Source organism: Chelon labrosus, assembly GCF_963514085.1.
Source record: "Chelon labrosus genome assembly, chromosome: 20".
Taxonomy (NCBI): domain Eukaryota; kingdom Metazoa; phylum Chordata; class Actinopteri; order Mugiliformes; family Mugilidae; genus Chelon; species Chelon labrosus.
In genome coordinates this window covers 24,433,364-24,505,452 of record NC_140353.1, presented here as the reverse complement: position 1 = coordinate 24,505,452, position 72,089 = coordinate 24,433,364, and the positions used below count along the sequence as shown (strand labels likewise).

Here is a 72,089-nt window from a genome sequence, read left to right as displayed (position 1 = left end):
ACTGCTGCCCACTGCTCCAAGTGTGCTCACAATGTTATTATTGTTGTTATTAGTTTTATTAGTTTTACATTATCTTCTTCATATTTCCATGGATTATGACATTTTCTCTATACTACTACAGTTCAAACTGCTTTGCCTTTAAGTGGACATTGTTTCTTTATGAAAAAGAAGGTACATTAGTTTCCTTTGACCTGATTCAGCTCTGGGATCCCTGAGAGATACAGGATCGTTACAGTGACTTTAAAGGTCACTGTTAAAACAGAAGACAGTTTATGCCTAATGTGACAAGAAGTGCACCACTTTTGATTCCGTTGTTCCAGTAAGTGAAGAATAATCCCAAACACAAATAAAATACTCCACCACCTCTCATTAGAAGGGCTTTGGTGACTCTAATCTAGCATTTAGCATCTCTGGTAATCTCTTTGGATTACAGACTGTATAGAAAAGTGATGCAAAGTGGTTCAAATCGCCTGTAAATCTTCCCTCTACTATGGCCTTAACTATGAGGTGTGGGTATACTAAACATGTGAGATGTGAGAGGGTAACATCTAATGCTTTTATCCTTATCCTCCATCTTAGAGGTCTGAGGTCATCAGAGTGACTGTAAAGAGAGATGAAACACTAGCAGTGCGTGGAGTAATGGTGACTCATTATGTGTAGTTCATGAACCGTTAAGTACAGTGTGGTTTAATCGATGAGGTCATTAAAAAGCCACCGACTAGATCCATTATGTCCAAACATAGAATAAAATAGAATAGAATGGAATAGAATAGAATAGACTTTATTGGCATGTGCACAGGTATAATAAAGTACAGGTACATTGGACTTCTTGTGTGAAGCTCCCTGAATCACTCTTTCACAATATGAGCCTGATGAATCCTGGTCATCTTGGAATATGCCCGTGCCATCAGGGAAGAAGAAATCCGTTAATGGAATAACCTGGTCATTCAGTATATTCAGGTAGTCAGTTGACCTCATTCTTTGGGCACATAATGTTGCTGAACCTAGACCTGACCTGACCAACACAGGCTTGTACAGTAGGCACTAGGCATGATGGGTGCATCACTTCATCTGCCTCTCTTCTTTTTTCTGACCACATTTCTTCCTCAAAGACGATGGTTCCCCACTATCCTTGCATGCAACGGCTGAACAGGCCCTGTGAGGTTTTTGATGTGATTGTTTGAAGACTGTTCATGGTGTGAATGAGGAGGGGGATGTGGTATTTCCATCAAGCCTTGCTGTCCTTGGCTATCATCCTGATAGTGGCTAGAAAGAAACTGTTATAGAAGCGTGACCTTTGAGTGTTGATGCTCTCTGGCCTGTGGTGTTTCAGGTTGTGTCCTGAGTCCTTCCACCTGAGCAGAGAGTTAGCTGGATGGTGTTGGTCACTGACGATGCGCTGGGCCTTTCTCCTGCAGTGCTGTGTGTAGAGTGTTTCCATGGAGGGGATGATCATCTCTGCAGTCTTGATGACTCGTTGAAGAGCTTTTCTCTTGGCCATGGTTTCCAAACCACACCATGATGCCGCTAGGGAGAATGTTCTCATTAGGTCCTCTGTAGGCCTGGCTGAGTTGCTGACATCTGAGTCCAGCCTTCTTCAGCAGTCTGGTGAAATAAAGCCACTACTGTGCCTTCTTCACTGTATCCCTGGTGTTTGTGGCCCAACTCAGGTCTGCTGATTCTTGAAGGCCAAGACATGACAAGACGTGACGATACGAGAAGAGAAATTCAGTCAGCACACACAGTACAGAGATATTTCTTTGGATCTTGAAAAAATGAAAATGTTGTTAGAATAAGAAATCAGTCTGCATTGTGTGCTGTTGTCCCTTGTTCAGACACTGCTGAAGTGAGGCAGCTTCCAAATCCTTTCACATCACTCTGAGAAAATTAGACAAATTTCATCATGGGTTCACATGGAAACAACTTTAAATTGTCATGTTTTTTAAAAGAATTGAATTTTTTATTGAACTCTGCATAGACATTACTTGTCACAGTTACTGAGTCTATATGTAATCATAGTAATAATATAAATTGCACAGTAACTAAATAGAAAATGTACAAGTGCAAGTGTCAGAGAATAATTATGTACAAGTGCAAAGCAAAGAATGGACTCTCAAATAGGGTGACATAATTGAGATCCCCAGAGATCATAACAATTACTTGGTAGTGCAAAGTCTGGATTCTCAATGCAAATGTCAGCCTGGCTACATTAAAAAAAAAAAAAATGTATGTACAATATATCGTCTGTTAGATCCGAATCAGTCTTGGGTCTGTGTTGGGAATAATCATTTATCACTAATTAAGGAAGGTAGCCTTATGCTGCATGTGCACGCATTTACACATGTGAATATTTGGTGACGTTCACAGGAATCCTGCTGTTATATGAACCTGCAGGTGTGTAATAAACTCTACTTGATACATAAGTCTGATTACCAGTGGTTCTCAAAGAATTTCCTGAAACTTCAGCTGCAGTTCAGGTCACTTCACCCCAATATTTCCTGCAAAAAATCCCATCTCCATAACCCCTTATGTGCGTCATTTACAGAATTTCAACAAACAAGGCAGAGAATGTAGCATGTTTTGAATGATAATTACTACAATAAAACATTTTTGTACTCAACACAGTTGCCAAATTCTGCACGCCCAGTCACTCCTATTTTGAGTATCTCCACAGCAAATCATAAATAGTTGTTAATCTACTCGCACAACCTTCCCTCTCTCCCTCACATATGATGGCCGTCTCTTGTTTTCATACCACTTAAATAAAATTGTTACTGTTTCTCTTGGAAAAAAGAGTGTAAGGTCCACAGAGTTTAATAAATGCCAATGAGTAATAACTGTTTCTGATCTTCATTCAATTATACAAATTGTATAAATTATACAAATTATATAGGTTACTATATGGGGTCACATAGCAGAACTTTGCATAGGCCCCCAGGGAGGCTCTTCTTTCTTCCTGTATTCATCTGGATTGAACATTGAACATTCTTTTGTTTACTTTTACACTACTGTATTGTTTGGTCCTGATGGAGTTTTGTTTGGCAGGTCCTGCAATTCCTGTTGGAGTGGATGTTCAAGTGGAGAGCTTGGACAGCATCTCTGAAGTAGATATGGTAAGAAAACCTGCATTTTAAACTATATCATTAGATCATTACAGATGATACATATCATAGTATGAAGTAAAGATTGGATAGAACTTGATTTGTTGCTGCATACCAGGAAAAATATGAATAGTGTTGTTATATATATATTACATTACATTACATATATATTATATGTAATTTCCATTGGTTGGATAGATTGGATAGAATGTTTTATATGTTCTAAAGTTTGCAGTCAGTGGTTTGGTTAACATTTTGCAATATTATAATAAAGTCAATTTATTGTCATAACAATATTGATAAGCTCAGTCACAATCTACAAGGTGACACAGAAGCCTGTTTTTAATAAAGGGTAAAATGATTGCAATGGTTGAAGAGCTTGTAGAAAGAGCTTACCTTTTGTTTGATGTGAGGTATGCTTACTCACTGGCTTACATTACACATTAAAAACTCTCATTTACTGAAATGTTGGTAGTCATAAATTGCAGAGGCCAGGGACACCCTGTTTGACATAGCTAATCTTTCCAAATTCAATAAAGGAGATCAAAACAACTTTGCTCCCTGTTTCTAAATAGTAGACAATGGCCAAATTCAGACAGAAAAGCCCTTTTCAGCCTTGAATGAAAACAGTCATCTGTCACATGAAGCCTCCTATATGTGTACAGTATATACACACAAACTGCAAAATATTAATTGTAGAGGACAGTATACAGAAACCCACAAGCGTACATGGCACAACACAAAGCATGCTGTGACTGCAAGTCTGTCCTTGTGAGTCTTGAAAGGCGCTTATAAATAAAATGTATTATTATTATTACATGTGGTCTTTTTCAAGAGGTGTCTTGACCATTTCAGTTGCATGCTGAAAAAGATGCACGTTTTGGGGCAATAATTGAACCCTGTACACCAGGCACAGTTGTTGTTTCCTTTATGTGGTTCGATTTGAACTTATTGTCAGTCATGTAAGCACCAGTAAAACAGGAACTGTAGAAGCTGTGATTATTACTGAGTGAATGATCTCTCAAAACTGGGCTTGACTCAGTTAATACATGGACACGAGTAAGTACTTGGTGAATTATTTTTTTTTAATTATTATTATGTTTATTATTTTTATTTCATTGGATCATGATGTCCATAGTTTTGACAGTTTTCACTACAGTCTTTCATACTCTTCAATACCACCAGGATTTCACCATGACCTTGTACCTAAGGCACTACTGGAAGGATGAGCGTCTGTCGTTCACAAGTAGCACCAACAAGAGTATGACTTTCGATGGTCGTCTGGTGAAGAAGATTTGGGTCCCCGATGTCTTTTTTGTCCACTCTAAGAGGTCCTTCATCCATGATACCACCACTGACAACATCATGCTGCGTGTCTTTCCTGATGGACATGTTCTCTACAGCTTGAGGTGACATATTTAAAGTTCACAATGTCAGTATGCCTCAGATAATCTCTGCTACTTAATAAAAATAATAACTTTATTAGCAGGCATTATGACTTTTAATTGGAGGGCAGGCACTGGTCTAATTTATAACATTAATAAAAGCTCTAAATACAGCCAGAAGTCGTAGGATTGTACCATGAATTCTTTTTAAACTGGGATCTCAGTTCACACTATTTCAACTCATGTTTTACTATTCTTTCCAAATCTTACACATAGTACGCATACTGTATGGTGTGTGCCACAGTATGTGTATTATTAGGGATGCCTGCTTTCTTGTTTAAAGCCTCAAAAAGTTGATTTATCTCACATTTGACTACCTACAGAGGACTGTTATTAAAGTTTACAATGCCGTTGCTTTTGAGTCAAATTTGAATCGGGTAACTTTGTGCAGAGAAAATATAATGCAACATTAATAACAAAGAGAGAATATGCTTGTCAAAAATCACTAGAGAATTGTGATCTCTGTAATGTTAAGTGGCCCCATATTTTATACAACTTTAAAACATTATCAGTGTCTTTAGAGAGATTACAATCAATTCGTATTCTTTGGTGGTTTTGACATCTATCTATTCTGAAAATCCAGCAGACAATTTGCTGGTTTCCCTACGCTCCACAACATCGAGTTGGTGATCACACTTTGAGTTCTATTTAAGGCTTTGTGGTTAAAAATACTCATCAATAGTTATTGGTCATACTGTTCTAGTTTCACAGTCTCATTAATTCAATTCAAAGGTCAACACTGAGGCCTGGCAGAATTCATTAGATGGGTGTGCAATCAATGGGGGTTACTGCATAAACTGTATGTAGAGTAAATGTTGTAAATTAATTCTCATATTCCGCCAGCCATCTTTATTTAAAGTCTATGGCCATTGTAAGTGGCACTCTTTCTTCTTACTTATGCCACGAACGGAGCAGGTGTTCAGCAACCAGACTGACGCGACAAAAATCCAGCACTCAAAAATCTTTTTTTTTTTGTTTAATAAAATATATCAGACAACAAAATTAAACTTCAAAACAAAAATCAATCTAAGAAACTCAGTTAGCTTAGCTTGTCCTCGAGGGGTTCGGTCAGAAAAATTGTGTTACCTCTATACCTGACCATCTCATAATAAGAAAAAACACACACGTGTCACATGACTATATTGTGTCTAAACTCAAGTGCACTCCACCTGGTGGTTTAACGACTAAAGGGCACTTCACAATAATTAATTAAATAATATTCTTATGCAACTCAAAACATTCATTCATTCATTCATTCATCTTCTGTACTCGCTTAGTCCTGTTAAGGGTCACGGGGGTCTGCTGGAACCTATCCCAGCTGTCATCGGGCGAGAGGCAGGGGTACACCCTGGACAGGTCGCCAGTCCATCGCAGGGCTAACACAGAGAGACAGACAACCATTCACACTCACACCTACGGCCAATTTAGAAGCAACTCAAAACAGATTATAACAAATCTAATAATTTCAAGCAAAAATGATAAATACCTAATAATGGCTCCTACAGCCATGTACCATGGATATATTTTTTTGCTAGAATGGTTCACTTGAGCTGAAGTTACATACAGAGTTGGTGATGATTCTGTTCGTGTTGTCTACATTGAGTGTTGTTACTCACAAATATACTGTACACAATAGTACAGTCCTCCACTCCTTATATATAGTCCTGCTAAGGGAGTCACTGTGTCACTTTTCTTCAGTTTGGTGTTTGGTGATTGAACAAACTATCAAACTTCAAACTGGGTGCTAAGTAGTATTCCAGAATAGGCAGACATGAGAAAAAATTTGGGTTAGTATAAGCCCAGCAGCTCGTGTAGTTCCATGGCAACTTTAGCAATAGTAATGTAAGGTTCATGTAATGTAAGGGCAACTTTATATTTATTTAATCAGTTCAGTTTGGGTGAAAACTAAATTGCAACAAATAAACCCTGAACCCTTCATTGTACCAGGTTATAAATCATTCATTCATTCATCTTCTGTAACCACTTGTCCTCTGGAGGGTTGGGGGGGGGGGGGGGGGGGGGGGCTGGAGCTTATCCCAGCTGGCGAGAGGCGGGGTACACCAGTCTATCACAAGGCTAACACAGAGAGACATACAACCATTAACACTCACATGCACACCTACAGCCAATTTAGAATCACCAATGAACCTAACCAGCATGTCTTTGGACAGTGGGAGGAAGCTGGAGTACCTGGAGAGAACCCTGTGAGGCATCAGTGCTAACCTCCATCCCACTGTGGTTCTAAATCAATGAACAGCTGTGTTTTTTATGAACCCCTACAATTCCGTTGGCTGTGTCTATACATTCCTCTGTGGGATGTTATCAACTTATTTTCTCATACATATATATATATATATGTGTGTGTGTGTGTTTTGTCTAAATTTTAGTTTAATGACTTTCCAATTCCTTGTCTTGGCAAGGGATACTTTGATATCTCACAACACAGCAGGAGGCAGGATGAGGAGAATGGAGAAATCTTCTGACAATGTTTGAAGTTGCCTTTCTAGTTAAGCTCAATAAGCTCTACTTCACATCTCAAAATACATGACATGAGAAGTCATGAATTATTTTCAGAGGTTTGGCCTATTTCATGTCAAGTTCATTTCTGAACTTCGCTTTAATGAGTATCTCTGCGCAGTACAACATTTTATCGGGGATAATTGCAGTTCAGAGATTAATTGAAATTCTTTCACAGAAATATTTTGTGCATATTACAAACAACTAGTATGAAGGGTTCCCAATGTGACTATGAATTCATCATAATATGAGAGAGGTGTCTTTTTGATGAAAGTCTTTCCTACTGCTTCACATTTTGACAGTAGACTGGAGAATGGAGCAGTGTAATATGGACAAAAAGAACGATGAGAAAGAAAATGATTTTAAAGCGGAGATGATGACACTGTTTGCAAGTTAACAGAGTAAGACAATTTATTTAAACATTTTCTGAGGACAGTATCTGATTATTAACAGTACACTGCCTTAAACTTCTTAATTCTGAATTCTTTAATTACTTTCCTGTACAAGTAAGTGAAGTGAGTTACGTTTTATTTGTTTTATGGAAATGTCACAATTAGGAAGGTAGGAAGGTAATAAGGCGACAGTTTTACTTATGTTGATTTATGCTTTTGATTTTGAGCATATGCTATCAAAATAACAAAAGTCTTCTAGAATTTAGATTTTAGTGTGAAATGCTCGACTACCGGAATATTTTCACGTTTATAGCACATGTAACCAAGTGTCATCTGAACTTGTTCATGTTGATCTTTCTGTTGTTGCACAGAGTGACAGTGACAGCAGCCTGTAATATGGACTTTAGTCGTTTTCCTCTGGATTCTCAGACCTGCTCACTGGAACTGGAGAGTTGTAAGTAAATGTTTAATTCATTGTTCTATGTATTATGAAGTGGCAATACTACTACAGAATACGACTGTGGCTGAAAAGTAAAATACTGTAAATTACAGAAAATACATGTCAACAAAAACTATTGGAGTATAAAAAATTAAGAAAATAAAAATAAAATCTATTACAGTAAAGTAGAAAAATCTATTAGAGTATAAGAAATAGCCACTATTGATACTCTCTTCTGTCTTGACGATGGGGCCACATGGCCTCATCCACATCACATTTGATGTCCTCAATTGCGATGCACCAAGGGAAAAATCTTCTTGCATGCCTTATCCTTGACATTCCTCTGCACCTGTTTCTTGGGCAGCAGCAGTCATTGCATTCAGCAAGGACATCCGCTCATAGGGATGATGATCATAAACCTTCCACCTCCAAACACTGAAGAACTCTTCTATGGGATTCAAAAATAGGGAATATGCTGGGAGGAACTGCATCATCATACGAGGGTGTACTCCAAACCAATCATTGACAAGCGAGAATGGTGAAACTGTTGCTGTTTAGAGCAGGTTGGACTCTTTGTCCAGCCTCTCTAAGAGAAAGGTCATGATTAATAACGTGAACAGTTGCCCGAATTAAATCTGAAACTTGAGCCCTTCAAACTCCACCTCGCGCAAGGACTCCTCTTCCTCGGACTCCTCTTCCTCGGACTCCTCTTCCTTGGACCCCTCGACCTTTTACTGTCATTTTCATCTGCCTCCTCCATCCATGCTGGCAAAGAACAACACAGACGTGGCACCTTTTAAGGCCTGCAGACTGATTGCTTATAGAAAATTTGTGTGAAGGAGAGTCAAGCAGGTGCTTCAGTGATTTCATACTGGTCTACGTAGTTTCTAATAGTTAGGAATAGATGGTTTCACATTATTAGATTTAACTGGTATATATGATGTTTTACAGATGCTTACACTGATGAAGATTTGATGCTGTACTGGAAGAGTGGCGATGAGTCCCTCAGCACTGATGATCGTATTTCCTTGTCACAGTTCCTCATTCAGAAGTTCCACACCACATCTCGCTTGGCCTTCTACAGCAGCACAGGTACACACATAATTAGCCAGCTTTGAGAATACTGGAAGCAGTCATACAGATGTCATAGTGTTCAACTCAGGGTTCATAAAGCTGTATGTCTTTAACAGGAGCCTTCATTGTTCAGTTTTAATGAATGTGGTTCGGTATGCTATAACAAACAGAACTCTATGTTTTTAGACAATTGGTTGTCTAAAAACAACCTAGCTAGTTTGTCATTTACGAGAGACGTACTGTGTGATTCATAGTTTTATAAAGAAAACATGTTTTTCTCAATTTTACAAGTTGGCCCAAAATACTAAGTGTCTTTACTGTGCGGATCAATGAGTTGAATTCTCACTCACTCCTAGTACACAGTTTGATGTGTGGTTGAGGGGCTTCGTGTTTGCTCCATAACTCATGCCTTGATCTATGCAGCACTTGACGGTAATTTGCATCTTCAGGCATTCCAGGCTCTATGTTACAGGCTTTCTTTGCACCGGTTGGTCTGTTTGGTCTTACAGTCATGAGTGATTGCTCTGTCTAGCAGTAGCCAGTGCTTTGCTCCTACAGTGTTCCAACTAATGCCTTCCTGGGTCCTGCTTATGTCTAGAGCCATGTGCCTACTCCACTAGCCACTATGATGCCTGACAGGAGCTTTCATGTTGTGTAAAGGCATTTTATCTGCTTGTAGATAGGACTACATGCTTGTTGGGATTTTTTTAGGCTCAGGACTGTCTTGAACTTGTGTAATAATGGCCATGTATGGCAAGATGTCTGTCCATTTTGGTTTGCCAGTCAGGTGGGTCCCACCCATTAGTGGATGGTTTATTGCCAAGTGCTAATGGAGTGTAGTTGGCTACTTTAGCCTCCTCCAAGTGTGATTTATGTTGACTTGTTTTGGGATGTGTGGTAACTGGTTCCTGTTCAGGGTGGTGACTGTAGTCCTCTCTCAGGTCCACAAGCCACTAAGCATGGGGTCTACTTCTCTCCAGGCAGGTAGCCAGGGCTTTGAGACTTCTTATGTAACCCTTCCTCATCACATCTCTCTGTGGTTCCAATAGTTAGCTCTCTCTCTCTGTTGCCTTGATCTTGGCCTCATATATTTTTCTTCATGGAGGATATTGCTCCTTATGGCTGATGTTCATGTTTATTTTCTAGCCAAACACCTCAACGATCTCAATTGTTGTTGTGTATACCAGCTTGTTGCTCTCAGCAACAAGGAGCAGGGATTTTTAGTAGTGCTGTCTGTGAAGGTTCTCAGTCATCCAGGTCATGATATATCCAAAAAAGGTTAAAAAAAAACTCTACAAGTCCAGTTGCCTTTCTTTTTTTCTTTTTCTTTTTTTTTAACCTTTTTTTGGATTAGTAGTGCTTCTTGTAGACTTTCAGGACGTACTTCACTTAGTCTATTCTCAGATTCTTAGCAAGTTAGAGCTACAATAATAGCTGTTGCCATCTTCAGGGAGCAGTGATGGCTATTGCTTTTGATGCTGATATCTGTAATGACTAATTTTATATGACAGATGGCATTCAAATTTAGAATGACTAAGAAGGTTGGGAAATAGTCACAAATGTTTAGTTCAGTCAATTCTAATGTCCATATTGAAGCATTGTTGCAGATTTCACCAGCATGCCACATGAGGATTCTGGAAATCAATACCAAAATCACAGCTGAAGGAGCTTGATTCGGGAAGCAGACACAATATCACTTCTACAAAAGTTTTGACCAAGTTATATGTTTGAGTGTATGATTAGTTTACCAAAAGAACATAATAAAATTACATATTAAGTATTCCAAATATACAGCATTCTTACATAGTTTAGGATGCTTCCTGCAACTCGTCAACTCATGAAAAACAATTTTTAAAGGGATTCTACAGAGTGCTTACCAAAGTCTTCTCGTTTTGGCAGGTAAGAGATTCCAAACGCATCATTACAATATCATTTTTGTACTGAATAGGTAAAACATGTGTTTGAACTAAAGTTAGCTAGCATTCATTCATTTAACATGGTTACTGATAGACATGTTACATTTGAAGTGATTTCAAAACTGGAGTACTCATACTCATACTTTGCAGTTTGTTTGCAGTAATGTTCTGAAGGCAGCCAGTAATTGAGACACAGCCGAAGAGATGTACCTATACTCCTATGGCGAGTGTGTAAAACCTTTTCATCTAGCCATAAATATGAGTCTTCTGTATTAAAAATGGATGAACATTAGATCATTATGTTCTTCGTCTTTCTATACAGCGTGTAATAACACTGTTCTTATAGCTAGTGCTTCATGCTACTATTCCAGTGTATCTCTCTTACCAAACTAACCATTAGTGCCACCGCACAATACTACATGAACCTATTGATTCATTGTATTAAAATAGCAAAATTGCTCCTTATAGGGCCAACAAATGTAATTGCAATTTCACAGAGACTGACCTGCAGGCTGAAGCACAGACTAACACCGATCAGAAGTTCTGCTTTCACGTACCAGCACCACTCATAGAGGGCATCAAGCAAAGTCCAGAGAGGAACACCTGTTTATTATGTTTTACATGAATTAAATAAAACAACAGTTAATGCATAAACAAAATGAACTGTCCTTTGTTTTCTACATCACTTTGTAATCATTTTCCATTGTATGTTGGTGTGAAGTCTCATAACTGTTGCCACAGTCACTTTGTACTCCCTGTTATATTCATTATTATTTACGAGGATTGTGTAACTTATTTTCTGTATTGCTTTTCATTAAGTTCCGTGCCTTCAGCTGAATTGCACTTATTGTGCAGTCATCACATTAATATAGATACAGGTAATGAATAGTAAGTAGCTGATTAAAATATAGTACTATTGTTATACTCATATTCTGTATTCGTACTGATTTGTGGTTATCATAGTTTTTGTAGTAGTTCACTGTAACTTGTGCTTGTCACAACCATTTTCAACAACAATTTAATCACACCACCCTTATGATAATCCCTGTGTACTGTAACTCTTCTTGTATTGCTTGGTAAATGGCATTTATTTGAATGTTTAATAACTACTGTTTACGAATTTTAACAGCAGTATGTATAAATAATTTTTGAAAGTGCTCTCCAGAATTGTCAGTGTTACATATTTATCACTGATAAATTTTCACTGACAAAATATAGAGACAATTATTTGACTAAAGACACTTATTTAATAAAGTTGAATATCTCATGTTAAATTGACTAAAACATCTGTGTCACAGGTGTACTTTCTGTGTTGTTTCTAATTTGTATTACACCACTGTGACGTGCACACAATGAATGAATGAATGAATGTCTTTATTGTCATTGCCCAAGTACAACGAAATTAAAAGTACCGTCTCTTAAAGTGCATAAATAACAAGAACATTAAAAAGAAGAGAACATAAAAGAAATGGATAAAAACACAATACATTTCAATACATTTCACTGTGCATTGTACTATGTATAACTGTGCATGTGACAAATAAAACCTATCTATCTACATACCACATGTACACTAGCATTCACATTCACATTCTGCAGTATTGCACGACTTATAAATATTGCACAGTGGGAGAAGGATAAGTTAAGAAAGTCATGTCTTTGCTATACTTAATGCGGTTATGGCTTTTGCATAGAAACAGTTTTTTAGTCTGTTTGTCCGTGCTTTTAATGACCTGAAACGTCTGCCCGAGGGCAGCAGTTCAAAGTGTGAGTGTCACGGATGAGTCCCTGAGAATGTTGTTAGCCCTCCTGAGGCAGCGGGAGCTATACAGGTCTTCCAGGGTGGGGAGAGGGCAACCGATGAGTTTTTGGGCCGTGTTGACAACCCTCTGGAGCGCTTTCCTGTCTGCTACTGTGCAGCTAGCGAACCACACACGCACACAGTAAGTCAAGATGCTCTCTATTGAGCAATGATAGAAGGACACCAGCAGTTTCTGAGTGAGGTTGTTATTCCTGAGTACTCTCAGGAAAGTACAGTCTCTGTTGTGCCTTCTTGATGATGGTCATGGTGTTGATGCTCCAGGTTAGGTCCTCCTCTATGTGGACGCCCAGATACCGGCAGTCTGTCACCCTCTCCACCTGTTCCATTTTACATTTCCTCCTGAAATCAATGACCAGCTCCTTGGTCTTGGTGGTGTTCAAGGCCAGGTTTTTGTCAGAGCACCACACTGACAGCTGCTCCACCTCGTCCCGGTAAGCAGACTCATCCCCCCCCCAGAGATGAGCCCCACAACAGTGGTATCATCAGCGAACTTGATGATGGCGTTGCTGGAGTATGTGGGGGTGTAGTTGTACGTATAGAAAGTAGGGAGCTCAGCGCACAACCCTTGGGGGAGCCGATGTTCAGGCTGAGGGCTGTGGAGATGTGGGGGCCTATCCTCACCTTCTGGGAGTGGTCAGACAGGAAGTCTTTGATCCAAAGGCAGATGGAGTCAGATATTCCCAGGTCTGACAGTTTGGTCACCAGTCTGTTGGGGAGGATGGTGTTAAATCCATAGTAGGCTATAACGTACACCATTGTTCCTTATTCTGAGTTATTCAGGCGATTTACCCATGAATGGTTTTAAAGTTGTGGTTGATCATATATCTGTCTACATGCCTTTCTATCTTCAATCAATATTCCGAGGTTGTCGACAAAATACTATTGTATGTATTCTGTGTGTTAATAAGCAAGTTTCTAAAGTGTAGGAAACGAGACCTTGTGGAAAAACGTGTGCCTTTTTATGTAACTAGTCTTTCCAGTACTACCCCATCTGAGCAGGTCTCTCACTGTGTTTGCAGGCTGGTACAATCGCCTCTACATCAACTTCACATTGCGACGGCACATCTTCTTCTTCCTGCTGCAGACATACTTTCCTGCCACACTCATGGTGATGCTTTCGTGGGTGTCCTTCTGGATCGACCGTCGGGCTGTGCCGGCCAGAGTTTCCTTGGGTAAAAAAAAAAAAAAACCTCATGTTAAATATCCTTTGAAGAGACTGAGTGCCTGAGGAAAATCTGCCTGTGTGAAATGATGAAAGCCGGCTGTGACACGGCTCCACCAGCTGGGAATACACACATGCATGTGTGATCACACAAACCTCCCACGCTCTACCACTTCCAATTTTCTTTTGAATTATTTTCTGTATTGAGGCTGTTGCTATACTTGTCATGCAGGCATCTGTTTTCCCCCTCGCTGATATCCTCTCACAGCACATCTGATCGTACTTGTTAAATTAATCTGTTAGGATTGAATGTTTTCAGGTGATCCTTTGAGTTTATTTTTATATATCTTACCTGCAGTTTATTCAGTTTCTCCCTTCCGCTTTGAGAATTACATAGTTAATAATAAAAATACATATATATTTTTGTAAATGCATTCTTTCACTTAAATTTAAGAGATGAGTTTCTCTTCATTTAAATGCTACTGACAGTAGAAATATTGTACAGAACCTAAGAGGATTTGCCTAAAATGTATTTACTCGTCAACCTGTTGTAGCTCAGTTTGTATCACTTTAATGCCCTATAACTTTATCTTTCACACTGGGCCAACTCCCTCTCTCAAGACCAAAAATAAGTTTGTCTTAGTGTGATAGTAAAAATAGAGACAAGCATTATTGTATTACTATGCCTAGAACATTGTGTTTGTTGTGTCCAGGCATCACCACAGTACTGACCATGTCCACCATCATCACTGGAGTGAATGCATCCATGCCCCGGGTGTCCTACATCAAGGCTGTGGACATTTACCTTTGGGTTAGCTTTGTCTTTGTCTTCTTGTCTGTGTTGGAGTATGCTGCAGTCAACTACTTGTCAACTGTACAAGACCGCCGGGAGCGCAAGAAGAGAGAAAGGGCACAATCTCAGGTTTGTTTACACTGCATATCATTAGTTGCTCTTAGAAAAATGATAATGACGGCGTGAATGCATCTGAAAATTATTAATAATAAAAATACTTAAGTTCATCATAAATCAGGCCTATTTAGGATTTATAATGGACACATTGATATTCATATGGTGAGTTAGTAAAATTCATATGCTTTGCTTAAAGTGGAATCAAATTCCACAGTCAGTTTAACTAAATTTCTGTATTGATTGTTACCACTGGCTTCAATTCAGTTCAGTTCTATTCTATCTAAATAACGTCAATAGCAACGTAAATTGTGTTAAGACACTCTCTTTTCAAGGAAGAGAAGAGAGCACCAGAAGGAACAAGATAAACATACATCTGTCATAGATGCATACATCTGACTCAAGTGTGCATGTATAATTTGATTGTGTTCCAAATACAAGATATAGTGGAAACACACAGCTCTAGGGCGGGGAGAGTCACAAGAAGATGGAGGAGGAGGGGAAGGGAGGGAAAGGGAGATGGAAGAAAGGGACACACAGCTAATAACACGCTATACAGTGGCAGAGAGAAGAAATTAGATAAGAAATTAGAGGATAGGAGCTTGGTGCGAGAGAGTAGAGGGTAGAGGACAGGTGCTCAGTGCATAATTCCCCAGCAGCCTAGGCCCCAGCAGCCCAGACCTATAGCAACATAATTCATGATTCAGTCCAGCCCTAATTACAAGCTTCATCAAAAAGGAAAGTCTTAAGTCTGACCTTAAAAGTAGAGAGGGTGTCTGCCTCCCAAATCAGGAGTTGGTTCAACAGGAAAGTAGGCTCTACCTCCCATTCTGCTTTTTGAAATTCTAGGAACCACAAGTAAGCCTGCACTTTCAGATCGAAGTGATCTGTTGGGATGATGTCTATGAGATAAGATGGAGCAAGGCCTTTATGGGCCTTGATTGTAAGTAGGAGGATTTTAAATTCTATTCTGGATTTGACAGGGAGCCAATGAAGACAAGCTAAAACGGGAGTAATATGATCTCTCCTGTTAATTCCCGTCCCTTTCCAGCATTTTGAATCAATTGGAGACTAGGAACTTCTTTACGTATTTCTGGTGGTATAATATAGTATGCTGCGATGGACTGGCGACCTGTCCAGGGTGTACCCCTGCCTCTCGCCCGATGACGGCTGGGATAGGCTCCAGCAGACCCCCGCGACCCTTAACAGGAATAACCGGGTATAGAAGATGAATGAATGAATGAATGAATAATATAGTATGGTACATCACTGGACATTCATATTGTAAAGTGCATTTCTAAACTAAATCCTTTAAAGCTCAAGAAAAAGGGTATCAAAGAGAGAAATATACAAAATACAAATACTGTATTTGACAGAGGTCTTCTGAATGCGATTAATAAGATCACACAGGAAGAGGCAGAAGTGGTGGAGGGACAAAGCAAAGCAATCCCAGCAGGGATCAACAGCCAGTGGCAGATAGGGTGGATCAGGTTTATTGTTTAAACTATTCCTATACAGTATTTTGCAGAACAATGTGTATATATATGTGTATATATACTAAACTTGGAAATGATGTTAAAATATGAAACTGGTTATATTCTGTATTTTTCTTATTTCAGCAAATTAAATAGCCAAACTCTAAAATGTAAATTCTTCAGAGCATGAAGGCACAAAACATTATTATTTTCACTCAATCCTAGATACAATGTCCTACTGACATAAATACTAATGTATTCATACATTATATAATAAACCAAATGATTCGTTTACTACTGAAAATAGTCCCCAACAAAAAGATTTGTCTTTATGGAAATCACTGACACTGAGATCTGTGAGTTATTCTTAAGAGTTACAGTGTCTGTAGGAAACAAAAGGATTGATTCAAAGTGTTTAGTACAGGTTCTGAGAGACCAAACCATGTTTTCTGCTTTTGCATGATTTGTTGATGATAAGAAAACAATGCTTGTTATTCAGTCTACAGTCATGCTAACATTCAGTGCAGCTGTCTGTAACAACCAATTAACATTTGGCACTTCATTAGTCTGTTTATTTCTCACTTCCAAATGTGACTGTACAGTACAGTGTACTGTGAGCTCCTTCCGGTGCTGGTCACAGCTGTACAGTGGGGGAATGGATTTCCATGTAGGCGCCAACATTATCAGGAATGCTGCTGACACATGCCTGGTGTGAACAAAGGGAGAGAGTCTTACCGGTGGTAGAGCTTAGGACTTTTCTTCTTTTAAATAATTTCGCTGGTCATGAGTATGCTCAGACGCTGTTTAGTTTATTTCTGTATCCACAGCATACTCAATTTAACCTTCTTATTCCACTAAACTATAAACATGTAAACACATACAAAACCACTTTACATCAATCAAAACTGAATCAGTGTGTAAATATCATAGCTTTTCATTGTGGAAACGACAAATATTACACTTATTCACTAGTCTATTATTAATTCTGTTATAATGACATGGTCACAAATCACAACAATAATACTTAGTGGACAAACCAGATAACTGATCGTGCATAACTGGTATCAAAGAAATGCTGCTCATTTCAGATAGAGAATGCTATGAAGAATTAAGTCAAGAATATCCAAAAATATCACTTTTCAGGTGATCCGTCATTGGCCAAGAAATATGTTGACTTTATGGTGATGTTACACAGAAAATGCATTATATTGTCCATTTCTTCTCTGCCAGTCACTGCCATGCACCTGCGGTATCTCCCAAACACGAACCATGACCATGATGGATGGTACCTACAGTGAAGCTGATACCAACAGTCTGGCTGGCTACACTGAAGAGCCGATAGTGCCCGAAGAAGAGGAGATGCACCATGTACCAGAGAAACCTGAACACATGGTGGTCCATCTCTCAGTAAGCAGCGAGTCCACCACCACCAAGAAGAAGAAGAGCCTGCGTGGCCTCAATATCATCCAGAACACACACGCTATTGACAAATACTCACGGATGATATTCCCTGGTTCATATATCTTCTTCAACCTTATCTACTGGTCAGTCTACGTTTGATCAACACTCAAAGGACAGGACTGACGCCAGAGAGAATATCAATGCTACGTCAGTGGATCAATGGCACCCCTGTGGATTAATTCTAAGAGTGCTGTTGTGTACTATATGTGTCATGGTCAGTAACACAAACTTAAGAAAGGAGCTGTATTGAAAAAATTTGCTTGGCCACAGTAGAATGAAGCAATCCTTCTTGTTTGTTTTCCTGGTGCAACAATTTGAATGTTCATAAATGTTGTACATTTAAACAAAACATAGCTTAAGATACAGATGCTAATTCTGACTGTCTTTTTTAACTTTTGTCAGCTGCCAGCTGCTCTTGAAAAGTTCTTTGTCCACGTATGCTGCAGGAGTGAGTTTTTGTATTTGAATGGCAGAATTGATATATAAGCATAAGGTACACTGTCGTATGTCTGCTAGGGGATGAGGGAAGAAACATTAAACCAGACTGAATAGTTAAGGTTTATTGTTTTTGGTGATTAAGTTTAACAAACAGAAAACACAACGCTAAGGGTGGAGGAAGGGTGTTCAATAAAACATAGAAATTATTAAAACTAAACGAAACCAAACATAGATTGAGTCTAAAAAATAAAGTCTCAAAAGAAAAACCTAACTCCTTATCCAACCTAAAACAAAAATCAGTAAACAAGACCACAAACCTAAATGTGTCTGTACAAACAATAGCTAGGCAGAGTGGGAAAAAAAAGGTGTTTTCGTGGGAAGCCCAGCTCTTAAGCCACAAAACAAAGTGTTTAAATAACAGAGTTCTAAGTTCTCTTTAACTAAATACTTCTAACGTACACCAGTGTTCCGTAAACTGTCAAAGTTCTATTCAAGTTGCGGCAGAGTGACATCAGCACAGCCTTAGTAGGGCCCCGAGCCAATCAGACTACGAAGGGGCGTGCCAATGAGTCTCCAATGGCAGACGAGTGACAGCACAGGAAAATCTGCATGCCTGACAACTGACAGATCAGAACAGAACAAGAGCAGTAATGTCAGGGGACATAACATTCACGCTGTGGGACACAATTGACTGCATTCTGTTTTTATATTGATATGTCAAGCTGAGGATCACCATAATTTTTAGGTCCAATGAATCATAATTTGCTTGAAAGTTAAAACAGTGAAGATTGCTTAGTGTTTAATATCTGGACAAATCGCAAGCTTGTCATCTAAACAAAATGAAAATGTAATACACAATACTAGTGCATAACCATGGTAGTAGGTCTGTTATTTTGTCAACATGGCCATTGTAAGCTTAACAGTTTAAAGCTGAAATTACATAGTCCATATTATTTTTTAGATAAAAACATGATTTCCCAACACCCACTCTCTTGTGAAATAAGAGAATTTAAGTAATGGTCTTATTATAGTCCTAAAGAGTATTTTGTAATGCATGTACAAAATAATTTTCACTGATTTGGTTTTCATATGTAAGTATGCGTTATTATTGTGTGTTAAGATTGCAATCACTGACATAGAAATTGAAGACACAGAAGACATAGAAATACCAGAGAGAGAGGTACTGGAGATGATTATTGATACTTATTTTATAATAACATCTAAATGTCTCAGAAGGACATTTTCTTCTGAGGCCAATGTAGTCACTTATCCAAGTTGGTAATGAGAAGTTAGTTTAATACAATGACTTATCACAAACTAATGAAATATGTTTTCTCTTGCTTTACCCTGACCTTTATTTTAGAAATGAAATGCCTGGTCTCATTGTGTCAAAACATTTTTAAGATCTTGGAAATTGCTAATTCTTTTGTTCTTTGAATAAAAGAATCGTGGAAGTGCATGCCAATGTTAAATAATTGTTTGACCAACTTGAAGAGACAAACTAACGGGGAACGAAACAATGTTGTATTTGTAATAATTTGACAAATTATTATTTGGCTAGGATTTACTAAAGTGAACATACTGTAATTTACAGCACTAACATTGCTTACACCCATGTGTACATTGAACACCTGCCCACCTCTTATGTAAATTTGTATTACACTAGTTTTAATCCACTGGTTGATGTTTTCCTGTGTCACTATTCTGAAACACTGAGCCATATTACTGTTCTTACTGTGTTCTCTGGAAATCAGAATATGTTGCCCAAGTGATTTGTAACATGTAAACATCTCATCATCTTAACAAAGCTAGAACATTGATATTTTGGTCATTTAACAAATTCTTTCTTGATGTTTTGGCAGCATGGCTAACTAACTAATCGTTTCTCTAATTTGTAAACCCTGACACAAGGATTAGGTTTTACTAACCAGGGCAGTGATTGATACTCATGTATCTAATAAAATGCACAGATAAACTTTTTCAGCATTTTACATGGTTAATGACGGAAAAGGATAAATGCATTTTCTGGTCAGACCTTGTGGATAGAAGAAACTAGCATCAAATCATAGCTTTGGCTTTACATACAGTGGTCCACAAAGACCAAGATTCATTCTACAGAAAAACCAAATAAAAAAGAATGCAGTTCAGAAAACGTGGCATAAGAAAGTACATTATTAACAAAAACATTTTAGAATCGTATCTTCAATATCTGGTAAGCACTTTGGTAGTCCCAAAATGGCACGTAGATTAAAACCTAAAACCTCATTGTTGTGAGGTAACAGTTCTAAGCACTGATCTTACTGGCCCTCCTGTATTGACATATTTCCTGACATTTTGTTTGACACTGCAGGACCACTGAGCGACCAAAATAAAATCTCTGAAACCTGTAATGTTAAATACCCCATACATTATGCAGTCATATCTATGTCAAAATAAAACATTTGGAGTCGATTGTGTGCACTAATTTTACAACTGTTTGAAACGAAATATTTTCATGCATGTGTATTTCATGCATTCTGTATTCTGTTTCACAGTTCAAACCTAGTGACAATGCCACATGGCAAGTTGACAAAGAACTTTGCAGTTTTGTTCATCACACTGCATACGGCTACAAGACACCTTTTCTCCAAATAAAGAATTATTTCTACAAAGCCAGTGTGTGTCATGGTATGGACTTTTGAGTGTATGCTTTGTTGATCTTGTGTTGTTGGTACCTCTGTTGTCATCCTATTTCATGTTTCTATTTTGTAAGCTTCTTCCCTGGTGTTTCTTGTCCTGCTTTACTTCCTGTGTTTTCCCCCTTGGATTGTTTGACTGGTTTCTCCTTGTGTGCTCTGGCTTCATTTCATCTGGGTTTCCTCAACCCCTCTACCCATGTGTGTATATAGTCCTGGCTTTCTCTTTGTTCTTTGTCTAATCATCTGTTATATTTTCCTCTGAGCTGTTACTGCTGTGAATCTACCTATTTGTATGGTCCCCTGTGTTCCTGTTCAGTTCCTCATGTTCCGGGGTTTGGTTTTTGGATTACACGTGACTTTGTATCTCTGTTTTTGGATTACCCCGCCATCCCTGTTTTTGTAAGTTATCATTAAATTTTCTCAGGCTGTCTCTCTGGACTGTGTGTCTTGCACCTGGGTCCATGAAAACTGACAAAGTGTGATTTTGCTTTACATTATGACATATGGATTCCTCTGATATCTCAGCCATACATGTAGAGAAACTGCACAGAGATACATTCCTGGGAAACTGACTTTCATATAGGTGAGCTGAACACACAAAGGAAAAACTGCTCATTTTCAGATTTGTAAGTTGCTGGCAACACAGTCATCACCGCGACTGTAGCTCTGACATTTATCTACAGTCTACATTAATGTCAGTGCTCTCCATCAGTTCATGGTTATTTGGGGTTAGATGAGGCCCTGGACCGGTTTGTCTTTTTCTGCCAACTGGGTAATGAGTTTCCCTATTTGGTTGACCAAGCTGAGGATGCTCCTTAACTCAATCACATTTACGGGCTCCTTCATCTCTGTGATGGCCTCTGTCTTCCTCTGTTCAGAGCTGAGGAAGACAGCAATGATGGCAGCAATGCTGTGACCTAAGAAGGCCACCTTGCTCTTGGAGCACTCACACTTATTCACATTCAGGATGGTCTGTACTGTATCCACGGCATTAACAGTTTTACTTGTTTTATTTGACAAACACGCTCATAGTGACTTTTTTTTTCCACAGGAATGGCATCGTTTGCAGGCTGAGCATCCACATTTGTAGCACGTGAAACTATATGGATCTCTACTTTTGCTGAAGCACGTGAATGTTTACTGCTTTTGTTTATAGTGTTTTGGGGCTTATCATTCTTCTGTCTGCTCTCAAACAGTCTTTCCGCTGAGTTAACATCCCCCTGCATTGCTTTGCTGGTTTCTTTCCTCAGAGAATTTTGTTGCTTTTTAATCTCATCCGATTCTCTTTCCATGTTAACAGCTTTTTCTGGTTCTAAATCTTTCTCCATTTGCAAATGCGAGAGTCTATTGTCAGCCAGTCCCATTACTATCCTGTCTTTGATCTGTTCATTATGCAATGGCCTGTACTTGCACTGCTAACGCATGTAACAGACAGAAGCATCAACCGTCTCATTTGGTTCTTGTTTGCATCTTTTAAACCGTGTGTGTTCATAAACAATATTCTTTTTCACAGTGAAGAAGTTGTGGTAGCCATCTTTCACTTTTCCTTAATTACGCTGGTCTGCATCACTTGGCTTTAGTGGTATTCACAATATGTATATGTTACATCGATTAGAATTAAAGTGGAAACATCTCGTTCAAAGATTAAAAGCACAGCTAGTTGAGTTTCATAAGTGTGCTGTCCCGTTGGAGGCAGTGGGTGTCACTGGCCCCGGTGCAGTGCTGGTGGAGCACTGAGGAGACATTTATGTCCAGATAGGACTAGCTTTATAAACAATACATTTTTATAAATGTAGAGAGCGAGGCAGCGTGAATTAGCATTCGTTAAATATTTAGTTTTACCAAGCACTATATTTAACATTTAGATATAACATTTAGTAAATGTGATAAAAAAAGTGACTTTGAAAAATTCACACCTATTTTTTTAATGTTTTTGGAGCTAAATATAGGAAAAAGTGCGTGTTCGTTTTAACATGTGCAACTTTACAAACGGCGCCCCATAACTGCTCTCTCATTATTTTTAAACAAATGCTGAATACCCTAACCTTTATGAAGCCAAGATTTAGCGCAGGGCTGTCATATTAGAAAGTGTTTGTTTTCGGTAGTGTTTTAATTAATTTATAGTTTTTTTCAGTCGCTAACAAGCGTTTGTCCAATCAGTGGTCACATTTTCAAAACTCTAAACACAATTAGCACAGCATAGGTCTTTTGTGGCCATACCATTCACACATTTCATGTCGTTTTCACACAATATGCAGTCAGTGAACACATTTTCACAATGCTTACATTTTCTAAACAGACCAGCTGTACCTCCCAACAAAATTATGGATTGTTTTTGTATTATTTACAAATGTTAACACACAACATCCAACAATAGCAAAAACAATATTCCAAACCTTAGATACAGTATAAAAACCTCTTCTTCTGCAATGATATCAGTTCAAAAACAACATATCTCAGCTGATACAGTTTTTTCTGATGGCTTAAACACTTACATTGATTCTTATAGCACAATTTCTAAAACTATTAATATTTATCACAAAACCTTTCATCGAGTTTGCAAAACTGAAAGCACAAACGCTGCTTTGCACTTAGTTTGCAATTTCGTAACAAACACTTTGTGTATGTGTAAATACAATTTACTGCACAGCACTCTTTTTGCAAAACTGTAAACACTGCTCACTGCTTTACACTCAATTTCCAGATGATCTACACACTCCTGTCAAAACTATACATATTTATGGCTATTATTTACACAATTTTGCCAACTGTCAGGCCACATTGTCACATGTGAAAACTATTATCTATAATTATTTGACTTTGCAATCAGCCTGAGCACTATAAATAAGCCACAGGTAAGCCTTTTGTGTGGAGAACAATGGAAGGAGAAAGAAGAGTAAGAGGAGTGAGAGTAAGAGGAGGGCGAGGAAGAGGACGTGGAGGTGAAGAAGCAGGAGGACGAGGACGTGGACAAGGAAATTAATTTGGAGGAAGAGGAGGAGGAGGTGCAGAAGCAAGAGGGAGAGGAGGACAGCAAGGACGCGGAGGAGCACTTAGAGGAAGAGGACAACGAGGTGTGCTTAGAGGAAGAGGACGAGGAGGTGTGCTTAGAGGAAGAGGACGAGGAGGTGCAGAAGCACAAGGAGAAAGAGGAGAGGAAGGGCAAGGAGTACGAGTAAGAAATAGAATCACTGATGTCATCAGAGCTACAATAGTGGACCATGTCATAAACCATGGCATGAGCCTAAGGGAAGCTGGCCAACGGGTTCAACCCAACCTGAGCCGCTACACTGTAGCAGGCATCATAAGAACATTTCGAAATGAGAATCGGTTAGTACAGTATCTTCTTCATACTAAGTTTTACATTATGTATACTGTAATACAGTAGTGTCATATTCTTTTGAGAAACAATACTGTACATTTACTGTAAAAATACTGATATTGTTACTTTGTAGAATTGTTAGACGACCTGTAGCTGGGGGCAGAAGAAGACTATTCACGGCTGAACAAGAGACCTACATAGTGAATATGGTGTTGGCAAACAACTCAATAAGGCTACGAGAAATACAGCAGCACATACTAGAGGATGACACAACATTCGAGGACATAAATAATGTGAGCATCTCTGCATTATCTCGCTTACTGGCACGCAACCAAATAAAGATGAAGCAGATCTATAGGGTCCCATTTCAAAGAAACAGTGAACGTGTAAAACAACTGCGGTATGAATTTGTGCAGGTAAGCTTATCATTGGTACTGAATCTGGAAGTGCATACTGTGTGCTGTGCATGGGCCTGCTGTGCTGCATTTGTTTTGTCTTTTCCAGAGAGTGATGGAGCTAGAGGCAGATGCCATGGGTCATGAGCTGATTTTTGTGGATGAGGCAGGCTTTAACCTCAGCAAAACAAGAAGACGGGGAAGGAACATTATTGGACAACGTGCCATAATCAATGTCCCAGGACAGCGTGGTGGAAACATTACCATGTGTGCAGCCATCAGCCAAAACGGTGTTGTTCACCATCATGCAAATCTGGGCCCATACAACACTGCACACATTCTTACATTCCTGGACACCCTGCATGAAATATTCACTCTCATTCAGAGACCAGAGCAGACCAGGTATGTCGTCATATGGGACAATGTTAGTTTCCATCACGCTGTTCTGGTCCGCAACTGGTTTATCGATCACCCGCTCTTCATTGCGGTCTACCTCCCCCCTTACTCTCCATTCCTGAATCCAATTGAAGAGTTCTTCTCTTCTTGGCGCTGGAAGGTCTATGACCGTCGCCCCCATCAGCGCATAGCCCTTCTAGAGGCAATGGAGGAGGCATGCGTAGACATTGACCAGGTATCATGTCAGGCCTGGATACGACACTCGAGGAGATATTATCCCCGCTGCCTAGCAATGGAAGACATTGCATGTGATGTTGATGAAATTTTGTGGCCAGACCCCGTAAGAAGACAAGACTGATTTTTTTTTTCCTCAGTGATATTCTCCATTATATGTTTTTTTTTGTGCCTTGACCTGAAAAACACACTTTATGTTTACGTATTTTGATGTGTGTAAATAAATATCCATACACTTTGACCCCTGTGTGTTACTGTATAAGGTACTGAAAACCGATATGCCCTGCACACAGGATAAGCAAAAGCCAAATTAGTTTTTCATTGTTACTGCCAGTGTGCAGTGGCTGCTTTGTGTGCTTACTGATATTATGGCTTGTGTGCACCATCGGATACAAAAATACTATTTTTGAAAGAGTGTGAACAGTTTAGCAAAAAGTGTTTATGCAATTAGTGCAAAAACGTGCTTTTGCAAGTAATCTAATGTGTTTTGCTATTTGGGTGAAAGGTTTTGTGATTTGTGTGTAGAGTTTTGCAAAAAAAGCCAAAAGTTTAAAAAATTGCATCTAAGCTATCAGAAAAAACTGTAATACAGTTTTTTTTCAATCGCTAACAACATGGTTTGAAGTCCACTGTTGAAGGAAAAAAACATCCAAGTCTAGTTCCAAGTTTGCTGAAGTGGTGCAAGTTTATTGGAGTTCCAGGTCATGGTGAGCCTACCGACACAGAGTGGGTCTGAGACTGGAGACTGACCCTGAATGTAGGGCCAGAGCACAGATATACCCTGTCCCCAGGTGTGGTTGCATATTGGTCAGTCGAGGACAACTTTACACAGGAGGGTAAACTCAGTAGAGGGGTAGAGATGGCTCCCAGACGTGGTCAGAACAAAAGGACAAAGGAGTGACACTCAGGTAGTATGATCAGGAAACTCTGATCAGCAGGGGAGCAGAGGCAGGAGAGATCAACATATGCCTGGAATTGCCCCAGACGTGTCAATTTCAATGTCCCTTCAAAGTTTACTTCTTCACCACCCAAGACTGGTACATCTCTTCCTTCCACCCTATTCACCGTTCCTCAACCCCATAGAGGAGTTCTTTTCTGCATGACCATCAGCCACATGACCAGATGTCCCTCCTGGAAGCCATGGATGCTGGCTGCAGGGACATCACAGTTGATGATTGCCAAGGGTGGATCCGACATACCAAGCAGTTTTATCCCAGGTGCATCACCTTGGATAATATCAGATGCGATGTTGATGAAAACATGTGGCCTAACCGTGAAGATCGCAAAGATTAGATACAGTAATTTTGTGCTTTTTTTAGTCCCCCCCCTTTTTATCTGGGCTTTTTCCTGTTGTATTTTTTGTTCAGAATACTCTTGTGTGTTTCATGGATATTTTGTTGCTGTACTGTAAGCAATACTGTAAAACTTTTTCTGTTCTATCATACTGTAAACAGTATTTCTACTGTACCTCCTGTAGGAAATAGTAAAGGAAAAAAAATGATTTGCTTTTTACTGGAATGCTTTTGAATGTGAACAATACATGCGGACATACAGTTCCCAACCAAGAAATTTAGTGTAAAAAATGGTGGATTGCATGTTTTGCATGCAAATACCTGTAAAACTGAAGCATAAAAGTCTATGCAGTTTTTGTAATGTCAACAATAGCCAGTATTTTGAAACCTGGTGTACTTTGATTCATTGCATGTACCTTGTGAAGTGAAAACAAGTCTTATTCTTTGACAGAATAATTTCATTTTGAGTCATATTTCCAGTGTTTTGGTATAAAGTTGGTGTGTACAGAGAAAGATGTGTTCTATTTTGAAATGAAGAGTTAGTATATATTTAACAAAATGTGTTTTTGAGAACAAAATTATCCATTTGGCCAATTGTGTTTTGTAGGCGTGAATTTGTGTTAAGAGTTTAGAAAAAATATCTGAAGTATGGGTAAGCGCTTGTTAGCGATTGAAAAAAACTGTAATTAATGAACTTCAGGCTTGCTCTGGGGGTTTCATCCAGGTCTTGAGACAATTATTATTGTTATTGACGCTATATAAAAAAAACTGAATGGTATGTCTTGTATTTCATACTGATGTTCATTGAGTAAAGTCAAACTTCTCCAGCTGATCCAAAATTAATTTAAAATTCTCCTTCTTTCACACAAAGTCTGTAATGACTAAACCGACTTCCGTTTCTTAAAAACATTGCTGTATCAACAGAACACTTCACTCTCAAAGTGCAGCATTAGCCTACTTGTAGACTTACAAAAACTAGAAAGGGAGTAGTCTTGCTTAAGACTTTCTTTTATGACAAATTCTATAGTTAGTGTTGGCTCAGGAGACCCTGAACCATTCCTTAGTAATGCTGCTATAGGCCTAAACAACTGTGAAATCCTATTATGCTCTCACCCCATGCATTTACTGTATATGCCACTATTGCATATCAGTAACTGTACCTATCTCAGATTGAATCTGGCTCTGCAACTACATAGTTCTTATCTGCTGATTTCCTCTCCCCGCCTACCAAACAAACAAACTGATAACAAATAACAAAGATAAAACTATTTGCTTTTCATCAGCCCAGCCATCATCTCATTCTGGCACAAAAACTAAATAAATGAAAACTGAACTAAACTCTTGTCTGCTTACAAAATTCCACAGGGTTGAAATAATAAAAACATTTTAACACAGTCTTCCCAAGGCTTAATTTATGATTTTGTATTAAATGTAAAATGATGAATGAGACAGTCTTCGCAGAAGATGGTAACAGCAGCCAAATAGGGAAGGCGCGCAAAAATGTCCTCTTTGGCATTCTGTCTTCCACTCGCCACAATGTTGGTTAATTGCATTGCATCACATATGATCTGTATATTGATCGAATGAAAATGTTTCCTGTTTACATATATAGTAATTCATCATGTGATGGCGCTTTTATAGCAATGTGTGTGCAGTTGATAGATCCGATTACGTTCAGAAAACCGTCTCTCGCTGCAAATTGCGCTTTAATGTTGACCTGTTCAAATGCATTGCATGGGAATTTGCTATACCTGGCTGACATGTGGATAATTCCGTCCCACACGGCTTGCATGGCTCTGCTCAGGGTCGACCGGCACAGTCAGTCCCAGCATCACAGCGTCACCAAAGGTTCAACAGCTGTAGAAGCCAGCATACACCAGCCATGACGTTGCCATGAGGCACGTACAAGCTCGCTGTCATTTCACTCTTGATACATCTGAACTTTTACGTGAACGAGTACGTACGGAACGTTTTTGGGCGCACGCACCCTTCCTACATGAGGCCCCAGGTCATCAGCAGTTGCTCTTTGTTCCTTTTTGTTAAGATACTGTATCACATAAGTTGAACTTTGAATGGGTACAGTACCAGATTAATACCAGATGTACAAAATGAACATAGATTCAAAGAGCAGAATTTTGATTTACAGAAGAGAAGAATACCTGATATGCATGCTTTTGATAAATCATCAGTGTCAGTGAACACTTCTGTGGTCTCATGGTAACAAGCCCTCTCGTTACAAATTTTTTTGAGTTGGTGAAATAATAATTAAATAAAATATTCACAAATGTATGATGCACAAAAGTACACCAAAGTTTTTGGAATGCTGAAGTAAATTTGAATACACCTATGGATTACAGCAGATTTTTTTTCACCTGTAGTGAAGCTTATATAAGACGTGACAGCATACTGCTTTATTGCCATGATGGTAGTTTGCTACTATCTACTTTGGAATTTACTTGACTGCAGCTATTGGGAAATGTAGTATAAAGGAATTAATTACCATCCTTTTCAAATTTGACAACATAGGAAAACATATTTACATTATTCCTCACTATAAATGAAGTTATTAGAAGTGTTTTTAAGTGTTACAAATGTTCAAATCACACCAGGTTGCTCGAATATCTTAGATATAACATGCTGTCTTTTGTATCAAGTGGATAGTTCATAAATTGTGATATATTTTGGTATAAATGTGAATTTTCATCGTATTTGTGCTAGTACACGCACCACTGCAGATTGTATTGAGGGTTTCTTTAAATACATTTCAAGTGCATTCAGTTGTTGCGTGTTTCTGTGTAAGTGTTAAATTTAAACTCGAGGTAAGTCATTTATTACGTATTGTTAGCGGTGTGCAGTTTACAAGGACTCCTTGAATGCACCATGGAAGTGCTCCTCTGTCGACTTCCTCACTCTACTTCCGGTCTGCCATAACTTCACTGTATACAACCGCAATCTGTGTACACAACGTAGCAAGCCAGTTCCTTTTATTTCACCAACGCAAAGCCGTAAGTATTATATGTTTATTAAATCGTACAAATGAAAATGCATCTTTGTTGAGTTGGCTCAGTCATAATATGACTATCGCTCGCTATAAATACGTAGCCATGCAGCCTCTCGAACACACAGCAGCTTTCTGTTGCATTACTGCCATGTTAGCTCATGGAGGAAGTCTTAAACATATGGATAAGTATGCTTTTTGTCAGGTATATTACCGTAAATCAACACGGTACCAATGTTGAATCTTCACCCATGAATTAGCATAGCATTGAGGTCGGTAATTCAAGGCTGAAGTTAAATGGGCGAGTGACTGTAAATATTCATAGCCTACAGGTCCTCGAATGTACAAAAGTACGGCAAACTTGTGACTTTACAAGTATGGCAAATAAACCGAACTAAACGAGGGCAATGAAATACATTTAGAACTAACGTTCATGCGAGTTTACTGCATTAGCGGCAAGTCGAGAGAAGAGCGGCGTAACTAGCGCCACACTGAAAGCAGCAGTTGCTACAAGATTTTACACTTGCAACAAACAAAATGCAACAAACTGTTAGCAGTCCGTAATTTTTGAATATAACATGGATTCGTGGGACCAAAGAGTGACCGTCTCTACGGTTTATTGATATGATATTCTTACTTAAGCGCGTTCTGAAAACCTGAAGGTTAGGTTTGTGTTCGGCTTGGGGCGTTTCTTAATAGCTGTGTTTGTTTTCGAATTTGATTTAATGAACCAAGTGAGATGCAGTTGAAATAGCCTATAAAATGAATGACCTTCTTCCTGTAGCGAGACTGCTCCCAACTGATTATGATCATGATTTCCCCTAATAATATTAATATTATAATATTAACAGGCACTATAGATTAAATCAAATTTATAGTGCCAGTGCAGTAGTACAATTCGACATACGTTTGTACTCAGTGGGTCACATGACACGCAGGCTATTGAGAAACTACTGAGTTTTCCATGAAAAAGTATTAAAAATGATGATTTTTTTTCCCTTAAAAATATGAATATAAAATAGAATAGGTCCTAGAATCCCAATATATAGAGGTGTGTCTCTTTTTTATGGTAAGTTTTAGTCAGTGGATCACGTGACACGAAGGCTACGCAAAAAAAAAAAATGCAATTTTCTTTTCAAGTATTAAGTTAAAATAAATCAATTACACTCTACAAATCAAAATAGTGTGCTACATGAGGCCGAAAGTTTTTTAAATCATAATTCTCACATTTTTATAGACATTAAGATATTGAATATAACATGGTTTTTGGTCATGTATTCTGAATCATCATCATCCTGAGTGAATGTCTGTCAAATAACCAACCTAAAACTAACTTCAGCGTGGTCTCCTATTTCAGATGAAAAGATGCATTTATGAAAATATCCGTCATTATGATTATACAATGATTAAAATGTGTAAAATAATATCTAAAGCAGTAATCTGGGTAATGTCATGTTGTTTATTTGATATTATAGTCCTGACAAGAGAAGTCCTGCTCACCCTTACTAAAAACACTTTTAATATGTGAACACACATCTAGTAAGGTGATTTGCTAAAAAATTTACTGAACCACAAATATGTTGTTCTATAACTTTTTCTGCCCAGACACAGGTTTGACTGGTCGGTTAAGGTAAATGGGGAAATAAAATCACGCAAGGGATACTTGCTGGAGAAACACTTTTAGAAAGATGAAACTCTTTCTGTTTAAAGGACAACCATACATGCTGTGGACTGGAGGATTTTATAAACATATTTCTGTTTACTCTGTACACCTCAGATTTCTAGTCTAGCCTACTGATTATCATCATTAAGATGGGTTGAAGCACAGGTGACTAGTGAAAGACTCTATGGAGGGGCCAGAATTGTCTACTTGTGATCGTTAACAATACTTAACAGATGGTGGTCAGTTTTAGGAGGACAAGAATTGCAAGCACATCTATAAACATCTTGGATGAGGAGGCTGGAATTGCTGAATACTACAAATACTTGAGTGTACAGCTGATTAAGCAGACCGTATCAGGCATAACATTAAAACCACTGACAAGTGAAGTAAATAACATTGACCATCTTGTGACAATTCAGTGTTTTCCTGGGAAACCTTTGAACCTGGTTTTCGTGTGGATATTACTTAGACATGCAGCACCCACCTAGACCAGACCAGGCGACCCCTACCCCATAGCAATGACAGTCCTTGATGGCAGCAGCCATCCCCAGCAGGATACAGCTTGTCACATGCACACACTCGAAAACGGTTTAGGAACAATTTAGAAAACACGAAAAACAGCACAAGGTGTTGACCTGGCCTCCAAATTCACTACACAAGGGAGACCTCCAAAATATTAGGAAGGTGGTCATAATGTTATACCTGATCAGTGCTTCTCCTTATCTACAATCTATTGTTTAGTTCTTCTTACGAACATTTATTTCTAATTTACAAACATATTTTTATGTTTGGTTATCTAATTGTCTTACATACACTTTTAGTTGTAAGTTTAGTCTCAGTTAACTTTAATAACTTTGCACTATTTACATAAGGTCTCAGTAGTCATTCATATGACACTGAAACGGATCTATACAAAATAAAGTGGCATAGTGTCAAGAAAAAAATTACAGTTTATATTTTGTTCTGAGCTGTGTTGATTAATTTGCATTTCTACACGCAAATAAACATAACAATCAAAGAGTGGATCAGAGTCAGAATCATTGTCCAAAGGAAAGCATTCTAGGTTGCTACTAGCTACATTCAATTGTCAAATGTATTGTTATTCCTAATTAACCAGTTCCCTTAGTAATATAATAGCAGAGGAAATCTGATAAAGGGAAAGGCACCTGAAGTGTACCCCTATATAAATGTTATAAGAGGATTTTTATTCTTTAAGTATGAAGAAAAGCTTATATTTCTAGGTATTATCAGGTTGTGTGAATCTGAGACAAAGCATGCAGACATTGGGTAAAATGAATCTTGTAAAACTTAGTCATTCCGGAATGAAGGGCTAATGCTTGCCAGCAATTTTTACCCTTTTTACCAATTATCATTGGTATTATTATTATTTTACCAATTTCCATTTTTTTTACCATTACCATTTTACCAGCTCCAGTTCAGGACTCGTTCCTCACATGCATTTTATCACAGACCCAGCTGTTTTTTGATTTGTATGTTTCTCTTGAGGGAACAGTGGGTTTCTGCACAATGCAGTTGATGGAGGTCCAGCACTCAGACTGGCACAGTTTCCTCACAAGTTTTGTGTTGACCCTCTCCTTAACATGTCTTTGCCCACTCACTCTAAGTGTTTGGGCTTGTTTCCCCTTGTTCAGAGACTACTCATTCTCTGTGACCACTTCTAGTCAGTCTTTTCTTGCTGGCTTTAATCTTGTGTTCTTTAGTTACCGTGTTGTGTTACGGTTGTGAAATTGCTTTTCTGTCTCCCAAAATTGAGTCGAGCCATATTTTGATGCTGACAGTTTTGCTCTTTGCTTCATAAGAGATGAAAAGGAGCTATAAATTGATGTGAACAAGTTACTGTTGAGTAGATCAAAACACTGGCAGGTACTAAGTATAAAGTGGACAGTCCTACAATGGAAGGGATAAAGTATAAAAATCTGACTTTTGAGCAATGGAGTTAATTAACACCTTAAACAATTGCGGTTTCTGGCCCTAAATATAATGTCATAATCTGTTGATTGGGAAGCACTGTCTGTTGTTTTGTCAGTAAAGCTAGGTTTATACTTCTGCAATGAGTCTATATACTGCGGGGGGCTGTGCCAGTGACAGCATTTACACATGTGCCCTGGTATGATGACATTGTTGCTAGTCAGCAACTAGACAGCTGTGTTAAATTTTTTGCTGCTTACTGCTGTTGACTAGGCCAGGTATCTTGATGTCTTCATGTTGGTTGGTAGCGATATTTCTTTGTTTGGTTAGCTGCTGAGCGGGCCATACAAGCCAGCAGCATTTAGTTAGCTTTCATAAGGCTTGAATTTATCCTCTGCTGCTCTGTGGGCCTACAAGCCAGCAGCATTTACTTAGTTCATTTAGATTTTAGGCTAATCTAGCCAGCAGCATTTAGCTATCTTATATTTCACACAGTTTGAAGTATCCTCTGCAGCTCTGTGGGCCCACAAGCCAGCAGCATTTACTTAGTTCATTTAGAATTTAGGTTAATCTAACCATCAGCATTTATTTAGCTTACATTTGACAAGGTTTGAAGTATCCTCTGCTGCTGAGTGGGCCTACAAGCCAGCAGCACTTACTTAGTTCATGTAGATTGTAGGTTAATCGTCATATCACCTGACCGTAGGTCTAGTAGGGTTTCTCAGTTGGACAGGGCCTCTAAATGTGTTTTGCCTGGGATTTTGGCACAAGGGATTGTAACACCTAATCCTGTGTATTAATGAACTGCTGTACTTCACACAAAGGTGAGGGTAACTGAGCGCCTGATGTTGATAGTTTCTTGGACTCACTGCAACCCAAAAAAGTGGAGAAGACTATTAGAGAAAGAATATTCTGTGTTTGTCACAGTAAAGTGAGACCATAACTGTGGCTTTAGGAGTAAATTAGTGGTGTTGATTGAGCTCTACGTATAAGTTAGGATAGTGTTTTGATACCTTGTGTATAATTCTTTTAATCTCTTTACCCATACCTTACTGCTTGAAGCCCAAGTACGAAACTGGCTAAATGCGCTGGAATCGGCAAAGGCAGAATCTACGGCCCAATAGTACAGCATGTACGGTACTGCAGACACATACCCAGAACCAGACGGAGGACCATGGGAGATAGGGCCTTCTGTGCTGCTGCCCCACGTCTGTGGAATGCCCTCCCTGACACCTTGAGGGCACCACAATCCACTGACTGTTTTAAAAAAGGTCTTAAGACATTTCTTTTTAGCAAAGCTTTTGGTCCCCTTTAGATGTTTTTTCTTTTTTAAAACCTTTTCTTCTTCTTTTTAACCTGTAGCACTTTGAGATATTTGATGTAAAGTGCTTTATAAATAAAATTTATTATTATTATTATTATTATTATTACTGCAGCATAAATGTACAATTTCTTCATAATTTACTCAGAGAGATTTTCTCTTATATGTAACCGGGGTCACTAATGTGTCACTAATACGACCGATAAATGAATTAGTAAATGTTGACAGGGCGTTTTTTATTTTAATTGGCACATTTTTAGGAGTTAGGAGAAAGTAATTTCATTTGACGTCGTACACCATTGCAGCCCAGATTTAAAATCCTGACAGTCCAGATCTTCCTTCTTCATTGTATGACACAGAATCATAGTGCAGCGGAGACATTATGATGTCTCACATCATTGTTTTTATCTAACTGGATGTCATAAGTGAATCCCAGTGATGGTACTGTTGTAATATAATAATTCTTTTTTTTTTTAAACCAAAAATTACATCAAACTACACCATAATGTAACTGGTAGAATTCTCCTTTAACAACAGTCTGCTAATCAAAGTCTGACTGCTGCTGATGTTCTTTTCAGTCCCAGTGTTGGTCATGACCCAGCAGGAGCAGCAGGATTTCATGGAAAAGTTGGAGACAGCCATCTCATGGATGCGGGCCATCCAGGAGAGGCTAAAGAGCAATGACAATACCCAAGGTCCCCGTCATGCCCTGGAGGCCAGACTGAGGGACACAGAGGTAAGGCCCTTCTCTTGTTGTTTGATGCAAATTTAGTACTCTGTCATTAAACTCGACAGGGTTTAATTTAACTGCAACACTGTTTTCAGCACTGTGTAAGCATCTTTTCATGCAGGTGGTCATTGTTTATTAGTGTTTTTGACATGGTGGCAGCTGTGACTCAATAGGGTTAGCATTTCTGCTCTATAAAAAACTATAGCTGTCATGCTACATGCTACTTGCATGGTCTTTAGAGTAGGCTAAGGTACAGTGCTTAAAATGCCAAACTATTTTATACTGGAAGCAACGGCAGCTAGCTAAGCTGCCTTTCGCCGCATTGTACATATCTTTCTACACTCTATGATCAGAGTACCAGTACATGAGTGTACATAATGATACTTTAATTACATTCTGGCAAAATGTGATACAAATAAAATATATATCTAAGGAGAAAGAGTAAGTAAGTGAAATATCTGGATGAGGCTCAGAAAATTAAAGGGTTAGTTGAAATAGAAGTGCATTCAGCCTTTATGTGTTGCAAAATCTAAATAGGTTACAGTAATATCACCATATAAATGTATTTGTTTATTTTAGGATAATTGTGGGTATACAATACATGTACAACTGTTTTGTATACTGTATACATTTTGTGTACTTACTTGGGGCGGCTGTGGCTCAGTAGGTAGAGCAGGTTGTCCACGAACCAGAGGGTTAGCGGTTCGATCCCCAGAATGTGCCCCATGCCGAAGTGTTCTTGAGCAAGACACTGTGTGAATGTGTGTGCTTGTGTGAGCGAATGGGTAGATGTGTCTGTGACTGTAAAGCGCTTTGAGTACCAATAGGTAGAAAAGCGCTATATAAAAGCAAGACCATTTACCATTACTTGTATTCTGCTAAATGTTATATACCACAGAAAATCCATCATTCAACGGATGAAGGTCAAATGATGATGGAGTTGGCACTGGTGGCAGCAGACAACCTTTTACAGAGTACAGATGAAGAGCTGAAGAACCAAACCCACGCTAAGCTCAAAGATCTGAAAAACTTGTGGGAAGAGACCTGTACCTATATTACCCACTGTCACAGGTGCTGTTCTACCTCGCTGCATTTGGTTCATTTCAGTAGTGATTTGTAGGGGTTTGACACTGCTTAGGTACTGTTCCTTTATGCCCTGTTTTGAATCATATGCATTCCACATATTTCAGCCATAAAAGATTTTGAAAAACCACATGCCTATGACATCAAAAGTTTGAAACACCTCTTTTATGGAAATGATGACAGTCCTTTTAGGTAAATGATGAAGGATTAACTTTTTAATGGTGACGCTGACACTTATAAGTTATAATATTTATGTATTCATATAGAATTATGTGTCACATTTGTGTAGTTTTGAAAGATAGTGTTTCATAGGCTGTGGTTAATTATATAGATCAAATTAAGATTAGTATATTTTTGAATTGTATAATAATACAGGAGAAATTACTTACTTACATCATATCCTATACAATAGTCATAACCCGTTGTGTATGTAACTGTACAGTGGTCCTGTTCAGACCTTGCATTAAGATCCGATCTGGGCTGTCCAGTCACAAGTGACCAGCTTTAAATACGCGTGTTCAGACCTGGCATTGACTTGCGTCTCCAAAATACGATCTCAGTTTCGCGCTCTGTATCTGGGGCGCAGTCGAATATTTGATTATCTACTCTCTCTAACGGATCTCTACAGCTGCTCCACAACCAAGAACAGAGCTGTTTTATGTGTTTGTGTATGTCATGACGGGGCGGCTGTGGCTCAGTAGGTAGAGCGGGTTGTCCACGAACCAGAGGGTTAGCGGTCCCCGGAATGTGCCACATGCCGAAGTGTCCTTGAGCAAGACGCTGAACCCCCAGTCGCTCCCAGTGTGTGTGTCCTTGTGTGAGTGAATGGGTAGATGCGTCTGTGACTGTAAAGCGCTTTGAGTACCAATAGGTAGAAAAGCGCTATATAAAAGCAAGGCCATTTACCATTTACCATGACTTTGGCATGACACACATTATTTACTGATCCCCGCCCAGATATTGTTAGACCTGCACAAAACTCAGTGTGTAACTCCAACCCCGAAAGTTTTCCTACGCACTTCGTAATCTTGGTAATTAAGGTAAATAAAGACATCTGTGATTGAGGAAATACTGAACCACACATGGCTCCTCAAACATCAATATGACCGCATCAGTAATTAACCCAGAATCACACACAGTGTACTCATATTAAATACTTCGATTTATTTATTTTTTTAGTTACTTAGCATCTACAAGGATAGAGTATTTTAAAAGGCTGAATGAACAGACATCACTTGCAGTACTTTTTCATTTTCAGGCAATCATTATAATAACCCTTTTTTTTTTTTTGTTTGTTTTCCCCTCTTGATTGAATGAATGAATGAATAAATTAATCAAAACGCCGCTGATGCAGGATTGCGGACACATACGGACAAATGCAACCCCGGCCACCTCCAAATGTGGTCAGAGATCGCATCTCTCTAATGCAGTCTTATGTGTTCTGGGGATGTTCACACCTGTCTTTTATGTGTTGGGATTTCCCAGATCGGATCTTAATGCAAGGTCTATACAGGCCTTATAAGCAATAACAATAAAGTTGAATCTAATCCAATTACTAGCAATTAATTCCAGAGTTTTTAACCGCATTTTATTAGCATGTAATGTAATGTAAATGTATATATGTATTTTTTTTATTGAAATTGCGTTACCATTACAAATATTGCATTAGCAAAATAAATGTAACTTTTTTACAAACATATTTTTGTGGACACACTGAAACATATTTATGTGCTGTAGCTGACCAAGCATAAGTGAAAATCTTTTTTTATTGTTTAATGTTTTTTATTCCCAAATATAGTCGCATTGAGTGGGTGTGGCTTCACTGGAGTGAGTACCTCAAGGCCTATGAGGAGTTTGAAATGTGGCTGATAAGCAGACAGCGCAGCCTGGAGGTTGGGGTGGAGCTACAAATGGGAATTAAAGAGAAGCTTTGGCAGTTCGACCAGCAGAGGGTGGTGGTGAGTGATGTACATGGCCAGGCAGCACTATTAGAGAGGTTGCTAGATGAAGCAGCTGCACTGCACAGTCGAACTGAGGACCCCAGTGTAGAACCCCATGCCTTGGAGAGACTGCAGGAGGCCTACAATGATGTCCGAGATGGAGCTGAGGTGAGTAAATTATTTGGTCTGACTCTTTTTAACTAGAACTTGTTACATATTCATGACTTCACAACTTCATAACTTAAGTTTTGATAATTCAAAACTTGAATAATTTTTCTGTTGTTTGTTGTTATAATTAACAATTAACATATTAATTGTTCCAGCACTGTTACTGAGTTTGCTAGAAAAGCAAGGAAATTTACTTTCATGTAATTTTTTTCCATTTGGGATGAATAGACAGTCACATATAAAAATACCAGCATAAGAGCAAAGGTCCAAAGTGTTTCTATTTTTTTTAACAACAGCAAGTTATGACCAAATATTCTGAACATAATGCAGAAGTACAATATCAAATAATGTAATAATATTATAAATAATACTATGCACGTTTTAGAGCTTTTAAATATTATTTTCTATATATTGGCTATTGTGGGCCCCCTTCAAGTCCCATCACATACAGTTTACACAGCACATTCCAGTATACATACATGATCTAGGGCTTCAACAAAGGATTCTTTTTTTTCAATCACTGAATCTGTCAGTTATTGTGTTGCTTAGTCAATTAATCTATCGATTATTACTTCAATTAATGTATCGAATGTTTTTGATTTAGTTTTGGCTGCTAAACTATAACAGCACTTTTCCTAATACGGTTTATTGAAACATAATTATGATATATTTGAACACGAAATCCAGAATGAAAAACTAATTTAAAATTTTAAGTTTTACTAAATAGTAATGTTCAAAAGTCAGATTTATTGAGTGTAATGAGGAAACATGTTTTTGCTATATTCTGTCATTAATTAGCATAAATTGAGTATGTTTTAACTTCAATGACGTGTGCTAATTGTAATTAGAAACACATCTGTATTTTTCTGTGGAGGGTCGCCATTCTTTCTCACATTAAACTAACATGCATTTTTATGTGAGAGGAAACAGGGCAGACACACATAGAAAATGTATACTCTGCTTACCACTTGAGAATGCACTGGAAAACAGCACTGTCATGCTAGAGACTGGCATCTGCTCTTAAGTCTCTCTTTCTCAAAAACAACTGACACAATGACAACTCCCAGACTCTGACCACCAACCAGCAATCAGACTAAACTCTCTTAGTATGCCACTTCATCTTTTTCTTTTGGAGATCTTGTTACCACAAGTGGCTCAAGCACTACTGCACTGTACTGTACTACTGCACTCTGCAGGATAAAACTATTAATAATGTCAAGTGTTCCTTATTTTTAAGGTTTGGGTAAAGGCTTTTTATTAAGCATTGCAATATTGCGACGACTCATCGATGTCATTCATGCCTAGTGGATCCCTTTAATGTCTTCATTGTGTTGTAGATTTAAATTAGAGTAAATACACAATTATTTTCCGTGTCAGTTAATACTCAATAACCTATAATGACAAAGTGAAAATTAAATATTTGCAAGCTTAATTTCTTTAATTATCACTGACATATATGTAGAACACGAATTGAAACCACCCAGGGAAAATTGTATGGTTTGCAATTAGTTTATTAAAACACACACTTGTGTATATAGGAATACAATTCACACTTCATGTCTGGACAAAACCGAGCCTTGATAAAATTGTGCTAAGGTGTAGATTGGGATAATGGTATCCATAGGGAATATGCTGAATTTACAGAGACTCAGAGCTCAAACCATTACCTTTTTTACTTGTTCTATTCAAAAATATTTCCTTGTGCAAGGTTTCAGTGTTCGGGTTAATTAATGTTTTTTCAAACTGTTACTGTGTAGTATTCCCTGCACGTTAGACAGTAGCTGAGGGATATGGCTTGCGGTTATTACTCAGGATCATGCATTCTGACACATGGCTGGGAAGAGCCTTGCCTTCAGGTTGTGAGAGCTCTGACTAGACTAATTAAAATGATAGCTTGTGGCTTATGTAAACGTGCACGCAGAACGTGTTTTGAATATTACTTAAAATTAGAAAGGCGGAAGGAAGGGATTTAAAAATAAGAGGAAATATATGACATTGAATCATAAAATGTAAAAATAAATAAGTTGTAGTAGTATTGACTTGAATGGGAGACTTGTCTCATTCTTTTCATCGTAGCACACACGCACACACCAAACACAGTGCTTAAGTAAATAAATGGAATTATGCACTATTTTTACAAACAAAATGTACAGAGAAACTCTTTGCTGTTATATGAAAACAGATTTGTCAATTGATTAAAAATATATAATTTAAAATAAGTGATTTGTTGCAAATATTCATCTTCTTGAAAGTGACTGAACTAATTCAACAGCCAGTTAGTGCAAGTAGTTAGTGAAATTGTGATCATCTGACTGCAGTGAATGGTTCTTGGCTGTAGTATAAAGTTTCACACCTTGTGTAGAAGGTCCAGTCACTGGTTAATCGGTATTGCTGGCTACAGTTACACGATGAAGAGAAAAAAAGCTGGCAAAAAGCTTTAAATATAGATAGAAAACCAGAACTGTCTGGTCTTTTGTATTTGTATATTTTATTTGTTAGAATCACAAAACAGAGGAACAAAAGGTGTCAGAATGAAAAAAAAAAATGACTAAACAGTTTATGAAACAACTTTAATAAACAGACATCATACCACATCTGTCTTGACCTTGATTGAACAAAGCTTAGGCATACAATATGTATCTGTCTCAAGAACATCCAGAACTGCACAAAAACGAATCAAACTATAATAATAGTAATTAACAGATAAAAGCGATAACATCAGTAAGGCCTCAAAACTAGTGGAAGTTTACTGAGAGCGGTGACATGAGGTCTTAAAGAAATATTATAAAAGACAAAAATGTGTTAATTTTAAGTTGAAGGGATTGAAGGGATACAAAAAGAATGGAAGTCACTGACTATGCAGGAGTTCAGTTAAATCTATCCTTAGCAAATGGAAGGAATATGACGCATGTGTGAGCATGGTCGTGCCAGAAAGAGCCTAGTGAAGGAAGCCACCCAGACAGACAGGCAGACAGACAGATCTCATTTGTGAGACAGTAATGGTAATGCTACTTTCCCCAATTTCTTTTTTAAAATGTCAAATTTAACCACACTTCAACATCTGTCCATGCTTACATTGGTGTGTTCATGTTCATTGACCCCAATTGGGAAAGTTGTGATTCGAGTTTTAATGGAATGATATTCTCTGGAAGCACTTCCTACTTGTGAGGTTTTTTTTTTGTAATCTTTGTGGTCTTGTTTTGTAGTGCACTGCTTAATGAACTTAAGAATCTTGTAGTTGAAGTGTAAGACATACAAATTCACATCCAGGATCCTCCTTCAATTCCCCAAATGTGATCTGTAATGTGTTCTGAAAGACTTTCATTCGTTTTTGAACAGTGCAGTACTATAAATTACCATGGGATGTGTTTCCTGCTGTGCTAGGAGCGCCTGTCACTGCTTAAGAAGACTGTTGAGGAGCACGAACACTACCAAAACTGTGTTCAGAAGTTCCAGTCCTGGCTGCTGTCAAAAACTAAAGAACTGACTGATCTGATGGAGAGGGAGGATACAGCAGAGAACAAGCTCAAAGCCTTACAAGTAAGAAACTGAATTAGTTTGGCATCACTGGATGTTGCCCTATTCATATCTCAAAACCTGTCTTTGTTATTCCAAATGTGGGAAAGGTAGAACAAGGTAAAGGTAGGGTCTGGAATATTATTAGTTGCATAACAGTCAGACAACTATTTGCATAACTGTTTTAGTTCTTAGTAGACTTTCAATTTGAAATATTTTGAATGACATGTTGAGTTTTATTAATAGTAATATAACCAAGTTCAGAAAATCCGCAAAAGTAGATGTAACTGGAATTAATTAGAAAATATTAGCAGTAATTTGTATTTCAGAGGACAAAGTGAGAGCATAAATGTCACTGTTGATGTAGTAATTGATATACTGATGGAATCTATGCTAAAATAAATCAGCCGAGTACTGTAAACATACAGTGGTGGCCAAAACACCTGTCAGATCTGAAAATATTTACCTTTTTTGCCTCCAAAACATGATTTCATTTCATAGTGTTCATGAAACATGCAGATAGTTGCTCTGAGCAGAACAAATATCAGAAGTAAGTCCTACTGTTTTTATCCATTTTTAACTTTAAGATTTGATGTGTCCACCTTTTTGCAACAATTATGCCAGCACATCTCTCTGGCATAGTGTCAATATGTTTCTTGAGAACGTGATGAGGTTGAGTTTGAGGGCCAGTCTGTAATTTTCAGTCTTCCAGCAGATTCCTTCTGTCACAGGTACTTTTGGCAATAAGAATTAGAAGAATGTTTAGGGTCTTTTTCCAGGCCCAATGAAACAACACCCAGTTCACCTGTCACCAAGTCATCTGTTCCTGAGGCTATAATGACACCCCAAACTATAATACTACCCTCCCCCTGTGTTTAACTGTTGGCAAGAGACACTCATTTTATCACATTTGACATTGACAGTGAAATAGGTCTAGCTTGATTTTTGGAAGGAAAATGACATAATTTCCTTATGATTGCTCTATTCTATGTTTTATAGAGCAAATAATGACTTTGTAGATGTTTCATTCGTTTTTATCTGTATTTTAATGGTCAATTCAACAGATACAACGGAAACCTCTTAAATATGCCAAGTGTTCTAATAATTTTGCCCTACATGAATCAATCGGTATAGTATGATGAATTTGCTATGTCACTTATATACTACAAACTGGACTTGTTTTTTGTTTTTTTTAATGTAATAGTCATAAATATATTATAGACAAGTACTTGCAACCAATATTATTATTGCATCAAAATATTGTCTCCAAATGTGTCAGGCTCTGGATGACAGCGTTGCCTGTGAGGAGAAAACCCTGCAGCATATTGAAGGCGTAGCGGATGCTGTCAAGGCCAGCACGTCTCCTGATGGGGCGGGCATGGTTATAGAGGAGGCTGAGGAGTTGAGGCTGGGTTGGCAGAGGCTGAGGCAGGGCCTGTGTGAAGCAGAAGAGGGCTTGCGTTCCAGCCTGGACTCCCACAGTCAATACATGGCCAGGTGCCAGCAGCTGGGAGAAGACATTGGCCGTCTGAGGGTGTTTCTGCAGGGGCTGGACCAGGAACTGAAGGGGACCCACGAGTCCAGGGAACGCGCTGACCACACTGAAGAACAGATGGTGGGCCAGTGGAGGAAATACACGGTAAGTTTATTAAACATGTCAGAAATTTCATAAAAGTCAGTGAATGTATGATAGTTTACAGTTGGTGCAGGACAGTTATACTACTTATTAATACTACTTATTATTTCTTCTGCTATTCTGTCATCATAACTTATTTTTAATTTACTTAAAAAAAATAATTCAAGGTTTATGTCTACCCTTGAATATGAAATTATAATAACCAGCTATGTAATTTCACATAAAACATGTCACCACTGAGGACATCTTCAAAAAACTTTATTGGACCAGCACCAGACCATATATTGCTATATTTAGTGACTGAAGGACTACCTAACAGTACCCCAAAGCAGAAGGAGTTTTGCACTGACGACAAACACAGTTTATGCTTTTATAGATGATGACACTTCTAAGTACTGAAATACAGCATACTGATGTCCACACCTTCCCCACACCTCATCACTTCTGCTTGAGATCATTCCAGGTTATGACTGGTTATTGTTATGGTTGTTTATTTGTAGTCAGTTTATTTTTGCCACTTCTTTGGATGCCAGTTCAGTGAGTTTTAGTCATACATTGAAGAGACCATGATATGATATGACCACTGACAAGTGATGTCTTGTCTTGGTATCATGGTACCTGTTAACTGTTGGGGATATATTAGACAGTAAGTGAACATTTTGTCTCTTCGCCCATTTCTCTTCCCCAAACTACTGGAGCTCAGTGCACCATCCTTGGGTCTAAAACCTTTGGTCATCCAAAAGCAAAAAAGGCTAATACACAAGACATGACTTTCAACACCTGGCCTACATTCTCACAGCTTCCAAATGAAATGCCACAATAAGTGTTGGCTACATGTGAAAAATGATACAGCAGACTATGGCCAAAGCCACTTTTCTTGTTCCCACCTCCAATCAGAAAATCCACACTCAAAGCCTGAAAGGGCTCTTCGTTCCCCTCATGAGACCTTCAAGTTGACTGAATGGGACCGTTCACCAAACTGGCCAGACAGCTTCTCCTACAGACCACATTTACTCCCATCCGCCAAACCCATACACAAGTATGCAAATGGCCTGGAAGGTGTCACATGATTAAGTGTGGGACAAGGGGTGTTACAACAACAATCTGACCATCTGAAAATACCACACAGTGTTCTGGAAAAACTGCTTGGTCCAACACACTCACCACCTAAACTCCTTATGGCACTGGTGGAGGACACCAGTGGTCCCATCAGATCATAAGCAATAAACAATAATATACCTGACCTGAGTTGTTTTTTTAAAATGTATGTTCATAGTCCATGCTCAATCACTTCATTTGTTTGTTAATATCATCATCAACAGTGATATTCATTGGTTTGGTTTCTGACATGGCATCTATGTCGTTGCATGGTCATTGGTTGAGCTTTTATTGTATTTGCATTTAGTCACATTTAGTAGTAATTTCTTTGTAATGTCACTGAGATGAGTTTTCCTCTAGACCAGTAAACTAGACAAGACTACTCCAAGTAAGGTCATTTTGGTTTTAAGGACAATACTTGTCTGACATTGGTAACACATATCTAATAGGTCTCTCACGGTCTGACATGTTAATGTTGGATCCTCAGTGAATACCTAAACATAGTCTGTTGTAATTCATAATTGTTTAGAAGTAGGTAATGCTGACGCAATCAGTCATTTAACATTAGAGCACAATACACTTAGCTGATAACTTGATAACTTGAATTTGTGTATGAGGCTGTTCTACATGTTATTCATTTATTTAGCTGAGCGATTATATTCAGAATCAGAATACTTTATTAATCCTTCAAGGAAATTGTTTTGTTGCTAGTGACAGTTGCTAAGTATATTAAGATTAGTATTGGTATTTATTTGCTTTCACACTCTGCGGTCAGTATGCAGTGATTTCTGTTATTCTTCACCTACAATAGCCGATAGACGTTTGCTCTATCTGACTCCGAATTACTATTAGAAATATGGCTTTTATGTAGGAATTATGTAATGAGACCATGTCAGTAGCTGAGTGTGGCCTTTATGTGGGTGGATTGTTGGTCTATGATTCTTGCTTCGGGTGCGAGAGGTCCCTGCTTCAAATCCTGGATGAGCCCTTATTTTAAACAATTTCCTTGAAAGATTAATACAATATTCTGATTCTGATCAAATCTACTGCTGTTGTTCCTTGAGTATATATTACTTGTTTTTCATGTTTGTGTTTTGTAGGGTGTGAGGAATACTCTTGCAGGGGAGGAATCCCAAGTGGTACATCTTAAGTCCCAGCTCAAAGAACTCTTCAGATTCTCTGGGGACTCACGCCATCTTTCTGATGATGTCTTGGCTGTTGTCAAAGAGCATCAGAGGTTTGTGATGCAGAGTTACCGCTGTTTGAAAACTTTAAAAAACCAAAAGCTGGTAAATCATAGTCACATCATTATGCAAATGATTGTTAAAGTGTGCTTCCTTATTTCCCTCAGTTCTCAGAACTAAGAATAATCATTTCTATACTAAACTAAATAAATACTTGCTTTTGGTAAAGGTTAACTAGGCCTATCATATTAAGTTACTAATACACTGGAATTAGGGGAAAACTAATCAGTCATTTTTCAAAGATAAAAGGTTACAAATTCAGGATTAAGTGGACATCACTCTGGTCACAAGACAGCTGAAATTAAGTGATTTTTGCTAAGTGATCATAGTTACAGGCTTGATTCTCTTCAGAACTCCAAGACGCACCATTAGTCAGTCCAGGTGAATCAACAGCAGCTCTCAGTGGTTCATTCTTTCAATTCCAGAGTTGATGATCCAGCTGACACTGGGCCTTGGTCCTTTGTGTTGGATGTCAACTAAAAATGTCCTTCTAATCCTGGCTACACTGAGGAATCTGTCGTTACTGACATAGGCTGACTACAGTTACTATGAGAATTGGGGCTTTTTTTAAAAGAAGAAAGACAAACTAGATGATCGCAAGCGATCATAAATGGTTCCATGCTGTGGCAAAGTTGTCCCTGAGCGGGACGCAGAAGCATAAGTCACCAGTAGCGCCCCCTATAGACCGTACTGCATGAATTTCACAAAACTTGGCATGATTGTATGCAAGCATATTATAATGTTGGTTGCTAAGTTTCATAAGGATTGGGTGAATATTTCAAAAGTTATAGGCCTTAAAGTCACGCACCTTGATGGGCGTCTAGACAATATGTTACAGGGGATGTACAAAGAGACAAACCATTCAAGCTCACACGCACACCTACGGCCAACGAGCACATCTGGTATACCTAGAGAAAGCTCACACATGCAAATTACGCACCGAAAGGCCAGCCACTACACCACCAAGTCACCACAATTAACAATCACTGGGCAGTTGTTAGTGTTAATTCTAACACTAATTATATTATTACAGCAAGGACTGTTGTCCTTCCTGTGCAAATCTCTCTTTTGTAATAGTCTGTGTTCATGTTACAGTGTGAAATGTCGAGCAACCAGACTGTGTTCAGAGTCAGAGTCGGGACTGAGAAACATTCTTCAAGATCCGTTGCTGGTGTATGCTCAGTGGAGCCACAAGGTGTCACAGGTGCTGGAGGCTTCTGCTGAGGTCACCGACTTCTCCCATACTGCCATGCTGGTCCAGAACATAGAGGTAAGACAAGCAGGTTACCTTCAGAAACCACTGGATAGTTTTACTCATTCATATCTTCATAAATGTTAACGAGTAAATATGTTTGTTCCCACAGTTTGGCCCATTTGCTAAGACCAAGAAAACATTGATTGTCAAACTATTAAGAGATGAATTTAGCATTGGTTTTTTAACCCATTCAGACCGGATCACGCATCTGTGCGTGTTTACCTTTAAGACCCGATCGCGCATCTGTGCGTAGTTACCATTAAGGCCGGCAAACGCGTCTGTGTCATTTTGAGCGTTGTCGTCTTTTTCGAGGCACATGGCCAATTATATGCACTGTGATTGGCTGAAATATTCTTGGGGTGAGTGACAGAGATGCTTAGGGATTTTTTTAAACTCATGTGACTAATAAAACGCTTTGTGATTGGTCGAAATAAGCCTACACGTGGAGTATGTTTTGGTCGAAAATTTTAAACACCATGCTAGCGATCCGTCATGGCTGACTCAAGTGAAGGAAGTGATATTGACCAAGTAATTGAAAAAATAGATCTTTACTGATTTTCAAAATTTTCAAAATTTTTGGTGTTTATTGATTTAAAAAAAAAATGCATTTAAAGATTATGCCCTAGCAAGTCAGTCAAGTTGAAAGCCAAAGAAGTAAGCTGTCAAATGTTTTTTATCTCATGTTTTTATCTGCTACAGAGCCTGAGAAATTAAGGTTTTAGTAAGCGTTGACATATTTTGAAAAACCTCAGGTTTTGAGAGGGGGTTTACAGAAGAGTATTTAGGCCTAAATGGGTTAACAGTAGCCTGAGAATTTTCGCTAAAATCACGCCCTTTGATTACATCCTATGATTATTTACTTTTTACATCACCTAAGTCCTATTGTTTGGCCTACAATTTGAATAACCAGCCTGACTCGTGGCCTGAATGAACAAGCAAATGCAGCAAAGTTTGTCAAAGCAAAACCAAGCAGGCTTTTAATGCTATGTCCAGAGACAGAGCAGTGACATGGCATTCCACACATAATACATCTGGAGTCTGTTTAAGTTGTGTGTAAAAGGACAAATCAAGAATGTTTTTCCCTGTACTCCAACTTTCTAAATTCTGCAAAGTACAGAATGCTGGTGGGTGTCAGTCATCTTTGATTCTCTGTTAAATGAGGGGGACAAACAACATTCTTGAATTTAAATCCATGGCAAAATTAGATGGCGGTGGAGTGACACATACTTTGCCCTCCCCCAAAAACCCAGTTGTCTGATTTTGACAGCCAAACCAGGAAACATATCAACTGGAATAGGAACTGGTATATAAACTGGTCATGAAGATGATGTTAAGTACGTATTGTTTTACTTGGCTTAATATATCCATAATGTGAATTAGTATGACGTTTGTTTTTGACTTGGTGGGATAACCCAGAGTTGTTGATGGTATCACGTCAGAGACGCTGGTCAGATCATTTCACTCTGAATTGGTGTTTTGAAATTGCAGTTAAGAATCTTTCCTCATTCTTTTAGATAGAGGTAAATGGTTTGAAAAAATGTATAATCAGGAAATGTGTCACAATCACAAAAATAGTAGAACATGCTTTCCACATCATTGAATTAATGTCTATTTTAAAATAAATTTAAAGCTTGTGTATGAGTTGCATCACTGTAATAATCACTGTAGCACAGTACAAAAATCAGAAAATTCTGTGTTAAATTCTGAGATTCCCTGAAGTTGAAAAGTAAATGTCCATGTATAGTATTATTTGCTTACATTTGTTTCACCATAATTATAATATGGTAAAATTAACTGTATATACTGTGTTTCATTTGGAAATGCAATAATTTTGCCTTGGTCACCCATACAGATAATTTAGAGATCAGGCATTGACTAAAAGTTCAAAATACAGTACAGACTACAGAATGCATGTGTTGTCCTTTTCTCCCTTCTGTGTTAGCGTCTCCTGAAGGACAGCGTCCAGTTACAAGAGCGTTTCAGCCTGCTGCAGGTAAAGAGGGACCTGTTGGACTCTGTGTTTGGTCCTGAGCGATCTGATGGTCTGCAAGGAGAGCTGAGCACTGCCATTAGGAACAGAGAGCTGCTGCACACCCAGCTACTGCAGAGGAAGAGCAGGCTAGAGGTATCGGCGTCCTTCCACCTTTACCTTTAATTTTAATGTGAACTTCATAATTCATAATCATAGTCACTTCTGAGTATCACTTCTGTAATGACAGATAATATTTTCCTCTCCACAGGGCCTGATTTCAAGAACCAAGGACTTGGGTGATGCCTTTGAGCAGATTAACTCCAAACTGGCCAGTTTCAGTGATCGACTGGTGGCAGCTGATGGCCTCCAGCCCGACATCCTTACCAAAAGAAGCCAGTCAGACCAGTTCAAGGTGAGTTTAATAGCAGACCAGGCCACACAACTTGTTTTGTGTATATTGTCATATTGTGGCTTCCATGATTATCATACATCATCTATTGTATCAGGGAAAATGCTCTTTTTAATTCGATTAAGGTCACAACGAAAGTCAGTCAAAACTCAAACTTGGTAATCGATAACTAACTAAACACTAATTTATTTAAGTTTTCCATTTCATTTAGTTATTTATTTTTAATTTACTTCATTTTACACTTTAAACATAAAAAAAGACAAAACACAACCTGAAACAACATAAAACACTATACAGAGACATGCTAGGGTTTTCTGTTACTGTAAAGACTTAAAGTCGAGTAGAAGATGAACTGATATCCACATGCCTATATTTAAAGGAGAAATAAAGATTGGTACAATAGGGAAAATACCATGCAAAAGTCTCAAAGCTCCACAAAAGCTTTGATCCCTCAGATAACTTTAACCAAGATCTCATACCTTAGCTTGTTAGGGTTATGGCTGGTTACATTGACACTAATATCTTAGTATAAGGTTAGCATCTTAATAGTAAGGTTAAGGGATATTGTTTGGGTTTTTGTGTATATTAGGATATCGTTTATGTCATTATATTTATTAGGGGAATAGCGAGTCATATGTTTATGGGCGGGTATATTAGTTGATATTCACCTGTTAGTTTTTGGTTAGAGAGAGAGAGAGCGGGTGGGTCGCTGTATTTTTTGTTGACCACTAATTTTCTTTGATCACTGTGAGTATTTTTGGTTATATTTTAGAGCACGTTATCATGAGTTGATTATCTTTTGTTCGTAAATAAATGGTTAAACTTAGTTTCAAAGTCTCAGTGGATTTTTTGTAGCGCATCAGACAATAGGGCCCATCTTCTGTCTCTCAGCGACTCTTTGGATTTGCGAAGTCGCTACACCAACAATGCACAATATAAAATTAAATTAAATTCAAAATAAAATGTTTAACTAGACCCCACTCATGTGTACATTAAATAATAATGGAGCAGAAGCTTTTTGCAGCTGGAAATCAGCATTGATCCACTGTGCGGTTAGACTGAGCATATTTGTACGCTATCCGTGGGTCTTTATATAATATTTATATAATACTTTATATATTGAAATACGTCCACACCGCAGACATGTTGGCCCTTCCGGAAAAGCCCGTGCTGACTGCAGTCTTTGCTTGCGTCATCACAACATCCTGTTTCGGCCGTGTTATTTCGGTGATAAAAGTCTTCAATGGCCCAAAAGTGCATTTTCAGTTTTCGGGTAAAATCTTCGGTGGCCAAATATTCGGTACATCCCTACTTCACACTGTTTGTAAAAAGATGAAAATAAAGAATAACTTTATTTATTTATAACAACTGAATAAACACACCAAATTCACAATGCAGTAACTCGATAGGCGAAAAAGCCCAAAGTTTTTGCAAAAGCACTCACTTTCCCTTGACCTTTGCATCATCAAACAGAACAGACCTCAAAACAGCAATGCACAAAACAGCAGAATTGGACTCCTTATATTGAAATACACAATGCTTTAATATAATATTTGGAAATGCAGTTTTAAAATCAAACGTCCTTGTCTTCATCACAATCAAAAACCTGTTACACATTGACAGCAAATTTTTAAACAGTACTCACTTTTTGGATGATTTATTTGAAGTTTGAAGCCACATTTATTTACGCACTTCAAAGTTCATTATTGTGTTAATAATTTAACACAATATTTCTTTAGAAAGTAAAGTGTAATCTATGATTATTGATTATTCATACAATTAAAGTTGTCTATTATGAACACACTGCAGTAGTATACATTGAACCACAGTGGTGTGTTAATGTCTTTTATTTTCCATGGCATTCTTTAACATTGTATGTGTGCCTGTGTGTCCTCAGGTAATCCAGAAGGATCTAGAGGACTTTGAAGGCCAAATTATGGCACTGGAGAGTCTGATCTCCTCCAGTCAGAGCAACAGAACTCAGTTTGAGAAGATTTATTGTGAATGGAAGCATCTGCACAAGGAAGTCAATGTAAGTGATGAAAGTCTCTTACTTATCAGTTCACCCGTGACCATCAGTGAAGCCTCAACCAGTATTTCATATTGAAATAAAAAAAATAATTATAAAAAAACTTTTTTTTAAAAAAATCCACTGATTTAACATTTCAGTTCTACCCTAGTATTATTGTTTGACTCACAATGTCGATATTTTAAAAACAATAGGTAGTAACCCACGATGCAGCTCAACCAACATGTTCTGGGATGTGTTTGTGTTATTCTCCTATCTGCTTATGTAGCTTCAAGCCCCTGATGTGAAGCAGAGATGAGGAGCAGGCTCCAAAGACCTGAAACATTCTTTTTAATTGAAGCACTTACACCTTGAGTGGCCTTGAGTGGCTGGCAGTCCAGTGATACCCTGGTTTTAATGACCCTGTGGGATAACCCAGTAGTTCTTACAATAAACCTTTCAGTGGCCAGACAGATACTGTATACAGTTGTGTTCAGAATGTACAGGGTTGGGATATTTACAGAATATGGCACAGTATGTACATACAAGTGCTTATTTTAACCAGAGCATTTGGACCTGAACAAAAACAAACAAACTGTTAAGGAGTCATATTTGACAAGTCTTTCCATGGTTTAAAGTCATAGTAGACTGTTTGGGGGAAATTCGTCCTCTGCATTTAACCCATCCATTCATGCAAAAAAAGGGGATTAGTGGTGGACGTAAAGGGAATAAGCCAGTGGCCTCAAATCTGCTTTTTCAACCATTCTGCCACAACTCGCCTGTAAGCTTCTTTCCTCTTTGTGTGAGGATTCAAAGTTTGTATTTGTTTAACAGCTATACTATGGAAGGTTCTCCTCATTTACCTATAGTTATTGCAAAATTATTGCATATGCAAGGCTCCAGTCCATTTGCAATCCAATCTGGCATGTTATGTCTGTCAGCTCTTTATCTGCAATTCCAGCCTGGCATTTTGAGAATGCCAATAGTTTCATTTTCTTTTACTATTTTTGACTAGTCAACCGGTCACCAAGACCCACTGAAAAGATCAATGAAGCATGTGTGGGCTGGGAGAGGTTGACATGTTTTACTACCTTGGTTTCTTTACCATTACCATATCTGGATAAAAAAATAAGCAACTAACCTTTCTTAACTGAGTTGCTCACTATTCAATTTGAGATGTCAAGTGTTTTCCTGATGCTTATTCAGTTCCTCATTTTATTTTATATTCAGGCAAAATTGTTTGAGAGTAAAAAGAACATTGAAGACCATGAAAGCTTCCATGACAGCCTGCTGAACCTAGAGAAATGGCTGATGTTTATGAAGCAGAAGATGGAGTCCTTCCACAGCCCCTCGGGAGAGTGGAGCATAAAGGGCCGCCAGCATGAAGCTGAGGTCTGTGTGTGTTCTTTAACCTTTGTGCTTAAAGGTTTAGTTTGATGTTGATATATTTATTTTTGCTAACCCTTACAGAGTGAATTTTATTTGCTCTCATTTCTACAGTGGCCGAGATATCTCAACACACTGCGACTTAGAAAAAATCACATATCGACAAACAGACAAAACACTTACAACATAACCAAACAGGGAAATGCAATTGAAATACCCACAACCCCAGCAAAAACTCACAACATCAGCAAGTTAAGTTGCAGTGCGTTGAGTTGCAGTGTGTGGAGTTCTTTTGGCCATTTGTATTTCAAATAAAATGTACTGCATGCATCTACCATATATCTTCCAGAAGCTGACTATCCATTTGCACATATAGTCATCTGAGTTCAATTCATTTCATTCATTGTATCTGTTTATAGAGAGAACTGGGGGAATTCCCAGAGAAGGAGCTTCATCTGCAGCAGTTGGAGGTCCAGGGTCAGGGAGTTTTGGAGAAGACTTCAGGCGAGGGACAGGTCCATATTCGGCGAGACTTGAAGCGCATAAAAGACGCATGGTTGAGACTGCACAATATGAGCCTCGACCTTCACAGGTACCAGAAAGAAATAACAAATTGAATGTTGTTGTCTGGGCCTTTTTTTGTGAACACATTAGCTCATGAATGCCGTTATGGAATTTCTTAACATTTGGCATAATTGTTCGCTTGGATGCAAGTGCACTTATTAAATTTTGGGGGTCAAAGTTAATGTTCAAAGTTGATGTTGATCTTGCAATGCTCTTTCTTGTGGCAGTACACCATCTTGTTAATATGACATCTCACTGAAGGAATTCAGTGAGTTTTTCTGACCTTGAGTTTATTACCGCTTAACATTTTGTGTCAGGAAAACACTGTATGAAGGTAAGAAAAAGTATGTTGTTGTGTATTAAACCAAACTAGTAAGCAAACTGGTGAGCTATGAGAACACTGAAGTTGCCTGTTTTTCTCTCATAGGCTGCTGAACAGCTCCACAGACCAGACAGACCAGGGAGAGGGTGCAGTGACAGGGCAGGCTGGGTGGATTCAGGGCCATAGGGAACGTGACATCATATTGGCAAATGACAAATACAGTGGTCTCTCCTATCAAGGAGATGAAAATGATTCAGTTGACAATAGCATTCACAGAAGAGCAGGAAACCAGGGAGTTTCTACTACTGGAAGACCTGAGAGTGATAAGTCAACAGAAGGGGAGAGCAGTGTCGTGGATGAAGACAGAGGAGTAGCATTGTCCACACAGGCCAGCTATGGTGAGGAAGGAAGAATGGGCTCCAAAGAAGACAACTCGGAAGCAGGGGAAGGAGCATTTATGCGGTTCAGGGGAGACTCATCCAAGAAGTCATTGATGACAACGGTAATCTTTTTTTAAAGAACTGTTCATTTTCTGTCTATAGCTTATTTGTACAGGTCTTGATGTGAAAATGCACTGTCTCTATGTATTCCTCAAGATCTAGATTTTCAAAAATACTGTGCGTGCAAAATAGTCCTGAAGTTTAGAATGTGCACTCTGGCAAGATTCTTACCCAGATGTGGTTGGGCTACTGCTCTATATGCATGCGTTAGATTTGAATATACATGGTCCAGTGTATTTTTTCCCTTGGTAGCACAATGTATATACTGTACAAACTTGGGGAGCACTATCTTTAAGCATGCTTGATTGAACCAGCAATTATGTGCACTACTTCAGGATAAGCCTGTTGTCGTTTGTCGCACACTCCGCAGACGTTGTTGTGCTCCTCCTCTGTGCATGAAAGAGGAGGGGCGGGTTCGTGGGGAGCAGTGCAGACGCTCCGGGTCAGTAGCTTGCCTGGAGCAAGGATCACAGCGCAAATTTGAACTGTATCGATATATGCGATATGGTCTAATTCCATATCACATTAAAAAATATATCGATATATTTTTTATATAGATATATCACCCAGCCCTGGACAGCAATGAGTGTATATGGTCTTGCAGATTATTCACTAGCCAGTAGGGGTAAGGGAACATAATCAATAGCAGCATGGCTTAAATCTCCATGCTGTTCGCACTGCTCTCACAGTGATGCCTGTCTGTCGCTATACAGTTAGGTCAATATGTTGTAAGTCTTGACATTAAACCAGTTTTGTTGTTTTAGATGGTCTCAAAGTGCAGACTCTGAGCTTCACTTGGAGGAAGGGATAGGAATTACAGCTCTTTCATGCATAATAGGGATGTGCCATCGAAGGCACCTCACGATTCGATTATGATTCAGGATGCTATGATTCAGTTATTCAACGATTAGCGCGATTATCACGATTATTGCGATTATCACGATTTTCGATGCATTTTTTTCCCCATTCAGGATTTCTATATTTCTCACTGTGTGGCTACTTCATACTTTTAAACAAGGTATTTGTCTGTATCCATTAATTAAAGTAACCAAACTAATTTATCTCCATTATATTATACAATATATATCCATTATATTTTCCACCTTGGAACCAACAGGAAAATAGTGTGCCTTTAGCAGCGGCCTTTACAACAAAAAGCTGCTCTTATTCACAACAAATAAAGATTGCCAGTTACCTTCCTTAAGTGCAAAACAGTTGCTGTATCAAAAGCAATACTTAAACAATACTACCATATTTTCAGGAAAACAAATAACATAGTGTCTTTAGAAATAAATAAGACTTATTTTAATCAAAATCCTTAGAGGTTTTCACAGATTTCTGTACTAGCGGGTCTATTACAAAAAAACCCAATTAGCTTATTCCGTTCCATGTGCGACTTGTGTTGTTCCTGTCATTTAGTTATTATTAGCGGTGGAAAAAAAAGATTCGGATCTGGCTCATATAACTGGCCATCAAAGGCGACTCAAGAATCATGGATCTAGACGTCTATTTAACCGTAACAGTGTACGGTCTTTATCTGATCTCCACTGATCTTCACATTGCTTTTATGATTTGGTGCAGTTTAGACCAGTAAGATGAAAGGAACAAACAAAACTAATATTGTTGTCTAATTTTGCAACTAAACTACACATATGTGCAGCAGTTTTCAGACCACCAATTACCAGGTTGTAAGCCTGGAAAACAAACTAATACACCAGGAGAAAAGTGACAAATGTGAAACAGAAAAAGATGTGGCAGAACAGATTATAAAATTACGTTTACATTGATTGTTTAGTCTGTACAAGATTTTTATGAGTTCCTTGGCATTTTGCAGGAAAGTAAATCACACTACGAGTCCAGGAAGAAGGAGTTTGAGGAATGGCTGTGCAAAGAGAATGAGCTTCTCTCAGGGCTACTCGATACCAAAGAATCAACGCTGAGTGCCAAAGATGTCAAAATGAGACAGGACACGCTCAAGGTGAGTTTCAGTAAACATTTGAACATTCAAGATGTTTAATTCCCTCTTCATTCAATAGTTGTAGCTGTTTTCTTCAAGTGTCTTACCTAACATTGCTGTATACGTGTACAAAGTGCTGGCTCTTATTTAGACTTTTCTCGGCCTACTTCGAGGGACTAACTGTACTTGTAAGAACAAATTAATCTGGGCTCTGTTTAAGAGATTATGAAGTTTGATCAACTGGTGATATTTCAATTAGTGTGGCATTGCATTTAATTAAAGTAACTAGAACAAGCACAGTAAAAGAAACCATTTCGCAACTGTTAGCAGTTTATTATTGCTACAGTTTATAGTGCTATTTAAAGTACACCAATGTAGAATGCTAGACCAATATGTCCAGGTCCTCAGTAGTATTTGTGGAGATGAGGCTGTTATGAAGTCAGCAAATATGTAGACCAACTAACTTCACTGTGATCAAAATGAATATCAATGGGCTAAGGCCGCACCTAGTTTAGAGGCTCAAACTGGGTAAGGTGAGCTTACTGTATTTTGTTCACATATGAAACATGTATATATTACTTAATGTTATCTGTTAATTTAGCAAAATCTTTGTTACACTGACCTCTTGTGGTACAATTTTAATTGTGTTGCACAGAATGTTTCTTGCCATCCTTGAACTGATAGAACACTAAAATAGATACTACTTGTCCAGTATACCTGGAAGTCTGTGTTTTATGTTTTATATATTTATATACAGGACATTTTAATAATCAACAGTAACAATAACTGTTAACTGTTAAATAACAATAAATAAGTGGATGTGAAATTGCTGGATTTAGCTCAACAGCATTTATAGTCCTGACACACCAAAAGAAAAAAGAAAAAGTAATAATAATATTTTGTATTCTGGTGCAGGCTCTGAGAGCCAGGGTGTGCTGTGGTCAGGACATGTTTCAGCAATTGCTCCAAGAGAGTCAGGACATTGAGGCTGTTTCTGGATCAGCAGAGGACATGGGCCTGGAGGAACTTCGCTACCGTTGGATTCTCTACAAGTCGAAACTTAAAAATGTGGGCGCCATCAAGGCTAGGACCAAACCAAACAAGGTGAGAGGCAGGCTGACAATTTTTGAGGCATTCAGTCTCTCTAAAAATCACAACAAACTTAAAGGTTTTTGCTCTATGAATCAAAAATGTTAAATGTGCTTCATGCACACTAATATGTTTTTGTTTTAAAACACATTTAAGTCTTAACATTCACACTAGTATGAAATTCTGGAAATGCTGCTAACCCCGTTCACTCCATGTCCTTCCCTGCTTCAGCCTTAATTCAGCGTGGATCATAGTCATTGCCGATGTTGCTGTCCTTGCTAATATCGGTTGTTTTGTTAAATTTTTCATTTTACATGTGACTACTGCAATTGTGTAAATTCCCATATCCACCTGTGTTATCAGTTGTACATGGAGTGGTATGTATTTACAGAGACTGTTTTTCAAACTGTGGTAATGGGTCATTAGGTCAAAAATTGCCTTAAAACTGAAATGTATTAGTATCTTGTGGGTGAAAAGTCATGAAGTCACCAACCCTCATTTTATTTATTTAAATTTAATATCTACATATCTCACAGTTTCATACTGGTAGTATTAAGCTAGATACCTCAATCGGCTGGCTGGATTTCCATGTTTTTATTTATCTATTTATTTATTTATTTTAATTATTTAAAAAATAGCATCTACATTTTTTACATACATACAGTATACAATAATAGTGAGCTTGGCCTCTCTTGGTCACACAAAAATGCACTGTGCTTTTATTTACCATAAGGTGGCAGTGTAACATTATTTAGGCTGCTGTTTGCAGAGCACATAACTGTGTAGGGGTTTTTGTCCATCTCCGTAGACTTTAAAATTTCTTAATTCCACTGTGTTACGTAAAGGTGCCCATGTCCACAATAAATAAAATGATACAAAAAGAAACCCACAGCACTGCCATCTTGGGATTGCTATTTAAGCAAAGCTATAGAAGAATAAGACGAACGGTATCGAAAGTAAAAGCAGTGGCAAGGAAATACTCCCTTTTAACACGGAAGAAACCTTGAGCAGATCCCAGCTCATATGGGGGGACCTATCTGCCTAAGGCCAGCCAGGTAGAGACAGAAAAGAGAGAGAAGAGAACAGCAGGAGGAACGAGATAAACATACATCTGTCATAGATACATTTATTTGACTACAGGCGTACATGTAGAATCTGATGATGATACAAATACAATATAGCTGCTGATGTACACAGCAGTTAAAATGCTATACAGTAATAGCACAGTAAACTAGATTAGAAGAAATTGGATAAGAAATTAGAAGACAGGAGCTCGGTTCCAGAGAAAAGAAATGTGAGGATAGGAGCTCAGTGCAAGAGAGAAGAAGGAAGAGGACATGTGCTGAGTGTATCATCCCCCAGCTGCCTAGGCCTATTGCAGCATAACTAAGGGGTGATTAAGCTTGATGAAAAAGAAAAGTCTTAAGCCTGACCTTAAAAATAGAGGGTGTCTGCCTCCTGAACCCAAATTGGGAGCTGGTTCCACAGGAGAGGAGCCTGATAGCTGAAAGGCTCTACTTTCCATTCTACATTTTGAAATTCTAGGAACCACAAAGATTCTGCAGTTTGAGATCGAAGTTGACTCCTGTGGGCTTTGGGGGATAACAACAAAAAAAACAACAACAGAGGCTTAGTTGTTGATGTAACCAGCTACTCAACAGCTCTTCTGCAAAGCTTTATTCATTTTAAACTGGTTTGTTTAAAATGCTTACACTTCATCGTTTTGAGGCTGGAAATACAAAAAGTGTTTTACCTTGAGATGTGACAGTGACGAGGCAATGGTGGGTTTTACAAAGAACCAGTTTTGACAGTTGGGTTTTGGCTTTTTCATATAAAAAAACATTGCAATAGAACTTATTCCAAGCAATTCAACATACTGTATTTATGTAATCATCACATTCCTGATTATATTGAGTCAAGGTCACAGTATGAGAGCAATAACAGTAGTAAGCTTACACTTGCCGTAGGGTCAGAGGCCTTTTGTGAAATTCTGTTTAACATGGTTATAAATTGAATTACAGTGCCAGGGCTTTTAGGCACCACTGTTATACCCAGCATTGATTAAAACTGCTGAAGTGATATATGTTTGTCTTTCTTTGTCTGGTGCATGTATCTAGTCTACCATAACAGTTGAGGTTGTGTTGATTCTAAGAAACACAGGCGTGACTTTGCTCTGTTTGTCATGTAGAGGTATGACTAGCTAGTTTCACATCCCCTTCCATCAATCATTTACCTTTAAACACACAGCCAACACCCCCTACATGACTGTCTTTCTCTCTCAATATCTCACTGCAAAGCACATTCCCAAAAAGACCCATTTTTAGTAAACAGATCCTCTAATCTTTTTGTAGGGATCTTACAGCCATTATATAAATCATGGTAACTTTAGGACAACTAGCACAGATAAAGTGCTGGCATCCTTCCATTTGGGGTCTTGTATTTATTATACATGTTTTTTTTTTTAATTATTTTTTTCACTTCTTTATGATAACATGGTACTCAACAGATTAGGAACAATGCTTAATGTTAATCAGATTTATGTTGAAGAGAAAAGTTGAACAGTAAAATGAATACCATTATTATACAAATATCCAAATATAATGTAAATATCCATCCACAGTTCATCATAGTTTTCTTTTTCTTTAGTTGTTCTGATAAGCCTCAATCTAAATCTTAACAGACGTTTTGCACCTTGTAAGATTTTCTTTAGGATTCAAGTCAAGGCTCTGATTGAGGCATTCCTAAGCATTTTTTGGACATCAAAATTTGTGCTTTGGATTATTGCTCATTATCATTACTCTCGCTTTCTAGCAGACCCCTGGAGGTTTTGTGTCAAATTTGACTGGCACTTAAAGTTATTTATGATTCCATAGTCATTCAATGGCGGAATGAATGAATCCAGCCAAAAAAATAGTTGGCCTAATGCATGATGCTGGTGTTTGTTAGTTTTCTTGCTGATGTGTTGTTTTATCCCAAACATACTTCTCTTCTCTCCTACAATTTTTTTCTCAGAACACCGTAACACGTTTTTAACACACTGGAGTCAGGATACGTGTTTTTGCAAATGCCCCAGCTTCTAAAATGTTCCAACCAACCTCTTGATACCACCCTGACCAGTTTCTTTTTGTCCTCTCACAAGGAGGACTGGTCACTTTGGTCATGGGTATATGTATGGTCTTAGAAATATTTTGCTGCCCCCACCAGAGGAATACCTTTAAACAATAATGTTTTGTTTTTTGTTGGCCCATGATCTTGAAGTAATACTCAACCAAGAAAAAGAAGAATAGCTGAGTTTTGTTTCATATTATTTATCTCTGACATGTGTCATTTTTGTTTTCAGTGGCTATATAGAAGTTATAATTTTTACATTAAATATAAAAAAGTGCATGTTATTTATCACCATGTGCCAGTATATAATGTATTTTAGCAAATTGTATTTGCACTACTGTCCAACACAAGGAATCATAAAGATTTTCCTTTCTGTTTCCTTATGTACCAATATTTTTATGCTGGACCTCAGTGCATTTTATGTTTGCAGCCAACTTGGTTTGGTTTAACAAATTAGTGCCAGTGAAGCTGGATGATGCAATGTTCAGAAGGTGAAAGATGGACGTAGGCGGTAAAGATGATTCACAGAATAACAAGTCTGAGAGAAATGGGAAACAGTGTTGAGGCCTGAACTGACTCAGTTTGCTATAGTACATGATGTCTCTGACTGTGTGGGTGAGATTCTTCAGCTTTCATCTTGTGATTTTTCAGATTCCCTATATTCACCAGGCTACCTCAGATCAGTTCTGCCAGATTGCAGTCAAAAACAGGGACATTTCTAAATATCTGTTCTGCTTCTGAGCTAATCAGTTATCATAAAAGTGTCACCTTGTTGTCGTCCATTCTAATTCGGAGACAGAAATATTCTGCAGAAGCACACATTTTATTAATGCAAAAAAAGTATTGTATTGTCTAAAAATTGACGAGAGAGGCAAGCGTTTAAAGTTTCTAAGCTCTTTGTTTTTTAACATGTCCAAAGAGAAGCTGGTTAGCTTTGAAATCTGTCTCGCTAACATCTGCTTGCCCGTAGGATCACATGGAGTGGTGCATTTAAATCTCATATTTTCAAACCCTCTTGTGTGCAAGTTTGTGATTAAGCAGAAGTTTGTGATTTTAGAGTAAGGCTGAGCACAGCTTCAGTCACTTCACTGAGTGTATTTTTCTTATTAAAAGCCTACCCTGGAAGGGAGCTGTCTTTTCTCTGGAACTTCGAAAGCTTTTAACGTAAAATATTTTTGTGTTGAATCTACCATTGGGAGATGGAAGTGGGACTAAGAATTTCAAATTTAAAAAGCTCAGTCATTCATTCTGGTTTTACCTAGCTACACTTTAGCTATACATCCATTTGTGTGTGTTCCACTAACCCTGTGATGCTCCTCTTCTGGCAGAAGCCTGGCTTGCTGCAGCGAGTGTGTCGGCTGGCTCTTCCTCTGTGGCTACTTCTCCTGGCGTTGCTGCTCCTAGCCTTCCTACTGCCCCTCATGGATGAAGGCAGCAGCTGCTCCCTCTCCAACAACTTTGCCCGATCCTTCAACATCATGCTCCGTTATGATGGACCGCCACCGACATAGGAAAACTCTGCTGAAAACACAAGACATAGTAACATCTGAAATCTCCATGGGTTATAAGGGAAATGTTGATTTGTCTATTTACGATCCCACACTCCCCTGCTTTAGGAACATCATGCATGACTGGCAGACACACACACGCTCACACACACACACACACACACACACGCACACACACACGCTACCTTCAGTTCAATCTAAAATCTGAGCAGTTGATCATCCTTGGTCAACTACCAAGGATTACTATCAAGGACCCACTTAAACTGCAGTAGGACTACAGATGCAATGCTTATTCATACAATTTAGAAATACTGAATTATACAACCATATAAAGTTTAAAATGTGTAAACTAAAGCTTTGTCAACACCATTGCCAAAAATGTCCCTTCTGTTCATCTTAATTACTTAATTTTAATAATCACCAATACCCAAAATCCCAAATCAGTGCCAGCTAGAAGATGCTTTTTTTATGGCAGCTTATTGAGAAATATTCACATTTTACTTACTCATTTTAGATTAGTTTGACATTATAATAAGTCACGTATTAATGACATTCATAGTGTGTTATTAATGTCATACACTACTAATGTACCAAGTTATCAAAGTTGGACTCAGTAAATCACAAATTCCAGCTAAAGTAAATAACTCTGTAAATCATTTAACACTCATTATTATGACTTGCCTGGAAATGTATACATTATTCATTCATGTTTTCATTGAACATTGTGGCCATTGACATCTGGCTCCTGACTGATTCGTAAAAGGCTAAATAAGTTGAGCTGAGGTGAGCTAGCAATGCATAAACAGACCAACTGTAATGGCACCTGTTATTCAAACTGGCCACAGCATTATGGTGAAGTTAGATAAAAATGCATGCCCATACAGGTCAAGAGCAGAGAAGATGGCTACAGAGGATAATTTCACTCCCTTCTGGAACCAGAACCAAAAGTGGCCTTTTGAGGACCTGCAGTTTTTGCACTTCTGCATTGGCTTTATTTTTGTGTCCCAAAGGTAGCATATACAAAGTTTAGTATATATTAATAGGTGAAACATATTTCCTTATAGCATGAAAATATTCTGTTATACCATGAATGTTAAAAGTTGAACTTGAAAACGTGTCAACTTGTCATTGTGATAGTGACTTGTATTTGCCTTTCTTTATTGAAATGAGTACTGTACAACATAGCCCCACTTTAAATGCTAAATATGGGCTTCAGTGATAAAATGTTTACATCATTTAGATCTATTTTAAAGTAGCCTCACCTCACTGTTCTCTACACAAGTTTCAGCCTGGTGGGAAATGGCATTCTTTCCTCCTTCTGGAAGAGACCCAACGGCTCTATGCCATAGATTGAGGGTTTAAAAAGGCAGTATACTGTATTTAAAATAAACCAACCGTCTTGGAAACACAGCCATTTGAAAAGAACCAAACTGAAACCAAGCTCTAATCTGTACTAAATCAAATAGGCCAGACCCATTTCCAGATAGCGTACTTTGTTGGAAACAGCTGGGTGTTGCAGTTTTTCAAAGTTATTGAACAGTGGTGACTGGACTTAACTGTCTAATGTTTAATGACAATGGTTGCTGATATGTTTCAAATAAAGGCATGTTTGTGTGTATGTATGCACAGGCATTTGAGTGAGCACTGTACCCATGCAGCTCCAGTCTGCAGCTCCACTCTGCTTATAAGTGAGAGGGTTGAGAAGATTATTAGTGTTTGTGTAATCTTTTCAGAATGTATCTTACAGAACCAAAGATGATTCTTTTAAGTTTAATCTGTTTTGGAGAATGTTTTAGTGTACAATCAGTGTTTTTTTGTGTTAAGACTAAGAATTGTAAATAGAATTTCTACCCTGTTGACAAGGTAGAAAAAATAGATGAAGGAAAATGGAGATCCATTCAACACACAACTCACTTTAGAGCAATGTTAATTAAATCCTGGGTGTTAAAAATATCTTAGGGTAGGTAAAGGATAAAGAATGTGTAGACTTTAAGCACCAGAGCCAGGTGGCTGTCTACACATGTTGCAAAGGGCCCTCAAATAATGCAAGGACTCTGCTTCCCACTTGGGTCGAAGTGTTTGTCAATGTTTAGGAATTTGATGAGAGGATAAGCAGAGCTATCCTTCTGGAGGTCACAAAAAGAGAAAAAAGGAGTCAAGTACAGAAACAATAATCAAGTAAACTTGTGTTCTCACATCTAAATTTGATTTCAGCAAATGATCAGTAACCTTAAGCTGATGTGCAACAGGTAGCTGGGCATTAATTGTGATGAATTCATTTGTTGTTAATTTGATCTTGAATTGTTTGCACATGGGCTTTCCTGTTTGTGCCCAGGACAAGTGGAGAGGAGGGGAGATAAGGGGTTGCATGACAAAGAGCGTGCCTAATATAAATCTGGAGACCTCTTAGAATGAAAGGCCTGCTTAAGGATGCAGAGGTCGCTCTGATTCAGCTTGATAGGTGGGTAAAATTTTATTTTGCTGTGTGCTTTTGTTGAAGCTTAAGCAGAGAGTTGTTAGTGTTGTCGCTTTGGCAATGTACAGGGATGGGTTTATTTCTGGTGTTGAGTTCAAAAATCAGCAGTCTGTCCCAGGTATGGCTTCCTCCAACTTTAAGGAACAGAACATAAAATATATACTGCATTGGGAGTAGCATAAAACATATCTATGGTTATGAATTAGCAAATATAAGACTTACATAAGTTTTGTCATGTTGCATTGTATGCTGGATAATAATATGCTTCAGTGGAACAGTAGTTTATAATACTGCTCTCCTCTGTCTTCTATTATGCATGTGCCCCTTTAGATAACCTATGCAATATCTATCTAGATCAAATGTGTCCGCTGATCATTTATGCAACATGTAACATCCTTTGAATCTCCTGTGCACAACTGTGTGACAGGCAATGGAAATAGCTGCTTTACACTTGCTATGCAAAATCCTTATAAATACCAGTGTCTGCTGTCAGTTTAGTTTTTTTTTGTCTTTGCTCTTTGTGAGTTGATGCCAGCCTGTTTTGTTAAAGCGAGTTATAATGGTTGATATCAACAACGTAACAACCATCACTGAAACTGAATATTCTTACAGTTATGGTCAAACTGCATCTAAATGTTGCAAAAAAGTGACTCTTTGTTTCAAATGGTTTGAGCTTTTCCACATAAACAGGTTCATGGATCTTCAGGATAATGGATGCTTCATATTATTAACAGCTTGTATTGAACCATTTCAGTCATTATTAAAGTGCTGGAATCCGTTGTGTGTGTTTTGTTTTGTTTTAGGATTTCAAGAATTTTGTCATCTGACTAGTGTCACTAATGGAGCTCCCATATTTTTCACCTCCTTTCTACAAAATGATAGGACACCAGTGGTCCTATTTGTCTGGCTGTTTTGGTTTGATGAATAGTTCAATGCAACTATTGTATTGCTTTTCTAATAATTAGTTTATATTAAAATTATCACTAGTTTTCTAATAGGGCAGCCTTGCATAGTACACAAGGCCTGTGGGGCTGCTCTCCTGTGTTCACCTGTGTCTCTTGTGTTTAAATTTTATGTCAGATTACGTTAGATCAGCAGTTATCACTGTCAGATATGCAAATATTGTGGAATTTCTATAGGCACCATGTAATTAGATCCATTTAAACACTGTGATCACTAGATAGCAAATACAGAGAGAATTTAAATGCAACACACATATCAGTACATTCCTCTACAGTTCCCATCTGCGTGAGTCACATGGCCAACATTTGTTGCCCTTGTTAAATCAGGAAACTGAAATGTTATTCCGGTCCCACCTTACTGGATATAGCCATGACTCCCTCTTTGTTCGTTTATGCTTCCTGGTACTATCGCCTGCTTCTACACTCTTCTTTCCCTAGAGATATCCCTATTGCTGTTTTTGTTGTCTGTTCCACATACCTGTGTCTGTTTGCATGAGTGTTCTCATTGAGTGTGTTGCTGTGTGTGCTTGTGGCACCTCCTACGTTGCTCTCATCTCAGCCTCCCATGCCCACTAAGCTGTGCTGCAATCTGGAGCTCACACTCTGCGAAAAACTAGAGCATCTCTCCTGAAGAATTTTCCAGTCTTCATAAATGTGCAGTATTTTCACACAACGCTAGTCTCGTAACTCTGGTAGTTGCATTGCCTAGACCAATGGGTGATATAATTTATGGCCATTTGATAGGAGCGTACAGTATGTAGTTTTATTCATAAAGCACATGACTTCTTTGTGTAGCACTTAATATTGCTTTACAAATCACTTACAAAAAAATGAAGGGGAATGTAACAAAAAAAAGCACACAACAAAATGACCAGGGTGTAAATCAGATATTTAACCGTAATGATCATTTTTAAGTTACTAAATATATAAAGTACAATGGCAAATAATATGCAGTAGTCTTTCGGGTCAGGTTTCAGACCGGATTTTGTAAATAAAGCGTATTGAGATAATTTGCATTGTTATTGATGCTATATTAATAAAACTGAATTGAACTGAACTGAATTACAACGCTAAGTGAAGTAGAAAAGAACAGTGCCTGTGTTTCAGATGGGACCCAATATGAGCGTTGTATGGGAGAATATTTGCATAGAGCTGAGTTGTTATATACTAGGCTCAACACACGAGACAAAAATTACCCCAAAGAGAGCCAAAACAATAAAATTCAATTGAACTGAATTTCAATAACAGTGTAAATTGTCCCAAGGCACTTTACAAAATCCGGTCTGAACCCCAGCCTGAAATCCCCAGAGCTAGCCTGAGGGCGACAGTGGCAAGGAAAATCTCCCAGAACCCAGCTCATATACAGGGACCCCTCTGCCTGAGGCCGGCCAGATAGAGACAGAAAAAGGGGAATAGGGGAGGGAAGGGGAGTAGGACAGAGGACACACGGCAGTTAACATGCTATACAGTAGCAGCACACAAGAAAGTAGATAAGAAAATAAAGGATAGGAGCTCGGTGCCAGAGAAAAGAAATTAGAGGACAGGAGCTCGGTGCGAGAGAGTAGAGTAGAGGACAGGTGCTCAACTCCCAGCAGCCTAGGCCTATAGCGGCATAACTAAGGGATGGTTCAGTCCAGCCATAACTATAAGCTTTATCAAAAAGGAAAGTGCATTGATGTCTATAGTGCAAATTTTATTTATTTAATTAATTAATAAAATTGTATGCAGTGTTTTGGATGTTTGTGCTTATATAAATATGCATGTGCTCGTGACCAGATGCTCCAGAAGTTTTTACATGATGGCAGTAACTAGAAAAGGCAGTGGAAGGGGTGAGAGTGGCCGCCTAAGCATACTGCATACTGAAGGCTTTCCTGATGCACGTTGACCTTTTTATGTCCAGAAGGGACATCTAGATTTCTTTCAGGAGATTGCTGTTAATCTGGGCTGAGTACGCATGCCTGGGGGATCTAGTGCTCAGGGTAGTGGCTGCTACTCATCCCGACTGACTGTGGCCTCCAGGACCTGCAGTTCCAGGACCTAGTTTCAGAAGGAGGAGTTGAGGCCCAGAAGGCTAACTTTCCTCATGAGCTGTGGTGGAATGATGTTCTTATTATCCAGGTGCGTCAGAGCCAGGGACACAGCAGCATCTGTGGATCTGTTGGAGCAGCAGTGTCTTTAATGTGCTAAATGACCAACATTTTGAAGCACTTCCTCACAACTGGAGTCAATGCGATGGGGCCATAGTCATTCAAGCACACTGTGGGAGACTTTTTTTACTTCTTTGACACTGGTATGATGATGGAGGTCCTGAAGCACATGGGTAACAATGCTTGGCTCAGCAAGGTACTGAAGATGCCCGTAAAGACGTCTTTCAGTTGTTTTGAAGACTCAGTACTCTCCCAGATACGTTGTCTGGTCCAACACCCTTGTGGGGGTTGATCCTTGACAGGATTTTCTTTAACTGAAGTGCCTGGTCGCTGGGCTGTAGGGGAGTCTTATGTGGTTTGGTTCAGTGATTCAGACCATGCACACTTTGGTTGCACAATCTTATCAGTCTATATGGATAAATTTTCCAACTGTAACAAAAAATCCTTCGGGGTGTGCAGTCTGTTGCCAACTGATAGTGTTGTGAAATCCGGTCATTGTGTTCAGTATTAGCACTTGGAGGGATGTATATAGCAATTATCACAGTCTTGGTGAACTCAAACAATACCCAGCTATATTTATCTATGAAACCAGATGAAACTAATCAGTTGGTTAAACTCCAAGCATGCCTTAAAGACATAAAGGCTTGGATGACCTGTAATTTCCTACTCTTAAACTCAGACAAAACAGAAGTTATTGTATTCGGTCCTAAGCATCTCAGAGATTCATTATCTAATCACATGGTGTCTTTGGATGGCATTACCTTGGCCTCCAGTACTACTGTAAAAAACCTTGGTGTTATATTTGATGAGGATATGTCCTTTAAATGTCACATAAAGCAAGTGACCAGGACTGCCTTCTTTCACCTGCGTAATATCGTCAAAATTAGGAACATCCTGTCTCAGAGTGATGCTGAAAAACTAGTTCATGCATTTGTGTCGTCCAGACTGGATTATTGTAATTCATTACTGTCTGGCTGTCCAAATAGCTCTTTAAAAAGCCTCCAGTTGATTCAAAATGCCGCAGCAAGAGCATTGACAGGAATTAGCAAGAGAGATCATATTACTCCAGTTTTAGCTTCTCTTCACTGGCTCCCTTTAAAGTCTAGAATAGAATTTAAAATCCTCCTCCTTACATACAAGGCCCTTAAAGGCCTAGCTCCATCGTATCTTAAAGACCTTATTGTACCATATCATCCCAGCAGATCACTTCGGTCTGAAAGTGCAGGCCTACTTGTGGTTCCTAGAATTTCAAAAAGTAGAATGGGAGGTAGAGCTTTCAGCTATCAGGCTCCTCTCCTATGGAACCAGCTCCCAGTTTGGGTTCGGGAGGCAGACACTCTCTCTATTTTTAAGGTCAGGCTTAAGACTTTCCTTTTTGATCAGGCTTATAGTTAGGGCTGGACTAAACCATCCCTTAGTTATGCTGCTATAGGTCTAGGCTGCTGGGGGACGATGCACCAAACACATGTCCTCCTTCTTTCTTCTCTCTCCTCTCTCGCATCCTCCACTTTCTTTTCTCTGGCACAGAGCTCTTGCCCTCTAATTTCCTATATACTACTAGTCATACAATTCTGTGCTATTACTATGTAGAATGTTTACTGCTGTGTGTGTCCCACCCCCCTTCCCCCCCCCTTCCCCCCCTTCCCCCCTCTTCCCCCCCTTCCCCCCTCTTCTTGTGAGTATCTCTGGCCTGGAGTGGTGTGTTTCCTGTGGAGCTCTATACTACATCTGTTGTCGTGGTCTCATCAGCCTGCCTAGTCTTCATGGAATCCTGAAGTTATCCACTCCTACCTGAATGAACAATTCTCCAACCTGCCTATGATTCCTCTTACATTTTCAAACTGTCATGTAACATCATCAGTTTGTATCATAAGATTCCACATGTACACTTTAGTCAGATATGTGTATCTATGACAGATGTATGTTTATCTTGCTGTTCTCTTCTCTTCTCTCTTTGCTGTTCTCTTCTCTCTTTCTTCTGTCTGTACCCGGCTGGCCTTAGGCAGATGGGTCCCTCCATATGAGCTGGGTTCTGCTTGAGGTTTCTTCCTGTTAAAAGGGAGTTTTTCCTTGCCACCGTTGCCTTCAGGCTTGCTCTGGGGGTTTCAGGCCGGGTTTTTGTAAAGCGTCTTGAGACGATTTGTATTGTTATTGACGCTATATAAATAAAAATTGAAAAATTTAAACAATATGGACTGTACCTATAATAATGACAAACATTGTACAGAGAGAACCACAGTGTCCTGACATCATGTAAACACACAGGCCATCCAGACAGTGATAAGACTTGTGCGGGTGTGTCAAAGCAAGCCTCAATGAGGGTACCAGCTGGGCTGATGCTGCTTTGAAAGTAAAATGAGTAGCCTGAGAAATGAGGTCATGTACAGAATGCAAAATTCAACAGCAGTCACTACAAGGATGATTCTAAAGGGACTATAAAATCATGGCAGTTGACCAGGGTTTGTGTTCCTAATAAACACACTATAAAAATATTATTTTTAAACTGCTGTTGAGTTCTGCTCTTGTCTTACCCATGCTTCATCTACAAACAACTTTTGGTTTCACTTTTAAAAATCCAAACGTGAACACTCACTAGAAGAATGTTTCATGAAATTCCACTGTGTTTATAGTCCAGATCAGACAGAGTGAACCAGCTTTGTGTTTATGCAGTCAAGTGTTAACTTGCTCTTTTTCTAACTACATGTTGTCTCAGTGTGTGGGAATGAAATTGTGTGTGAGAAAAAGATTGATAGCTAGAGAGAGAGAGAGAGAGAGAGAGAAAATGTTCTCTGGCTCCTTTCAGTCTCCTGGATCCACACAGTCACACAACAGATGGTCAGGGAGATGGACACCGTGGCAGTGATGCTACAGTGAGTTAAAGGAGGGCAGGAATTTATATCTGTGGCAGTCTGTTGGTATGTGTTGTGAAGATAAGTACGTATAAGGAAGTGTTTGTGACTGGATAAACCTGTTTGTTATAATAGCCTTTATGTTTCCCAGAGCATACGTGCTAGGTAAGCTGTAACATTCACTGCCTGGCAAAAAAAGACACCACCTACAAGCAAATATGTACGAGCCTCCTATTGGATAATTACTGCATGGGTGATTATCTTTCAGCTGGTAACAAGTTATTTAACCCCAACTGATGCAATGAGTAGCTTCACATTTCTTAAACAACCATGTTGAATGACACATAACGTGGTCATGGAAAAGATGTTAGTCTGTTTGAGAAGGGTCAAATCATTAGCATGCATCAAGCAGAGAAAACATCTAAGGAGATTGTAGAAACTATTAAAAGTGGGTTAAGAACTGTCCAACACATTATTAAAAACTGGAAGGATAGTGGGGAACCATCATCTTCCAGGAAGACATGTGAAAATAAAATCCTGACTGATCGTGATGAACTACTGATTTTTACAACCTGGACCTTATTTCTAGCATAAAATACCATTGTTTACTCACCCATATCACTTTTGTTTCATTTGCACTTGTTCAGGAGATAATTAGATCAGCGTCCATGTAGCAGGACTGCTCAGGGCACCGAGACACAGCCTGTAAATAACGCATTATCTGCCACGAAACTCGTTTATTTCGCCAATATTTTGTTATGATACACTAATGCTATTCCCCGTTGAGTCCGGAGTTACGTGATATCATCATCCAGGGTCTGTAGATTGACCTACAGACCCCGGATGGTGTCTTCTGACCTGGACGATGTCGATGACGATGAAACAAAAGTGATATCGGTGAGTAAACGATGATATTTTATGCTAGAAATAAGGTCCAGGTTGTAAAAAACAGTAGTCCCCCTTTAAACGTTTGGTGGAATCAAATCAAGAGCATTTCTACACGCACAATGTGAAGGGAACTCAAGGGATTGGGACTGAACAGCTGTGTAGCCCTAAGAAAACCACTAATCAGTGAGGCTAACCGGAAAAAGGCTTCAGTTTACTAGGAATCATAAAGATTGGACTCTGGACCAATGGAAGAAGGTCATGTGGTCTGATGAGTCCAGATCTACCCTGTTCCAGGGTACCCATCAGGGTAAGAAGAGAGGGAGATGAAGTGATGAAATAAAGTGCATGGAGATGTTATTCGATAATCTTTTAAAGTGAAAGTACTACTTAGTTAAGCATTAAGTGGATTTTATTAATCAATTATTTTAATAAGGGATGAAGATGCTTCTACACAACATGCACAGTTTACCTGGACTCTGATCTGGTTAAATTATAGCCTGTGTCATCAAGCTCCTTAGTGTTGAGTGCCCTGCAGACAGAGACTCTGGCTTGACTCACAACCAGAAGATCGACTAACCTCGTTCAGAGTTCTCATGAGCTGGGGGAGGAAGCTGCTGCTGAGGCTGAGCTTTCTAGCCCGGATGCTCCAGAACATTTTACCTGACAGCAGCAGGGAAACAAGGCAGTGGAAGGAGTGAGAGGGGCCACCTGAGTTGCTGGAGGCTTTCCTGATGCACTTTACCCCATAGGTGTCCAGAAGTTGGGAGAAACACCTGTTATGCCATGCAAGGTCTTGCATCCAGAAACTGTATGGTCATACTGTATATAGCTGCGTAAGAAAAACAATGTCTTTTCCATTTTTTCGTCTATATACAATAGTTTCAGAAAGTATTCAGA

The 72,089-nt window shown here is 38.6% G+C and overlaps 2 protein-coding genes across 3 annotated transcripts in view; both read left to right on the top strand.

Moving 5' to 3' along the window:
- gabrr2a (gamma-aminobutyric acid type A receptor subunit rho2a) overlaps positions 1-18,062 on the top strand; it is a gene marked incomplete at its 5' end in the record, with an annotated part of 31,033 nt that extends 12,971 nt beyond the window's left edge. Inside the window, 7 exons of the mRNA XM_084569025.1 lie at positions 3,046-3,113; positions 4,287-4,510; positions 7,827-7,909; positions 8,846-8,986; positions 13,726-13,878; positions 14,582-14,790; positions 17,481-18,062. Coding sequence (XP_084425151.1) covers positions 3,046-3,113; positions 4,287-4,510; positions 7,827-7,909; positions 8,846-8,986; positions 13,726-13,878; positions 14,582-14,790; positions 17,481-17,810 — 1,208 coding nt within the window. The 3' untranslated portion in view covers positions 17,811-18,062. The remainder of the gene's footprint in view (positions 1-3,045; positions 3,114-4,286; positions 4,511-7,826; positions 7,910-8,845; positions 8,987-13,725; positions 13,879-14,581; positions 14,791-17,480) is intronic.
- Positions 18,063-29,396: 11,334 nt separating this feature from the next.
- Positions 29,397-65,124, top strand: syne3 (spectrin repeat containing, nuclear envelope family member 3). Of its 2 annotated transcripts, none has more exons than XM_084569024.1 (17): positions 29,397-29,471; positions 34,956-35,113; positions 36,006-36,178; positions 37,989-38,298; positions 41,683-41,838; positions 43,094-43,453; positions 45,649-45,785; positions 46,888-47,062; positions 48,990-49,172; positions 49,288-49,431; positions 51,326-51,460; positions 52,667-52,828; positions 53,242-53,414; positions 53,814-54,210; positions 56,043-56,186; positions 57,081-57,269; positions 61,694-65,124. In XM_084569024.1, the coding sequence occupies exons 2-17, from the start codon at positions 34,970-34,972 to the stop codon at positions 61,871-61,873; spliced, it is 3,162 nt and encodes a 1,053-aa protein (XP_084425150.1). In that variant the 5' UTR covers positions 29,397-29,471; positions 34,956-34,969; the 3' UTR covers positions 61,874-65,124. The 2 variants fall into 2 exon arrangements, with proteins under 2 accessions (XP_084425150.1, XP_084425149.1); XM_084569023.1 differs by having other exon boundaries at positions 61,691-65,124.
- The last annotated feature ends 6,965 nt before the right edge of the window (positions 65,125-72,089 follow it).

Bases quoted from the DNA above. Each gene is read 5' to 3' on its own strand.
- syne3 (XM_084569023.1), top strand. From the start codon at position 34,970: ATGACCCAGCAGGAGCAGCAGGATTTCATGGAAAAGTTGGAGACAGCC. The intron at 36,179-37,988 runs GTGCTGTTCTAC...TCCCAAATATAG, and splicing joins TATATTACCCACTGTCACAG to TCGCATTGAGTGGGTGTGGC. The intron at 56,187-57,080 runs GTGAGTTTCAGT...ATTCTGGTGCAG, and splicing joins TGAGACAGGACACGCTCAAG to GCTCTGAGAGCCAGGGTGTG.